This window comes from Bubalus kerabau, chromosome 6, assembly GCF_029407905.1.
Source record: "Bubalus kerabau isolate K-KA32 ecotype Philippines breed swamp buffalo chromosome 6, PCC_UOA_SB_1v2, whole genome shotgun sequence".
NCBI lineage: Eukaryota > Metazoa > Chordata > Mammalia > Artiodactyla > Bovidae > Bubalus > Bubalus kerabau.
In genome coordinates this window covers 853,896-925,984 of record NC_073629.1, presented here as the reverse complement: position 1 = coordinate 925,984, position 72,089 = coordinate 853,896, and the positions used below count along the sequence as shown (strand labels likewise).

General features: G+C 41.8%; 1 protein-coding gene across 4 annotated transcripts; it reads left to right on the top strand.

The window, feature by feature from the left end:
• Nucleotides 1-13,550: 13,550 nt before the first annotated feature.
• On the top strand, nucleotides 13,551-39,960 carry TBX19 (T-box transcription factor 19). 4 transcript variants are annotated; one of them, XM_055586700.1, is made up of 10 exons: nucleotides 13,551-13,936; nucleotides 21,332-21,596; nucleotides 23,198-23,332; nucleotides 26,319-26,380; nucleotides 27,770-27,831; nucleotides 33,134-33,325; nucleotides 35,544-35,679; nucleotides 38,618-38,762; nucleotides 39,123-39,243; nucleotides 39,657-39,960. In XM_055586700.1, the coding sequence occupies exons 1-9, from the start codon at nucleotides 13,734-13,736 to the stop codon at nucleotides 39,195-39,197; spliced, it is 1,275 nt and encodes a 424-aa protein (XP_055442675.1). In that variant the 5' UTR covers nucleotides 13,551-13,733; the 3' UTR covers nucleotides 39,198-39,243; nucleotides 39,657-39,960. The 4 variants fall into 4 exon arrangements, with proteins under 4 accessions (XP_055442675.1, XP_055442674.1, XP_055442673.1 ...); XM_055586699.1 differs by having other exon boundaries at nucleotides 39,123-39,960; XM_055586698.1 differs by having other exon boundaries at nucleotides 38,618-39,960.
• The last annotated feature ends 32,129 nt before the right edge of the window (nucleotides 39,961-72,089 follow it).

The following is a 72,089-nucleotide window of genomic DNA, read 5'->3' as shown; positions in this document are numbered from 1 at the left end:
CGTATGCTAACGCATATATATGGAACCTAGAAAGATGGTACTAATCAAATTGTTTGCAGGGCAGCAGCGGAGAAGGCAATGGCAACCCACTCCAGTACTCTTGCCAGGAAAATCCCATGGATGGAGGAGCCTGGTGGGCTGCAGTCCATGGGGTCGCGAAGAGTCGAACACGACTTCACTTTCACTTTCACTTTTCACTTTCATGCATTGGAGAAGGAAATGGCAACCCACTCCAGTGTTCTTGCCTGGAGAATCCCAGGGACGGTGGAGCCGGATGGGCTGCCATCTATGGGGTCGCACAGAGTTGGACATGACTGAAGTGACTTAGCAGCAGCAGCAGCAGCAGTGGAGACATAGACATAGAGAACAGACTTCAGACATATGGACATGGGATGGCGGGAGGAAGGAGAGGGTGAAATGCATGGAGAGAGTAACATGGAAACTTACATTAGCATATGTAAAATTGCTAACCGATGGGAATTTGCTGTATGACTCAGGGAACGCAAAGTGGCTCTGTAACAACTTAGAGGGGTGGGATGGGGGAGGTGATGGGAGGGAGGTTCAAGTAGGAGGAGATATAGGTAAACGTGTGACTGATTCATGTCGATGTTTTTTAGGAACCAACACAATACTGTAAAGTAATTATCTTTCAATTTGCTGCTGCTGCTGCTGCTAAGTCGCTTCAGTCGTGTCCGACTCTGTGCAACCCCATAGACAGCAGCCCACCAGGCTCTCCCGTCTCTGGGATTCTCCAGGCAAGAACACTGGAGTGGGTTGCCATTTCCTTCTCCAATACGTGAAAAGTGAAAGTGAAGTCGCTCAGTCGTGTCTGACTCTTCGCGACCCCATGGACTGCAGCCCACCAGGCTCCTCCGTCCATGGGGTTTTCCAGGCAACAGTACTGGAGTGGGGTGCCATTGCCTTCTCCGATTTAAAAATAGATAAATTAAAAAAAACAAACAGGTGGTTTCTATTGGGGCGGGGAGGGGGAGAGGCATGTTATGGCGATGGGATTAAGAAATGTAGACTGTGCTGCGTATGCTGTGCTAAGTTGCTTCAGTCGTGTTGGACTTTTTGTGACCCTTTGGACTGTACCCCTCCAGGTTCTTCTGCCCATGGAATTCTCTAGGCAAGGATACTGGAGTGGGTTGCCATGTCCTCCTCCAGAAGATGTCCCTGATGCAGGGATCAAACCTGTATCTCTTATGTCTCTTGCATTAACAGGCAGGTTCTTTACCACTAGCACCACAAAGATACATTGCATAAAATTGGGAAGTGTAGCTATTATCTTGCAATAACTCTTAATGGAGTACAATCTATAAAAATGCTGAAGCACTATGCTGTTCACTTGAAATTAATAAAGTATTTAAAATCAACTATACTTTAATAAAATATCTATTTCTGCTTTATTGACTATGCCAAAGCCTTTGACTTGTGGATCACAATAAACTGGAAAATTCTGAAAGAGATGGGAATACCAGACCACCTGACCTGCCTCTTGAGAAACCTGTATGCAGGTCAGGAAGCACCAGTTAGAACTTGACATGGAACACACTGGTTCCAAATAGGAAAAGGAGTACGTCACCTTGCTTATATTGTCACCCTGCTTATTTAACTTCTGTGCAGAGTACATCATGCAAAATGCTGGGCTAGATGAAACAGAAGCTGGAATCAAGATTGCTGGGAGAAGTAGCAATAACCTCAGATATGCAGAAAACACCACCCTTATGGAAGAAAGGGAAGACGAACTAAAGAGCCTGTTGATGAAAGTGAAAGAGGAGAGTGAAAAAGCTCAACATTCAGAAAACAAAGATCATGGCATCCAGTCCCATCACTTCATGGCAAATAGATGAGGAAACAGTGTAAACAATGTCAGACTTTATTTTCTTGGGCTCCAGAATCACTGCGGATGGTGACTGCAGCCATGGAATTAAAAGACGCTTGCTCCTTGGAAGGAAAGTTATGACCAACTTAGACAGCATATTAAGAAGCAGAGACATTCCTTTTCCAACAAAGGTCCATCTAGTCAAAGCTATAGTTTTCCCAGTAGTCATGTATGGATGTGAGAGTTGGACTATAAAGAAAGCTGAGTGCCAAAGAATTGATGCTTTTGAACTGTGGTGTTGGAGAAGACTCTTGAGAGTCCCTTGGACTGCAAGGAGATCCAACCAGTCCATCCTAGAGGAAATCAGTCCTGAGTGTTCATTGGAAGGACTGATGTTGAAGCTGAAACTCCAAAACTTTGGCTACCTCATGCGAAGAGCTGACTCATTTGAAAAGATCCTGATGCTGGGAAAGATTGAAGGCAGGAAGAGAAGAGGATGATAGAGGATGAGATGGCTGGATGGCATCACCGACTCAATGGACATGGGTTTTGGTGAACTCCAGGAGTTGGTGATGGACAGGGAGGCCTGGTGTGCTGCAGTCCATGGGGTCACAAAGAGTCGGACACGACTGAGTGACTGAACTGAACTGATACTTTAATAAAAATATATTGTGATTCCCCTTAAAGTTTGTTATTAAATAAACACAATGGTTTTTCTTAATAAATATGAATTTTTACCTTATTGCATCCTGACCTTAAACAATAAATCAAAGAGTAAGTATAGAGGATCTACTATGGGCTGGCTACTAACTTTATGGATAAAGCTGGTAAGGACATGATATTGGAGACAAAACAACTTAGTAATTTAATCCTAAAATGTAGATATGAAGCTCTATTTTGAACTATTGAAAATTTGATACTGAATTACATATTATAAGATTTAACTCTGAACTTCAGGAAGGCATTGTGCTGTTAAGACAACTGAAGGGAGAATAAAATGAATGACTTGTTTTTTAAGAAGCTTAATTAGCATCTGTACTTATAAAATGTGCCAAGGACCGCAATGTGAGGCCCTTAGAACATCAGAAAGTGGTAACACACCGCCATGGAAAGTCAGAATAGCATATTATATCTGAGGAAGACAAGATTTCCATGAGGGATTTTGACCTTTTTTTTTTTTAAATACATGAAACAATTGGTCCCTTGCTAGTAGGTAAGATAGCAACAATTATAGTAGTACCACCAATATATATCAAAGGAATGCTAGATTGCTAGAGCTGGGAAACACCTTTGGCATCATTTAGACCAGGGATTTTGAAATGTATTTTTAAAGTTTACATATCTATGTTTAGAATATGAGACCATTTTTCTCACCTTTCTTTAAAACAAGAAGTTCCATGGCAACCCAATGTAGAAAAATAATTTTTGTGATTGAAGAATGTTCAGTGGAGCAAGGGGAGGGTGAGGTGGGGAATACTACCTGCCAGTTCCCTGGTAACCCTTCAGCCCAGCAAGGGATATAGGACCACGCATGAGGTCTTTCTTTCTGAATCCCTAAAAATGCACTTATTTTTGCACTGTATTTTGGGGGTGGGGGGTTATTTCTTTTCTAACTCTTTCCGTGGTTCATTTCTTATTGGATAAATAATTTTTCCTCCCTTACCGAGTTTTTTCACCTATAATATGGAGATAATTATCATCTCCTGATTTGATCATTAAATTGCTGAATGAATGAATTCCTGGAGATAGATGGGCTAAAATGAAGTCTATCTATTTGGGCTATAAATTGTACTCAAAATGAGAATGACCTAGACTGAAATGACTTTTCCATTTACTTATTATGTGACATCGGGAGGATTCATAATCTCTTGGAATTGGAGGGTCTGCCTCATTTAAAAAAAAGAAAGTAGCAATGATTCTTTACAAAGTTATGACTATTATATGAGTCATGTATATAAAAACATAATACAGTGCCTGGTCCATAATAAATGGTCAGTAAAACATACTGGTTAAGATTATAACCTGTCCTTGGGCTCAAATACTAGCTATACCTCTCATTGGCTATTGTAATATTGCACAACTTAAAGAATTCTGGGGTTCCTGGCCCCAAGAAATGGTTCTTGATACATGCGTAGCACTTTTTCAAATTTAGATGTATCAGTTCAGTTCAGTAGCTCAGTCAGGTTCTACTCTTTGTGACCCGATGGATGCCTGGCTTCCCTGTCCATCACCAACTCCTGGAGCTTGCTCAAACTCATGTCCATGGAGTCGGTGATGCCATCCAACCATCTCATCCTCTGTTGTCCTCTTCTCCTCCTGACTTCAATCTTTCCCAGCATCAGGGTCTTATCAAATGAGTCAGTTTTTCGCATCAGGTGGCCAAAGTATCGGAGTTTCAGCTTCAGCATCAGTCTTTCCAATGAATATTCAGGACTGATTTCCTCTAGGATGGACTGGTTGGATCTCCTTGCAGTCCAAGTGACTCTCAAGAGTCTTCTCCAATGCCATAGCACAAAAACATCAATTCTTTGGCCCTCAGCTTTCTTTATAGTTTAACTCTCACATCCATACGTGACTACTGGAAGAAAATATAGATGTATATGTGGGAGCATTTAGTCTTGGGAGCAGGTGTGTCGGCATACTTACTCAAATTCATCAGTCAACAATATGTCTACTGTCTACTACTTTTTAGGACACAGAAATTTGCATTCTGTGTACTCTGGGGAATGTTGCTGACCTCTCTGCTCTGTGTGCTCACTGCCTTCCATAACTGTTAGGCGAACAAACTGATTTACCCAAATGTTCTCAGTTTCTGATCTCTTCACAAAGCCTAGCCTACCACTGACCCTTGTCTGTACAGTGTCATTTGTCTATACACTTATCTTTCCAGGGGCTTTCCTTTGTTTTTATCTTGTGTTGGGTCTCCTGTTTCCCAGGTTTCGTATTTTGCTCTCTTTTCTTAGTTTACTCTTTTGTTTCACTTAAGGACGTTCTCTAGCAACTTCTGAGAAAAAGTGCATGGTAGGTAAATTTTTAAATACCTTGTAGGTCTGAAATGTCTTTGGTCTCAAACCACGTATTTTGAATGGGTATAGAATTCTGAATGAATAGTAATTTTCCATCACAGTTCTGAGAGCATTGTTTAATTTTCTTGTAGCTTTTAGGTTGTTATTGAGAAGGTTGATAGCATTATAATTTGTGATTTATTGTAACAAATTGCTTTTTCTCTAGAAGATTTCATGATGATGTATATGTCTTGGAGCAGATAAATATTTTTTATTCATTATTCTGTACCCTTCATGGACTTTTCAATATGGAAACTTTTGTTCTTCAATTCTAAGGACATCTCCTGTATTATTTCTTGAAGAATTTCTGCACTTTTATCTTCACCATTCTTTCTTTTTGGAATTCATTGTCACTCTTTTACTTTCTTAGAAATTTCACAAACTCTGACTTCCAAGCTCTTATTGAATTTTAAATGTACATTTTGATGTCTTTAATTCCCAAGACCTCTATGTTGTCCTCCAGTTCTTCCTTCTCTTCCTTTCTGCATCCCCTTTCTCTTTATTCCTTTGTTTCCTCCTCCCCTCCTCTCTTATTGTGATTCTTACCTCCTTCTTTTCTTCCTTCCTTCCATTTCCTTGTCTTATTTTATGAATGCAATATTTTCTCTTATGTTTAGGTGGAAAATAGTTTTCTTTTGTTATATTTTGCTCCCTGCATGGTCTCTGTTTACTCATAATTCCTTTTTAAATTTATTTTTTGCTTTGGTCTCTGACTTCCCTGTCTGATGTCTGATAATCTCTTATTTTGAGGCACATACAGGCACTTAACTTTATTGTGCTTCACAGATATAGTGTTTTCTACAAATTGAAGGTTTGTGGCAAATCAGCATTGAGGAAAACTATCAATGCCATTTTTCCAACAGCATTTGCTCACTTCATGTCTCTGCATTATATTTTGGTCATTCTCACAATATTTCAAGCTTTTACATTATTATTATATTTTTTATGGTGATCTCTGATCAGTGATCTTTGATGTTGTAACTATCGTAAAAGGATTATAACTTTCTGAAGGTTCAGATGATGATTAGCATTTTCAGCAATAAAATATCGTTCGGTTCAGTACAGTTCAGTCGCTCAGTCTTGTCCAACTCTTTGCGACCCCATGAACTGCAGCATGCCAGGCCTCCCTGTCCATCACCAACTCCCGGAGTCCACCCAAACCCATGTCCATTGAGTCAGTGATGCCATCCAACCATCTCATCCTCTGTCGTCCCCTTCTCCTCCTGCCCTTAATGTTTCCCAGCATCAGGGTCTTTTCCAATGAGTCAGCTCTTCACATCAGGTGGCCAAAGTATTGGAGCTTCAGCTTCAACATCAGTCTTTCCAGTGAACATCCAGGACTGATCTCCTTTAGGATGGACTGGTTGGATCTCCTTGCAGTCCAAGGGACTCTCAAGAGTTTTCTCCAACACCACAGTTCAAAGGCATCAATCCTTCGGTGCTCAGTTTTCTTCACAGTCCAACTCTTACATCCATACATGACCACTGGAAAAACCATAGCCTTGACTAGACAGACCTTTGTTGGCAAATGTCTCTGCTTTTGAATATGCTATCTAGGTTGGTCATAACCTTCCTTCCAAGGAGTAAGTGTCTTTTAATTTCATGGCTGCAATCACCATCTGCAGTGATTTTGGAGCCCAGAAAAATAAAGTCAGCCACTGTTTCCCCATCAACTTGCCATGAAGTGATGGGACCAGATGCCATGATCTTGTTTTCTGAATGTTGAGCTTTAAGCCAACTTTTTCACTCTCCTCTTTCACTTTCATCAAGAAGCTCTTTAGTTCTTCTTCCCTTTCTGCCATAAGAGTGGTGTCATCTGCATATCTCAGGTTATTGATATTTCTCCTGGCAATCTTGATTCCAGTTTGTGCTTCCTCCAGCCCAGCATTTCTCATGATGTACTCTGCATATAAGTTAACTAAGGTATGTACATTATGTTTCTAGACACAATGCTGTTGCATACTTAATAGGCTATACTATAGCATAATGATAATTTTCATATGCACTGAGAAACAAAAAACATTTACGTGACTTATTTTATCACAATATTCATTTTGTTTGGGGGGTTTAGAACTGAACCACTTAAGTATGCCTGTCAATGCTGATGCAATTCCTATGTTCATGGGCAGTTTTACAAAGTTTGGTTTTCCCATTTGATTGAAGTTGGTGATAATTGAGGATGGGTCATTTCACTGAGGAATCACTAAATCTATTACCTAAGGAGTGTGTCATAACACTCTGTTTTCAGAATGTTCCTCACCCCTGCCTCCACCAGCAATTGTTGTCTCTGAGTACAAATCCTTCCAAATCCCCTCTCTTCTGAAAGTCATTCTCTTGTTTTCTCCTGCAATGGGGAGGTACAGTTGTCTGGCTGAGAAGTGAAGATCTCAAAAGTTAATGGTTTTTTACCACAGATTTCATGTCAACTTACTTCTCAAAGGCCCTTTGCCGCCTTTCGTGTTAGTCATTTCTTCATCAAATTTGGGATTGTTGAGCAAATTGTGTACTCCAAGAACAGCTGAAAAACCATAATAATCTGTAAATAAAACTTCAGTTTGAGAAAGCTAAAAAAAAAATTAATGGTTTTTGTAAACAAAATTTCAAGATATTTTCCTATTTGATCCTAGCCAGAAACAGAGTTGGGCCATAAACAAGACTGAGCGCCTTGATGCTTTTGAACTGTGGTGCTGGAGAAGAGTCTTGAGAGTCCCTTGGACTGCAAGGAGATCAAATAAGTCAATCCTAGAGGAAATCAACCCTGAATATTCATTGGAAGGACTGATGCTAAAGCTGAAGCTCTAATACTTTGGCCACCTGATGTGAAGAGCTGACGCACTGGAAAAGATGCTGGGAAAGATTGACAGAGGATGAGTTGGTTGGATGGCATCACTGACTCAATGGACATGAGCTTGAGCAAACTCTGGGAGATAGTGAAGGACAGGGAAGGATAGTGAAGGATAGTGAAGGACATGGCTTGCTGTGGTCCATGGGATCACAAAAGGCTGGACATGACCAAGCAACTGAACAACTTCTTTTCAGAGGTGTATAGTGTATCAAATACCTGAGGCATTTCAGGGTTCTGTGGTACAATTGGCTTGCTTCTTGTCTTTTCCCCTGAAGCTTTTTATATTTCAACTTTCTCTGATCTGCCTCATCAGTAACTCAGCCATTTGTTTTGGCAGTTCCTAAAATCTTGGTGGCATCTCTTTTCTGCTGTTGTTTGCTCTGCTGTACTCCTCAACTTTGTGGGTTTACATTTCATTTTACCTTAGTGCCATTTTAGAGTGGTTTGAGGAGCATATATAAAAGAATGTGTTTAATCTGCCATGCTTAATCAAGAGCCTTTAAAAATTCCATTTTAAAAGAAGTATGCATGTATTACAAATAAAAGTGTCTTCATCAAACTTGTTAGCAGAGGTCATCTCTTGGTGCTGCAATTATAGATAGTTTTTCTTTACTTAATTTTTCAAAATTATCTGTAGCAAGATACTTAGTAACTAGACAAAGATCATTCAAGTAAAATGATATTACTGGGTTGGCCAAAAAGTTCATTTGGATTTTTCCATAAGATGGCATGGGAAAACCCAAACAAACTTTTTGGACAGCCCAATATATAGCTGTTTCAGTGAAAGCATTTTATATTATTTTCAAATCCAATAATTAGTTGAACTATATGAAATTGCTTTTTTTTTTTTTTTCAAATAAAACAAAGGTTGAATAGCAGCAGTTTCATGTGGTTCAATCTAAACTATCTAATATAACACAGACCTTAGAGGTGATAGTCTGGAAAATGGAGTCATTGTCTAGATAGGCTAGACTCAAAGTCAAGAGAGTGTAAACCGTTTTTGATTGCTAGTTTCATCCCATAACCACTGCATGTACTGTTTTCCAAGGATCATTCTTTACTGGGCATACTGGTTGAAGATATTTGTGTGTTAACCTAGTTTTTTAGGAGCACACTGATTTGGATGTAATGGATAAGAAAAATAACACTCTTTATTTCTTTTCTTCCTTGTGGGTACACTTCATATATCGCTGTATTGTAATTCTCAGGGCATATTACTGCAGTCATGAAATTAAAAGATGTCTGCTCCTTGGAAGAAAGGCTATGACGAACCTAGACAGCGTATTAAAAAGCAGAGACATTCCTTTGCCAACAAAAGTCTGTAATAGTCAAAGCTACGGATTTTCCAGTAGTCATGTATGGATGTGAGAGTTGGATCATAAAGAAGGCTGAGCATCAAAGAATTGATGCTTTCGAACTGTGGTGTTGGAGAAGACTCTTGAGAGTCCCTTGGACTGCAAGGAGATCCACCCAGTCCATCCTAGAGGAAATCAGTCCTGAGTGTTCATTGGAAGGACTGATGTTGAAGCTGAAACTCCAATACTTTGGCCACCTGATGTGAAGAGCTGACTCATTTGAAAAGATCCTGATGCTGGGAAAGATTGAAGGCAGGAGGAGAAGGGGACAACAGAGGATGAGATGGCTGGATGGCATCACTGACTCAATGCACATGAGTTTGGGCAAGCTCCGGGAGATGGTGAAGGACAGGGAAAACTGTATGCTGCAGTCCATGGGGTCAGAAAGAGTTGGACACGAGGGGGCGACAGAACAACAACATGCCTTTTTCTCTCTTTTAGATTGTTACATACTTTGACGGTAGGGATCCTCATCCTACTGGTATTTATGGACCATTTGAGGAAACATTATTCAGCATAAACACAGGGTTTTCCTCTAAAAACTCATAGGAGAAGTTTCCCTTGGGCAAATGGCTTGTTTTTTATTTTAGGAACACAGTGTAATGTATGTCAGATTGTATTTCCCCCTGCTTGTACTGGCTTCTAGGAAGATCAGAGCCATACTTGTGCCATAGTTTTAAATAATTTCTTCTTGAAATCTTTGCTTAGAAGTCTCGTCGTCTTTGAACTAGTTTCTTATTGCTGCTATAACAGTTACCATATACTTAATGACTTAAAGCAACACAAATTTATTATCTTACAGTTTTGGAGGTCAGGAGTCTTAAATCAGCTTCACTAGACTAAAATCCAGGTATTGGTGAGAGTTCTCTCTGGAGGCTCTTGGGGAAAATCCATTTCCTTTTCTTTTTACAACTTGCTTGGCTTGTGACCCCTGCCTCCATTTTCAAAGCCAGCAGCTCAGTAAGATACCCTTCTCTCTGACCTCTGCTTCTGTGCCTACATCTTTTTTCTCTGACTCTGATCCTTTCGTCTCCTTCTTATGAAGACCCCTGTGATTACCTTGAACCTACCTAGATAATCCAGGATAATCTCCCCATCTCAAATTTTTAACTGAGTCATATCTGCAAAGCCTCCTGCCCCCACCAATTAGTTTTTAGAACAGTTTTAGGCTTATAGGAATACTGAGCAGAAAGTACTGAGATTTCCCATATACTTTCTAACTTTATACATGCATAGCCTCCCCAACTGTCAATATTCTGGGCCAGAGTCACACTGATGAACCTATGCTGACAAATCGTTATCACCCAAAGTCCATCATTTACATTCTGGTATTGTACCCTTTTGGGTGATGTATGTCCTATGGGTTTGGATAAGTATATAATAACAGGTGTTCATTACTATGAAATCATACAGAATGTTTTCACTGCTTTAAAATTCGTCTAAGAGATGGTAACAATAATCCTGTATGCGAGACAGCAAAAGAGACACAGATGTATAGAACAGTCTTTTGGACTCTGTGGGAGAGGACGAGGGTGGGATGATTTGGAAGAATGGCATTGAAACATGTATATTATCATATGTGAAATGAATCACCAGTTCAGATTCGATGCAGGATACAGGATGCTCAGGGCTGGTGCACTGGGATGACCCAGAGGGATGGGATGGGGACGGAGGTGGGAGGTGGGGTTCAGAATGGGGAACACATGTATACCCATGGAGGATTCATGTCCATGTATGGCAAAACCAATACAGTATTGTAAAGTTTTTAAAAAAAGAACTAAAAAAAAACAATTCCTCTATGTTCTGTCTATTCATCCCTCTTTCTCCCAGTCCCTGGCAACAACTGTTTTTTTTTTTTATTGTCTCCATGCTGCTGCCGCTGCTGCTAAGTCACTTCAGTCATGTCTGACTCCGTGCGACCCCATAGACGGCAGCCCATCCGGCTCCACCGTCCCTGGGATTCTCCAGGCAAGAACACTGGAGTGGGTTGCCATTTCCTTCTCCAATGCATGAAAATGAAAAGTGAAAGTGAAGTCGCTCAGTCGTGTCCAACTCTAGCGACCTCATGGACTGCAGCCTACCAGGCTCCTCCATCCATGGGATTTTCCAGGCAAGAGTACTGGAGTGGGGTGCCACTGCCTTCTCCAATTGTCTCCATAGTTTTGTGTTTTTCAGAATGTCATATAGCTGGAATTACATAATATGTAGCCTTTTGGGATTGGCCTTTTTCACTTAACAATATACATTTAAATTTCCTCCATGTATTTTCATGGCTTGATAGCTCATTTCTTTTTAGCGCTGAATAATCATTGTTGGGTGTACCATTTATTAACCCTTTCAATTATAGAACAACTTCCTGGTTGCTTCCAAGTTTTGTCAATTATAAACAAAGTTGCTGTTAACATCTGCATGCAGGTTTTTTTGTGGACATAAGTTTTCAACTTACTTGAGTAGTTTATGGATTGTTAGATCGTGTGGTAAGAGTATGTCCAGTTTTGTAAGCAACCATCAAACTCTCTTCTGAAGTGGCTGTATCATTTTGCATACCCACCAGCAATGAATGAGAACTCCTATTGCTCAGCCACCTCATTAGCCTTTGAAGTTGTCAGTGTTTTGTTCGTGCTAATGGGCACATAATGGTAACTTGTTATTGGTTTAACCTGCTTTTCCGTGATGACATACCATGCTGAGCAGCAAAGTTCTTTTTTATCATATGTGAGGTACCATATTCACAGGTTCTGGGGGTTAGGGCATGGGCATATTATTCAGACTTATTCACAATTTTCTCAATATTAATTACATGAAAATGAAAATTTTGATTCCTCAAACTAAAGCTGTACCTCTGCAGACTCCTCTCCCTGCATCCTTCCCCATCTCAGTAAATGGCCCTCTTACCTACTAGCCATTCACCACAGACACTTGATTCCTCACTCCCTCTCTCACCCCACATCCAGTCCCTCTGAGGTTCTGCCGTATCTATTTCTAAAATGGATCTAGAGTCCAACCACCTGTCTTTGTGGCCACTGCCACCAGCCTAGGATAAGCCACCACCATCTCTTGCCTGAACCACTATAACAACCCTCTACTTTTCCTCTTCAATTCTTGACTTTTACTTCTCTATTCTCTATAATTTGTCCAGATTTAAAAAAATCACAAAGCAAAACATACTATCTTCCTGCTTTAATACACACGAATAGTTTTGTATCTCATGTGGAATAAAATCCAAATTTCTTTTTAAGATTTATAAGGCCCCTCTTAAAGCACATCTAACTCTGATCTCTGTACCACCATGTTCTAGCCATGCTGGCCTCCTCATGGTTCTTTAACTGGCCCAAGCTCCACTTCTCATATATGCCTCCTCTGCCTGAAACTCTTCCTCCAACTCTTCTCTAACAAAATCCTTGTCATCTTTTTTGTTCTCACCTGAAATGTCTCCTCCTCAGAGGAGACTCTCCATACAACCCCACCTAAGAGGAAAACCCACAAGTCCCAGGATCTACTCACAGCTGGGGAGGTGGAGCTGTCTCCGCCCTCCCCATGTATACTGTGTATACTGTGTGTCATGGGTAAAAGAAATGTTTTCTACTAGTCGTATCTCCTCAGGGAAAGTGGGGATTCACCTCAGAATGCCAGATAGGCCACAAACCATTGAAGGGGAAAGCCAGAATACCTTTCTGGATTTAAGATTTAAAAAGCTTATTTTTCAATCACTGGGGACAGAGTGTTTCCTTAGATTAATATGGTACTAGGAGGATTTTTTCTCCTTCTGGCTAGGATTGGAAATCAGAAATATTTGGGCTGTGGATACTAGGGAGGAGGAGCAAGGTTCAGAGCTCTTCTGCTTGTGGGAGGCAATGAGGGACCTTGAGATGAGCAGGAGACTACACCTTGAGAGGTCTGTAGGATCCTTCAGGAGAGAGATGGCCAGTAGGGGATATCCTGGGAGAATGAAGTCCTTAGCTCTTTTCTTCTGATTTCTGACCCTGGAGTGGATGGCACACAGAGCATCTTCCTTCCTTTTGTGGTACATTTGTCATATTCCTTGGCACAATGCCCTTGGCCTTCCATATATTCTATTCTATTCAGAGCTAGTGGTTAGGTTCTCAACTGTGTCAGGAAATCCTGTATTGGCATCAAGGTTTTCGATCCTTCTTTTTCCCTATAGATACCACAAGCCATGATTTATACACAAATGTGATTTGCCTGATTGTTACAGTCTGGGCCCACAACAATTTTAATTAACTGAGAAATGGTCCTCAATACACCGATTAGACCTCTTCAGGTACAGCAAGATAAAAGCCTGATAATTTGGATGGAGTACCCTTCTTAAATATCTACTCTATACACAGCAGCCAATGGGAAAGCCAGGCTTTCTCCCACCTGATCCAGTGAGTAATTAAGAGAGGGCTTTTTCTTCCCCACCTCTCCCCTCCCACCCACCCCGAACTAAAGCTTAACAGGTTGGTGGTATAATTTGTAGACTTTCAGGGTGTCATGCTAGGAGCTTAGGCAAGAGACTAGGCATCTCTTCCCCAGCTTCCCAGGCACTGTCCAGCTGGATTTGAAAAGCAGGCAAGTGACAGGAGGAAAGGTGGAAGCCGGCAAAGTAACTACCGTTTCTCAGCAAAGTTTGAGAGGGGCCTATGGCCATGAGTGAGTTGGATGCTCAGAAGACCTGTGATGGAACTGTTTCTCGTCTGCTCAATGTGGTGGAAAGTGAGCTTCAGGCAGGGAGGGAAAAAGGCGACCCTACAGAGAAGCAACTTCAGATCATTCTGGAGGATGCCTCTCTCTGGCAGAGGTTCAAGGAAGTCACTAACGAAATGATCGTGACCAAGAACGGCAGGTGAGATTATCTGTGGCTCTACTTGGGCTGGCGGGGCTTGGCAAGGGAGGCAAGGCCCCTCGAACATAGAAAAGGCTGCAGCTCTTCACTCAGAGGTAGCGGGGTCTGATTAAACACTCCCGAGGATAGTCTCCTACGGCTTTCCCCCAGCCAACTTAATTAATTTCTCTGAGATCATTAGAGAAGTGGAGGATGAAGCCACCTGTTTTGCCTGCATTTTAAATCAAGAAATACTTTGAAATTACTGTAAAGGGGGGCATGTCCCGTGGGTTTGGGAAATGCACTCAAATGTCAGAAAATAATGTTAATTTTTGACTGACTGTACATCCTGGAGCAGATAACTATTCTTTGAACCCCAATTCCATTCAGATAAGATAAAATAAAAGGCAACTTTATCTGGAAGCTGGGTGATTTTGTCTGAAGTATAGCAAACTTGCGAGACATTTCTGACAAGCTGAAGATTCAGAGGCTAAAAGGCAAATTTAATCTCACTTCCTATTACTACACTTGCTTCTTCCTGTGTGTTTGTGTTGAAACTGTGTGTGTCTGTGACAGTATGAAAGCCATTGCAGTAATAGTTAATGAAACCATAATATACTGACTGAGAAAAGAGAAGATGCCTTCTGTGTTTTCATTGCAACAAATTAGGGATTAACTGAAATGGAGTCTCTGTTGGCATTTCTTGGATTATATTAAATCTTTTTCTGCCAAGTGACTGTCTAAGGTAATATTAGGGGTTTCTGTTTAGTAAAGGAGATAAAAATATTTAGAAAGAAAGTATTGCTCCCAAGTTTGGCCAAACAGCTCCCAATATTAATGTGATACTGATCTTTCTGTTCACATGGTCAAAAAAGTACATTGAAAGGCATTTTCAATATGGTTAGTTTCAGCACAACCTCAAAGATTGTGGCCTTTGAGAGAAATTCTGCTTTCCAATGAGAGAAAAGTCCAAGCTAGCTGAAATTCTGGCAGGCTTTTGTCCTTGTGAAAAACACTTTCATTCCTGACTTCTCACTTTTCCATTTCTGAATAAAATGCATGGCATAGAGAATGAACCATTCTATCTGGGAAAATTATGAACTTGAGTGTTGTTGTGTGACATTACAGTGCTTCGTAAATAAAAATTGTTCTAGAGATAATGGCCTTTCAATAAATTGTGATTACTAATAGTAGCAGGAATATGAATCTTGCTTGATGCTTATATTTTCTCTCTCTAAATGGGTCCCATATTTATTTCATATATAGAATTTGTTATTTTTAATAATTTTAATGGTAATTTCACCTATTCTTACTCTTGATCTGTATTGACACGTTATATTCTGTAAAAAGAAATAGAAAACATGTTTGTAATTTTAAAGAATTATCCCCAATTCCTAAAACTGGATATACTTTCTTTCCTTTTAAAGATGAGTGATGATACAATTTTAAAAGTTTTATGATGTCTGATGACAGGTAGACCTTTCTGTTTATTATTCTTTTAGTTACACTAATACTTAGCCTCATACTATTTATTTGGCTGTCAAAGTGGTCATATATGATATTAAAATAAGTATAATCATCAAGTAAAAATATAGTCCATATGTTTGAATGAGGAATAAATAAAAATTTTGAAAACCATTATAAAATTCAATTTAATAATATGTCATATTGGTATGTTCTTTTACAATTTTGAAAGAGCTTTCTCTTGCCTTTTTGCACCTATATAATTTTCTCCATATTTAAAGTTGAGAAGTCTTCACGTATTTAAACTCATTAACTATGTGAAAATTATTCTCTGTAGAAAAAGTCTAATTACGGTCAATGTGATTATTCTTATTTTCTGTGGAGGTCCTGCTGACATTTTACCTCCTCAGTGAATTAAATCTTTTCTTAGGATCTCTGAACCCCTCCTGGTCAAGATTCTGCCAGCAGATAGTTCCCTCCATATTTCAGATAAAGAAGGGAAGACAAATCTCTAAGAAATGAATGCAGTTGGTAACGAATGAGTGTGATCTAGAATTACTCGCAGTCTGTTTAGTTTCTTAGAATAAACTGTTAACAACACTTTCCTGCTCTTGATATAGGCACATCTTTCTTGTTTTGCTGTCTTCTTTATTCTCCTCTTCATCTCTCTTTTCCCTCTTTTTTCTCCCAACCTTGTATCACTGCTTTTGACCCATTTTCCTCTGTCAGTAGACCCACAATGTCTCCTCCAGATGCCCCATCCTTACCTTTCATACCAACTCCTGAGCCTAAGGCAGATGGAACTGTGGCCCTTCCCTGGAAAGAAGAACATTCCTGGTAGTTAATACCTAGTCTTGGCCCTTTTCATTCATGTTACCCTCCTGCCCCTGTAGTCAGTTAACTTTCTGACTTTTCTAAATCTTTGATGGGGTTAATCAGGTATCTCCTGTACTCTTGAGCATAACTGTCCTGTGTAATAGCAAGTTTTAAAATAGCATAGATGGGATGATGAATTAAAGGACTCCTTTTCAAATGGACATCTATTTATATGCATAAATAGGAGGCTTGCTTCTGACATTGATCAGAAGTAGTAGAGATTTTCCCTGAAAAACAGTGACTTAGCCTCAGAAACTGGGATTATGATGGTTCTTCATTCTTCTTCTCCTGTCCCTTCCTCGTGCTGTTTTACCATTTCTTTTCTCTCTGCTCTCTTTTCTTCCCCTCCTCTTTATTGAAAATGCTTAGTTATTGATATTCAATAGCCTTTCAGACATAACAATAACAATTATAATACCTCCTCAGAATCATTTGAATCATCTCTAGTGCATCGGCTTGTAAATACTTCCTTTCATCTCCATCCTTTAAGCTAGGAACTTGTATTTTAGGTTGTACAAAAAGATTTATTTCAGATTTCAGTGGCAAATAAGTGAAATCTCTTGTAACTTTTGTTTTCTCTACAGTAACATATTTGCCTTAGGGGGAAAAGCTATATTTCATGTGTATTTCCATGAAGTTGAATAATTTGATTTCATTCAGATTAAATTTGCCTTGAGAAGATTTTAATAAATTGGAAGAATTTCTGATGTAATTGGTGTATCCATTTGTTATCATAAAATGTTAGGATCACTAAGTTGAACTTCGCAGTGATTTAGAGATGTTGGTTCGATGAGCTAATGCTCATAGTGGGAGGTAACAAGGGCCCTGAAGGTATAGTGGTACAAGAACAGAGAAAACCAATGTTGCACATCAGGAAAAAATTTTCCATAGTCTATGGAGATTTTTCTCTGAAGCTTACAATTGCAGTTTATGAGGATCATATGTTTTTGTGTGATCTGCCTCTAACCATGGAGAAGGCAATGGCAACCCACTCCAGTACTCTTGCCTGGAAAATCCCATGGACGGAGGAGCCTGGTGGGCTGCAGTCCATGGGGTTGCCAAGAGTCGGACACGACTGAGCGACTTCACTCTCACTTTTCACTTTCCTGCATTGGAGAAGGAAATGGCAACCCACTCCAGTGTTCTTGCCTGGAGAATCCCAGGGACAGGGGAGCCTCGTGGGCTGCCGTCTCTGGGGTCGCACAGAGTTGGACACGACTGAAGTGACTTAGCAGCCTCTAACCAGGCTACTTTGATTTCTTGCTCCTTCTCTCATCTTCATATAAGTCTAAACATCCATGCCCCATGTGCCTGCATACACATGCGCTCCAAAATGCTGATGAGTGCTTTATGATTATTAAAATTCTGTGGTGGGAAAGAGAAGGGGTTTACTTCCTGATTTTTGCCTTTAACCATCTTGGCTATTTCCACCTAGGAAATCTGCCTTGTCTGCCCTCTTTCTTCTGATAGATCTCAGTCCTCACAGCCTCTTTCAGCAGTGCTGGCTCTCAAGATCCCCTGTAAGAGAAATAAAAGCTGAGAAACTAGCCTCATAGCTAAACAATACAGAGTTCATGGCCAAGCTTAAGCATGTGTGGTTCCTCAAGCATGGTTTTGGGCAGTGCTTATATTCCCTACTACATTTGCTTCTCTCTCTCTGATATACGGATTGGTTTACATATTTCTCAGCTTCTCAAAGATTCTTGGCCATCTCTGTGGTTAGCCACAGAGATGGAACAAAAGGGAGAAAAGATTTCCCTTGGAAGAAAAGGGAGAAAAGATCAAAGAAGTGCAGCTCATCCCTGAAAACAGCCTCGTCATGAGTGTTGCCCCCAAGTAAAGAGACAGCACATCCCAGTCCTTGTGAGGCTAGAGAAAGAGGCAGAGGAGAGCAGGAGGTGCTGAACTTGGCTTGGAGGCAGGGTGCTAGTTATAAGACTTTGAGCAAGTTGACATTTATTTACATTGGTGACATTTATGACATCATTGGTATAAAGAAGATAAAAATATATAGCATCTCAGTTCATTTCTGTAGTGATAAAAAAGAAAAATAATGATAAAATTCTCAGCAAATGAAGTATTAGAGATTAAAGCAACAAATGATCCTACCATGTTTTACATGTGTTCTTCTAAGAACCAGGATGCTTCTTTACTTCTTTACTTTTTCTTTATTTACTTTTTTTGCTAACAGCTTTATTTTGATAATTTACATACTGTACAATCCAAAAAACTTGTTTAAAGTATACCATAATGTCTTCATGTTTCATCTGTGTTGTAGCATTTTTATTGACAAATAGCATTTCACTGTATAAATATACTTCATTTTATTTATTCACTCATCAATGGACATGTGGGTTGTTTCTGATTTTCAACTGTAATGAATAATGCCACTATGAATGTCTGTATATAAGTTTTTATGTGGGTGTATGTTTTCATTACTCATGCACATAACACCTAGGCATGGAATTGCAGGGTCATATGGTAACTCTGTATTTTAACTTGTTAGAGGAATTGCAAGACTCACTTTTTTTCCAGAGTGGCTGGTCCATTGTATATTCCACCAGCAATGTATGAGCGTTCCAATTTCTCCACATCCTCACCTATGCTTGCTGTTATTCACCTTTTATTATTATTATTATAGCCATCTAGTGAGTATGAGGAATGATTTCAAATGTAGGTTATAGTTCAGTTTGTTAGGTGTTAACTCGCACTCTTCCTGAATACATGGACTTAAGTTGGTTTACTTAAACTTACCAAGCTTCATTTTCATTATCTCACTCACCCAGCCTCTGGTACTCAAAAGTACTATCTATTTACTATCTATTAAATGCTTGCTAGGAGCCATTCCAGGGTATAAACCTTGGTTGGTGTAAACTCCCCCAGGTTCTTTGTCTTCTGCCATGAGTTTTGAAGTGGTCTCTAGGCAGGGCATTTAGAGAAGAGGGGCTGCTGAAAACAGATCCCCGTTATTCATACACAGCTGGAGGACTAAGTTGGAAGAGGACCCAGCAAAGGAGTTGGAAGGAAGTATTGATGAGGTGGATGAGCCAAGGGGAAAAATATCCTGTCTGTCCAGAGTATTCAGGGAGCCCATGTAATTTAAGCTCAGAAGACTGAGGAGCCTGGATGGCTTGAGTCCATCTCTAGATCCAGCCCTTGTTATCTGTTGCTCAATTTCTTCACTTTCCATATGTGACAGTTCTTATTGTACCTCATTTCAAAACTAGGCACTACTGGGTACAGGAGGATTCTCTTGGTGACCCTCCAGTCCCTCATCCATACCCATTATGCTTTTAATATGTCCATACCTGGCATCCTTGGACTCCTTCTTTTAGCAGTGGACATACTCAGTTTTCCCCTTTTTATTCTCTTTCCAACCTTAATAGAAGCACAAATCCTCCAAGTGACTCCCCTTACTCCCTTGGATGTCTCCTTAGTTGCTATCTTAAAAGCTAAAGATACCCTAGACCAGTACATTTTAAGCTTTAAAGTTCTTGTGATTTAACTGGAGATTTTGAAAAGCACAGATTTTGATTGTGTATGTCTGGAGTTAGGTGTGAGCTGCTGCATTTCTGATTACTTCTGCTGCTGAATCATGAACCACTCTGAGTAGCAAGTGTTTGGACCCTAGTTTGTTAGCTTCTCAACTTGGGGACTCAGATTTTCAAAGATGTATTGACAAATACGATAGCTTCTGGGGCAATCAGGAGGTGGTAGGGGTGTCTGTATGGAAACTAGGTCTTTTGAGGAGATTGGAGCAACTTAGAAAGTTTGGTGAAGGAAAAATAAGCTAAAGAGAATCAGAAGCCAGGTGAGATGGCTTCTCCGAATATTTGTAAGAATAAGCTTGCTGGTATTTTCTTAGAGTGTAGAAACTGCTGCTGCAGCTGTTTAGTCTCTACATCGTGTCCGACTCTTTTAGGGCCCTATGGACTGTAGCCAACTAGGCTCCTCTGGCCATGGGATTTCCCAGGCAAAAATATTGGAGTAGGTTGCCATTTTCTTCTCCAGGGGATCTTCCCAACCCAGGGATCAAAGCCACGTCTCCTGCATTGGCAGGCAGATTCTTTACCACCGAACCACCTGGGAATCCCCCAGAGGGTGGGAGAAGGACCAACAAATCCAGATCATTATGTCTCAACGTATACATCTTCTTTTAAAAAAAAAAAGTTATTCATTTGTTTTTGGCTGCACTGGGTCTTTGTTGCTGCGTGCACATTTTCTCTAGTTGTGGTGAGTTGGGGCTACTCTCTGGTTGTGGTTTGAGGGCTCTATAGCATGCAGGCTTCAGTAATTGTGGCTCATGGGCCTAGCTGCCCTATGGCATGTGGAATCTTCCCAGACCAGGGACTGAACCCATGTCCCCTGCATTGGCAGGCAGATTCTTAACCACTGGACCACCAGGGAAGTCCTCAAAGTGTATTTCTTGAACACAAATTCCCACAAGATGCTCAGTGAGAAGATGGCTACACTGATACACAAGTGCAGAATGCGGAATCCCTCACCCTTCTCAAAGTGCACACGGGTGAATTAAAGCCTCTGACAACTCCTGCAGGGAAGGAACCAGTCTAAATATGTAGAGTCGAGGGTCCGCTTCACTGCCTTTACCACAAACCATGTTTTCTGTATTAACACTGTTACTATTATTTAGAACTGTTTTGTGATACAGAGAAGGCCTGCTCTGTGGCAATAGTGTGAGAATCTGATGTATGCTGAGAGAAAACCTTTGAAGGAAGCTCTGTGAAGACCTGGCACCTGCCTGTCTATAATACCTCAAGTTTCAGGAGGAGTTTCATTCTAGTCAAATGACTAGATCAGTGATTTTCAGACTTGAAAACTGAGCATAACATTTAAAAGTAAAACCTCAATATAAAATACATTGGTAAAAAGAGGTTTGACTGACTTTGAGGCTTCTGGCCTGGCCCCTCTTTATTTGGCTTCCCCTGTGCATTTTCTGCACCACTAGAGCCCTCCAAGGACAGTCTCCTCTGAGCAGAGAGAGGACTGGACAACTAGAGAGATGTTCCTAACATTCTAATATCCTTCTTGTGGCTTAATTTCTGCCTTTTCTTTTAGACGGATGTTCCCGGTCCTAAAGATTAGCATCACAGGGCTGGACCCCAATGCCATGTACTCACTCCTTCTGGACTTTGTCCCAACGGACAGTCATCGCTGGAAGTATGTCAATGGAGAATGGGTGCCTGCAGGCAAGCCAGAGGTCTCCAGCCACAGCTGTGTCTACATCCACCCAGACTCCCCCAACTTTGGTGCCCACTGGATGAAGGCACCCATATCCTTCAGCAAAGTGAAGCTGACCAATAAGCTCAATGGAGGTGGGCAGGTATGCTCGGTAGCCTGGCCACCCGGCTGCCCCACAACACTCATCAAGAAATATCAAGGGTGCATTTAGGCAATTAGGGGGTCCTCACCGACCTCTTCTCTCACAGAAGCCAATTATTCCCCGGAGTCCAAATGTGAACAGGAATAAACAGCTCTTAATTGGTGCTTTCAGTTTTTAATGGACTTCCTGATGTTAAGAGAGAGTGAGAGAGTGCAGTAGTTTACTTAATCATCAGGGGCCTTTCAGAGTTTTGCCTTGTGTGCGGTGCTTTTTACCAAGCCTGGGAGGAGGGAGATGTTTGTGGGTACCAGGGTTTTGTTATTCCCTCTCCCTTTTTTTTTTTTCTGGTGTAAGTGGCATCTTGATAAAAAGCTGCTCCTAAATGAAATAATTGCTCCCTCCACTTGGGCATTATGATAATTATCAATAGAATATTGAATCAGCTTTGGGTTTTCAGAAAAAGAATCCAAACAAACCTTAAATAAGGAGGGTTTTATTTAAGGTCTCCAATTAGAGTAAACAAGATTTTGAGGCTTTTTAGTTTTTTGTTTTCTCTGGAAGGATTGTGCATATTAGTGTGCTGTGCAAGGTTGTTCTTTGCTTTATAAAATGTAGACTGTTTGGGGGGATTAGACCCAGTTGGGGGAAGAGGTCTTATTTCCCCAGATTTCACTTTGGTCAGTCTCATAAGCCCTTAGACATTTCACCCCTTCTCTGATCTCTGTGCTTATCCAGCTGGGATATAGGGGTTCTTGTTTTAAGAATGGTAAGTCATCTTCCTAAGTCTCTGCAATATTCAGAAGTTTCCAGTTCTTTATTGAATCAGGACATTGAAAAGTAAACTATTATTCTCTCCCAGTTTTCACAACAGGAGACTTTCAATAAACCTTTGATTTGAATCACAAAGAGTGGATGTTATATAACCAGCAGATGTCAGCTATCATTACTTTTTAGGTAATTCAGCCCTTTGTCAGGATTTTGAGACAATTAGGATTTCTTACTAGGGGGCTTCCCTGGTGGCTCAGATGGTAAAGAATCTGCCTGAGATTCAGAAGACCCAGGTTTGGTCCCTGGATCAGGAAGATCCCCTGGAGAAGGGAATGACAACCCTTTCCAGTATTATTGCCTGGAGAATTCCATGGACAGAGGAGGTTGGTGGGCTAGATTGGTTGCAAAGATTCAGACATGACTGAGCTACTAACACTAACACACTTTCTCATAGGAAGAAAAACAGTATGTTTTAACAGAGCAAAATTCATATCATTGTGCTGAAAATAGGAGGGAAAAAAAAGGAAGCCAGGATTTTGGCAGAAAACTGAACACTTTAGACCAGCTCTTCTCTGGCAACCCACTCTTCACCCTCTTATGTGTGTATGTGCTCAGTCACCCTCATATAAGCAGCTCCAAACTTATTCTCCTTAAGAGTTTCTAAAAAATCTCCCTTCAGTAATTTCTCAGAGAGACAGTGGCAGCTCAGATGACTGGGGATCAATGTGTGTGGCCCTAAATGTGAACCTTAGGACTAATCAGAGGTGCTGGGTCATCTGTAACCTGTGATGCCCCAGGCTTTGTGTGTCCTCTCTCTTCTTCCACCTAAACAGATAATGTTGAATTCTCTGCATAAATATGAACCCCAGGTTCACATAGTGCGTGTTGGAGATGCCCATCGAATGGTGATGAACTGCTCCTTCCCTGAAACCCAGTTCATAGCTGTGACTGCCTATCAGAACGAGGAGGTGAGTGTGTGTGTGTATGTATGTGTAAATGTCGCTGGGGGAGTGTAGTGGGACTAGGGGGTGATGCTTTTATTGCTATGACCAAACTTGGATGAAAGGTAGGTTTTCTAACATTCAGATATACTCAGACAGACTCGGTAGAGACAAAGTTGAACAGTGTGGTAATCACTTTCCACCTCCTTCTCCCTGCTTGCCAAAGCTCCACCAGTGTTTTTTTTCCTGGTGCCAGTAAGGCACAGTGGTGCGTTGTAATACAACCAGCAGAAATGCAGGAGTCTGTTTCCAGGCCCTTGACCTGACAGAGCTAGGCATCTCTCCTGCTCTAAAGCAAGTCTGTGGGAATTGATCCAATCGTGCACCCTCTTTGGGTTTGTGTTATACTATCTGTCCCACTTGTTAGCTCTTTTGGGGCCATATGTAGATCTTTTCCTGCCTAACTTGGGCCACTCTGATGGTTACAGCTGAGGAGCCAGCATCTGGCCTCCGTAAACTCTGTGGGAGCAAAATTTTTTTGGTTCATCTACATACTATAGGAGTTTCCAGGACTGCTGGTCACCAGGATACCTGATCGGTTGGATTCTTTTTGCTTAAACTTTAAAAGATTAAAAATTGAAGTATAGTTGATTTACAATGTTTTTATTTTCTGCTGTACAGCAAAGTGATTCAGTTATACATAGATATATACGTATTCTTTTTTTATGTTCTTTTTTTATGATTTATCTCAGAATATTGAATATAGTTCCCCATTCTATACAGAAGGATCTTGGTGTTTTTCCATTCTATGTATTTAATAGTTTGCATTTAAGCCTAAACTCCTGGTTCATCCCTCCTCCACCCTTAAAATTTTTTTTAATGGTAATAATACATGTTTATTTAAAAAAACTTCACATGATAAACAAATAGTATGGAAATATATACAATGAAATGAAAAGTTAGAGGTAAAAATTTACTCTTTCCCTATTTTGTGAATCCTACACCCCAGGGACACTACAAGTAATAGCTTCGAGTGTGCTTTTTTCCCACGCATATTCTGTTCATTTATAAATATGCACAGTGTATAGATTTCCTCACACAAATTGGCTCATGTTCATATTAGTATGAAATTTCTCCCCACCCCCTGTATTTAACAGTACATTATGAATATCTTTCTATGTAAATTGGATTAGGATTTATCTCCTTTTCTGAAATTATTGCAGAGGATACACTGTATTTCAGGCAATCTGTTTCCCACCTAAATGATGTTTAGGTCATTTCCAGTTGTTTTATTTTCTATGATAAATAACACTGCAAAGAATATTAAGCACTCAGAAATGGAATTTTTCTGTCAAGGAGAGTGTATGTTTAGAACTGTGATAGACAAAGCCCCATTGCCTCCTTCCAAAGAGCATATCCATTTATAATTCCCACACCAATCTCAACATTGGTGATTACCTACATTTTCAGCTTTGATAATTCAACAGGGTAAAAAAATGGTATCTTACTGTTGCTTTAATTTGCATTTCTTTATTTGGAAGCTTTATAAGATTTTTAGGCTCCCATCCAGCTAACTGAGTCAGAATCTCCAGGGAGAATACCCAGAATCTGATTTTAAGAGTCTTCTTAAAGGATTCTGATGATCATCCAGGTTTGGAAACTACTGCCTTAGTGCCTACAGATGATGTGCAGGGAAATGTAATTTATTTTCTATAGCTAATCTGGCCTCTCAGCTGAGCCCTTTAGCAGGTCAGTGGAAAGAAAAATTAACCAAATATCTGAAAATTTAAACAGGCCCTCAAATACTGTTCAGTTTTTATAGGCTGATGCATTTCGTTTCTCAGATTGCCTTTCATCCCCTTTTACTCTCTGTAGGATGGCCTCTGGGTTTATGAAGGTTGAGTGGGCTTTTGCAACTTCAGAAAGTGGGGAGGAGTTGGGGGCCACATCCTGGCCTCCTCTGTTCTCTGGACAATGTCCCTTATCCACTGACATCCTGCCTGCTCTCTTAGTCCATGGCAGGTGGAACCTGTCATCTGGTTGCCCTCTGGCTAAGTGCTCAGATTTTCCTGGACACATGCTGGAGGTTGCCCTCTGAACTAGCAGCAAGGCTAAGGCTATGTTTTCAACAGGCTACTAGCCTGATGCTGTAATTCTGGTCTTGGACATGCGCCAAGGGAATCAAACCCGGGAAACTCGAACCTCGGAGCCTCTGTCTCCTGACAACGTATCTCTGCCAATGTAAATTCACCCTGAGAATGGGTACAGGGGTGAATGAGGGAGCCAAAAATCTTCTTTTATTCAGCAAATATTTGTTGGGTATTACTACAGGCTGGATGTTTTCCATGGATGTATTACCAGCATGTACTCTTACATGCTGCTAATACTGCACTGCACTCAAGGCACTCACATCCCGGTGAGAAGAGATGAAAATGATAGATATGTATTTGGTCAGATGGCTCTGAAGGAAAATGAAGTAGGCTAAGGCCAGGGGAGATAAAGGGTGACAATAGGTGGAATTGATAGTTTGTGTGTGTGTGTGCATGTGTGTAAACATGCCCCAAAGGGTAAGTGATTATTTAAGAGGTCAGGGAGTTGATCCTAGTCTGTACTCGAGAGTCTAGACACAGGTGTTCATCAGTATACTCTCCTTTGTGTCCCAGTGACAAGAAAAGTAACTGACAGATGGTGGGTGTTCAATTACTGTTGAAAAAAATGAATAATAGAATAAATGCTAGATTTAGCACATCAGGTTTGTGCAATTTTGTTGCTGTGTCGTTTCTTTGCTCACTTTATACTGCATTTGCCATTTTCACCATATGTGACAATAAAATGTTTCTTGTTGGACAGTGCAATAGTGATTTTGTGCAGAAGGAAGCAAAGAAACATGGAGAGGGAGAAAAAAAGAGGAGAATTATTCTGATTTTACAGAAATTCACGGGTGAAGATAAAGTGTTCTGTTCCCCATGCATATTCTACTTTCACTAACACTTCTTGTCTTTGTAAATGCAAGATAACAGCTCTCAAAATCAAGTACAACCCTTTTGCCAAAGCCTTCTTGGATGCCAAGGAAAGGTGAGTAGAGAAGTTTCAGGGAAATCTTCTGATCTTTGCAATTATGAAGTTTATAATAATCTTGGAAGGAACTAACTAGTGGCATTTGCATTACCTTTGATAGAAACATGTTTTTAATATTTAATTCAGTGTCCAACAAAATCAGCAAGATAAAACAAATTTATAATTACTTGTCCTTTATAATAGGGGTCCAGGAGAACCTGGGGCTTCCCAGGTGGCTCAGTGTTAAATAATTCGCCTGCCAATGCAGGAAATGTGATTTGATCCCTGAGTCAGGAAGATCCCTTGGAGAGGAAATGACAACCAACTCCAGTATTCTTGCCTGGGAAATCCCAAGCACAGAGGAGCCTCGTGGGCTACAGCCCATGGGGTCACAAGGAGCTGGACACGACTTAGCAGCTAAACAACTGGAGGACCTGGAACTGGCCATGTTTTATCTGCCCTATCTTATGGTAGATTCTTAAAACTAATATAATCATATTAAAAAAAAAACTAAGTGATTTAAATTTTAAATAATTCAGTCTTCCTTTACCACAGTTATCTGAGTAGTACGATTTCAATAAATTTTTTAAAGCTAGATTTCACTTAGGAAAGGTGAGTAATTCATAAAGGTGAGAGGCTCATGTCTTTAAGTCAGAGACTTCTGGGGGTTGTGAATGATTTCCTTTGAAGTGTTGGGATTTTGTTGTTTCTGTTTCAAATCTTTACACTAATTCCTATAACTTTCTAATCTTTCTTTTTCATCATAAAGGCTCTAGACTAATGGACAGGTATTTATAATAGTGTGTCACAGGGGTCTGTCCTGTCAATATTTGACTTAATTTTGATGATGTAGAAGAAATACCTTTTTTCAGATAAGAAAAGTCATATAATAAAAATATTTAGGACTTTGAGAGAGAGAGATCCTGGCTTTGAGTCCTGGCTTTACCATTTCCTGACTTGCATAAGTCAATTTGCTTTTCTGGGACCCACTTTCTAAATCTGTGAAAGCATGTAGTAATATTCTATCACAGGATAATTGGTGGACCTAGCATATCACAGATGCGACTGTGCCCTGAAGTCCTATGCAAATCTTAGCTGCTGTAATCACTGCTTGAATTTTGGCAAGCAGAAACACTGACCACAAATCAGTAAGATCAAGGTACATAGTGATAGGTGTAAATAAGGTAAATTGGATTGACTATAAAGTTGCAATTCAAAGAGCAATTGCATAAGAACATAAAGTAGGAGAAGGAGAATGGGGCAAAGATAGTAGTTTGAGGGGAAAAAAGTGTTTGATTTTCTTATTTCGAGAAATTTATTGCTCTCCAAAGACAATCTTGGGTGTACTTGATGCTGGATGTGAATGGTAAGCTGGACAGCTATGGTGCACTTTCATTGCTCTTTCAGGAACCACCTCAAGGATATTCCAGAAGCTATGTCTGAGAGCCAGCATGTGACCTATTCTCACTGTGAGTTGGGTGAACCCTGGATAGGAGGGGCCTGGGGTACACTAGGAGCATCTCCACCACACTCAGACTTTTTACCTGTCATGACTGCTTCAGGCTTGTTCCCAATAGTCTATCAAGAGCCAACGGTTATTTCTCCCACTCAAGACAAGTATATGTCCTTTCAAGAACTCCCAGAGAGAACCACTGCTCCTGGGGGCGTGTACACAAATCCAAGGCAGGAGACAAAAATGGAAATAGTGAATTTCTTTGACTCCCATTTTTGTGTCAGGGAGGTTAAAGAGCTCATAAAAGTGCATTCTGGCTATAGGTTCTACCCTGACACTCCACTCCTGCTTTGGGGTTTCCTTGTTCTTAGTACTTTCTGGTTTTTGAGTTTATCACCATTGCCACGCCTCAGGAAGGCCACAGCTTTGCACATGAGGAAACTTCTGTATTTGTTGACTGGAAAACTACAGTATTAGTGGAGTCATATACCTGGAATTCTGCAGGTAGACTGGATGTACCTGATAGGGTGCCACCCTCTCCATGTCTCAGAACAGAGAGGAGGCTCCACAGTGGAGCAAGCCCTCTAAAGCTGCAGCAGTAATCCAAGGTCAGTAGCATCAGTGTCTGAGATACCCTTTAATTCAGAGTATAATGGTTTGCTAAGATCCCTTCTACAGTTTTCCAGCTATGAAATTCTTTACTCCCTCCTTCCCCTAAAGTTCGATGAATTTTTCATTGCAGAAGTGGCAGTATAGCCACATAAAGAGAAACAACTCTCAGAAAATAACTTAAAAAAACCCTTTTCTTAGTAGTCTTTTTTTTCCTTTGTCTAGTTACCATCTGTCACCATACAAAGTTATTACAATATTATTGACTATATTCCCCATACTGCACATTTCATCCTCATGACTCATTTGTGACTGGAATTTTGTACCTCTTAATCTCCTTCACCTATTTATTTCCTCTCCACCGTCTGGTAACTACTTGTTTGTTCTCTATGAGTCTGTTCTGTTTTGTTATGTTTGTTCATGTGGCTTGTTTTTTAGATTCCACATATAAGTGAAATCATATGGTATTTATCTTTTTTACCTGACTTATTTCACTTAGTATAATACCCTCTAAGTCCATCCATGATTTTGAAAATGGCATGGTTATTTTTTATGGCTGAATAATATTCCACTGTATGTGTGTGTGTGTGTGTGTGTATATATATATATACCTTATTTATTCATTTATCTCTTGGTGGTCACTTGATTTGCTTCATTTCCTTGGCTATTGTAAATAGTGGTGCAATGTTATCTTTTGTTTTGTTTTGTGACTTTATTTTTGTGGTGCTGTTGTCTGGTTTTGGTATCACGGTGATGCTGGCCTCATAGAATGCATTCAGAAGCATTCCTTCCTCTTCAGTTTTTGGGATAGTTTGAAAAGGATAGATGTTTACTTCTTAAAACATTTGGTAGAATTCAACTTTTGTTTGTTGGGAGTTTTTTGATTACTGATTAAATTTCATTATTGGTAAACCATTTGTTCATATTTTCTATTTCTTTCTGATTCAGTTGTGGGAGATGGTACATTTCTAACAATTTATCCAAGAAAAGCACTTTTTAACTGACCTGGAATGAAAAGCTACTTTGTATAGGATGGGATCACATGTGGAACCACACTGTTTCAAGTTCATGTGTTGCAACCTTCTCAGTAAACATCCTTATATGTGGCAAACTTCATGAACAGAAGTCTGGTTCTGCCTGGCTTTGCTTACTGAGCACCTGAATCTTGATTCTGTCATTCAGATAGTGATCCCTTGTGCCACATGTCTATACAACAAAGAGAAAATGAAGATAACAAAATGATTTATTGAGAATGACTGACCTACATTTTGTAATATGAATTCTGTATAATTTGTTTACTTATACTTAAGAAGTATTAAGCAAATGGTTTTAATAAAAGTTCAAGTTCCATATCACAAAAGCCCTGGTGATAATCCCTAGTCAATATTCTTAAGGAACATTTCTGGTCCTGTCTGAATCTTTATCTGTGGGCCCCTCAGTTGAGAGCTGGTTGGCGAAAGGATGTGTTTCTTGTTCTATGGCCTCTCTGTCCTTTCCCGTGAATTCACTTGAAGTAAAGCCTTTTCCACATAATACTAACTACATTTTTTATTGTGGCTTAAAACCACAGTATAAAATGTACCTTCACTAGAATTGTATGTATAGTACAATATTGTCAAATTACATGCACATTTTGGTGCAAAAGATTCCCAGAACCACCTTCTTGCCCCCTCCACCCCAGTTCCTGCATGTTAAAACTACATATACTCACCAAACTTCATCTCGTCACACCTCCCTCCCATCAAAGCCCTTGGCCACCACCGTTCTACTCTATACCTCTATATCCATAGCCTTTAGATACCTAGTATGAGGAATAATGCTATATATATATATATATATATATATTTTATGACTGGCTGCTTCTGTTTATCCTAATGTTCCTCAAGGCTCACCCATATAGTACCATATGACAGGATTTCCTTCTTTTTAAGGCTGAAATAATATTCACTTGCATGTATATACCAAATTTGCCTATCCCATAATCTGCTGATGGTCATTTAGCTTACTTACACCTCTTGGCAACTGTGAATAATGCTGCAATGAACATGAATCTGCAAATGTCTTTAATTCTCCTGGGTATATAGCCAGAAATGGAATTGGTGGGTCATGCAATACTTCTATTTTTAATTTTTTAAGGAAACTCCATAGTGTTTTCCATGCCAGTTGCACCATTTTACATCCCCATGAACAGTTCACAAGGGTTCTAATTTCTCCACATTCTCACCAACACTTATTATTTCCTAATCTTTTTTGGATAATGGCCATCCTAATAGTATGAGGTGATATCTTGTTTCAATTTGTGTTTTGCATTTTGCTAATGAATAGTGATGTTGAACATCTTTTCATATACATATTGGCTTTTTGTAAATCTTTGAAGAAGTGTCTGTTCAAGTTCTTTGCTTGTTTTAATTAGGATTTTTGTTGTTTTATTGTTGAGTTATAAGAGATCTTTACATATTCTAGATGCTAATCTCTTTTATAATTTTATAGTTTGCCAATATTCTCTTCCATCCTATAGATTTCCCTTTCACTCTGTTGATTGTTTCTTTTGCTGTGCAGAAGTTTTAAAGTTTGAAGTAGTTTGTCTATTTTTGCTTTTGTTGTCCGTGCTTTTGGTGTCACATCTAAGAAATCATCGCCAAATCCAATTTCATGAAGTTTTCCCCTGCATTTCTTCTAGGAGTTTTATAGGTCTTACATTTATTCATTTTAAGTTAAAATTTTTATATGGTGTAATATGAGTTTAATTTATTTCTTTTGCATGTGGATATCCAGTTTTCCTAATACTGTTCGTTGAAGAGACTATCCTTTCCCCATTGTGCAGTCTTGGCACCCTTGTTGAAGATTATTTGACTATATAAGTGGAGTTTATCTATAGGCTCTCTTTTCTTCCATTGGTCTATATGTCTTTATGCCAGCACCATACTAATTAGGGGGCTTCCCAGGTAGTTCAGTGGTAAACTATCTGCCTGCCAGTGCAGGAGACACAGGAGACTGGGTTCGATCCCTGGTCAGGAAGATCCCCTGAAGTAGGAAATGGCAACCCACTCCAGTATTCTTGCCTGGAAAATTCCATGGACAGAGGAGCCTGGCAGGCTACAGTCCATGGGGTTGCAAAGAATCAGACACAAATGGGCAACTGAGCACATACTATTTACAGTATTGTAGGTTTGTAATGTGTTTTGAAATCAGGAACTGTGAGGCCTCCAGCTTTATTTTTATTTCTCAAGATTGTTCTATTTGGAGTTCTTTGAGAATCTATATGAATTTTAGTATTGCTTTACGTTTCTGACAGAAGTGTCTTATGGATTTTGATAGAGATTTCTTTTGGTAGTATGAACATTTTAATAATATTAAGCCTTTCAATCCATGAACATAGGATGTCTTTCCATTTATTTATATCTTCTTTAATTTCTTTCATCTATATTTTATAGTTTTCAGTGTATGAGTCTTTTCCCTGTAGGTATATTTTGTTCCAAAGTGCTTTATTAATTGTGGTGCTATTCTAAATTGGATTGTTTTCTTAGTTACTTTTTGGATTGTTCATTGTTAGTGTATAGAAATGCAACTGATTTTTGCGTGTTGATTTTGTATCCTGCAACTGCTGAATTTGTTGATTATAAAAGTTTTTTGTGGAATATTTAGAATTTTCTACATATAAGATTGTGTCATCTGTGAACAGAGATAATTTTCTTTGTTTCCAATTTGGATGCCTTTTCTTTCTTTCTTTTTCTTTATTCCTAATTGCTCTGACTAGGACTTCTAGTACGATGCTGAATGGAAGTGGTAAGAGTGGATATTCTTGTTCTGCTCATGATCTTGGAGGAAAAACTTTCAGTTTTTTACCATTGAGTATGGTGGTGAAATGGCAACCCACTCCAGTGTTCTTGCCTGGAGAATCCCAGGGATAGGGGAGCCTGGTGGGCTGCCATCTATGGGGTCGCACAGAGCAGCAGCAGCATGGTGTTACCTGTGGGCTTGTCCTATATGGCCTTTATTATGCTGAGGCAATTTTCCTGTATTCTTTATTGAATGCTTTTATTATGATAGGGTGTTAAATTTTGTCATATGGTTTTTCTGCATCAATTGAGATGGTCTTTCACAAACACATTTCTGTGAAATATTTTGCAGTTTTCCAAAATGTTTTGCAAGATTCTTATCAAGTTGTGCTAGCCATCTCCCTCTATCTTTGCCTTCAGAATCCTCTTTGTTGGGCGGTGATGGGAGGCATCATGTCTCCTCTTGCTTGGAGTGAGAACTAAAGATAATTTCTCATTTGGCAGAAACAGGGAGGGCTCCATTCTTTCTGGGTAACCAAATTAAACATTCCCTAGCAGCTATTAATCAATGAGTAACATATCATCTGACACCTCCTCTTGGACTGACTTTTAATCCAATTAAGTCAGAAGCAACTTAACTTTTGTATTTTCTATTAACTTATACATTCAAATAATATTTTATATAGCTGTGATTCCAGCATTTCTTAAGAGATTTTCCAAACTTGATAGGACCTGTCATCCATCTCCAAAGAAGCCAATTTTGCTGCTAACATGGAAGGGAAGTAGCAGTGGAGGTGGTAGGATCTAACTCCACACAGGTAGACATTGCCATTCACACAGAAATATAACTATGCGAAGTGGCTGGTAACCTGATTTTTGGTGTGGAAGTTCACAGAGTCTTCCTCTGTGTCTTCCTCTTATCTCTTCCAGTGGGAGGCTGGATCTTTTCCAATCCGGATGGAGTGTGTACAGCAGGAAACACCAATTACCAGTATACTACTCCTTTGCCTCTGTCTGCTCCCCACACCCACCATGGCTGTGAGCACTATCCTGGCATCCGAGGACACCACCGGCAGGCTCCTTACCCTTCTGCGTACATGCATAGAAATCATTCTCCCTCAGGTGTGTGATTCTGCTAACAATACCCTTGGGGGTGTGGATGGTGGTAAGAAGTAGATAAACAACTAGTAGAAGTAAATATCTAAAGATAGAATCCATTTTATCTAATGTATGTAATATGGTTATATATTAAAATTTTGATGTTTTATATACTAATAGTTGACTATATCATTATAGCATTATTAGTGTTTTATAATTATTTCAAATAATTATGAAAGCTGGGAGACAACCAGTCTCCCGATTTCTAATGGGTGTGAAAGTCCTCCTCCCAGGGCACTGGTGTACTAAGCAGTTTCAGGCTGCATCTCTAAAAGCCAAGTTAAGTCATGGAGTTCTGAGACCCTCAGCTCATTGCCCTCACATGACTCTTTTCTACAGTTGTAGTACATGGCTCAGTCCAGAAAATATTGGGCCCAGTATTGAAGAGCCATTAGGAAGTTTTGGGAAGCTAGCTCACTCTACAACCAGGCTTTGGTCTAATTTGGCAAATATTTATCAAGGGTTGATTTGTGCCAGGTTTTATCCATGAACAAAATAGATTACAGAACCAATCATCTCACAGAGATTCTATTCTCATATGGGGACACTAACACTAAAGGAAGCAAGTAAAGTTCATGGTATGGGAGATAGAGAAGTGTGTTAGGATACCAGCCTCAGGGACATCCTGAGCTCTGTTCCTGCAGATGACTTTGCTGGTCATCAGCTACCTGTCCCTGTGCCCCATAGCTGGCTACTCCCAGGAACTTTGAAGCAAGCTGCTTCCAGGAAGGGAGAAAATGGAGCTTAATGATATCAGAAACTGAGCAGGGTTCTCATTTACTTCTTGATTCTTTCCTGGGGTCAGCACACAAAACACATCTGAGCATTTGCTATGCACCAGGCACTCTTCTAGGCAAGTGGGTAAGGAAGATGATTAAGGTTTAATTTATTCCCTGGAGGACCTTAGGGTTCTGCAAATATATATAATTAATCCTAATACAGTATAGTGAGAGCTCTAATGTGGTCCTCAGACCTGTAGCATTCCCCAGGAACTTTTTAGAAATGTAGACTCTCAGGTTCTCTTTCTGAAAGAGTTTGCAGTTTAACAAAATCCCCAGGTGATTCTTATGCACATTAAAGTTAGATAAACATTCTATAAGGCACACAAGACATGGTGCTATGGGAATGAAAGAAAAGGGCAGCTAGATCTACCAGAGGGCTTAATGCTTAAGTTGAGATTTGAAGAATGAATAGAAAAGGATAAAGGTTGGAATGGGCCGGGGTGAAAGATGGATGACATGGGACACAGGCAGAAATGAAGGACATTCCATGTGAGAGAGTGGTATGAGCAAAGGTACAGAAGGAGGAGAGAACCTAGGTTATCTGGGAATGGTTTGGGAAAAGAGTGGAGAAGGAGGGAGGCAATATGGTGGATGCAGGAGTTGAGGCTGAAGGCCACACCATGAAAAGGAGTGACTTGGCCAGGGATGTACATGAAATCCTCTTCCTATCTTTCCCCTCCTTCCTTCCCATCTTCTTTCCCTTCTTCCTCTCTATTATATATGCATTATTTGTGCAAATGAAGATTCAAATACATAGAAGACACTATTCCTGAAATGTTTAAATCTCCCTGGGGTTGCTGAGAAAAATAGGTTCTGATCCTCAGAAATTTCATCTGAAGCACTGGTGGCCTTAGGCTTGTTTGGAGGGGATGATGACATGGCCCATTTTAAAGGGGATGTAAGCATGGTGACCTGAGTTAGATCTGTGTCAAAAAGGGAAAAATCATCGCCCCTGTCTGAGCATCATCTATAAAATGGAGGTGAGAAGTTGTTATAAAGATTAAAAGATGAACAGTACATGACCCAGCTGATAAAGAATCTACCTGCAATGCAGGAGACCTGGGTTTGACTCCTGGGTTGGGAAGATCCCCTGGAGAAGGGAAATGCTACCCACTCCAGTATTTTGGCCTGGAGAATTCCATGGACTGTATAGTTCATCGTGTCGCAAAGAGTTGGACATGACTGAGAAACTTTCACTTCCAGTACATGACATATGGTTGACATTCAATAAACTTCAATAAGCCTAAGTTCCTCCCTTGTGTTTCCTTCAGAAAGTATCAACACACTGTTGGCACATGTGGCACAAGCCATGGTTGTATTTTGACCTAGGATAATGTCATTGGTCACCATCTTTATATTTTCCATGCTTCATAAATTGAACTGTTGTTATCTCCCCAAAGTGAATTTGATAGAAAGCTCCAGCAATAATCTGCAAGTTTTCTCTGGAGCTGACAATTGGACTTCCTTATCCTCCACACCCCACGCCAGCATCCTGTCTGTACCCCACACCAGCGGACCAGTCAATCCAGGGCCTAGGTAAGATCAACACAAGCAACTTGCTCATTGTTCTTGGAGGTTTACTTTTTAGCATGGGGCCTCGAATTCATATTTTTTTCCTGGGGTGCCTTGGTCTAAGCTTTTGTCCTGACTTCTAAGCCACTAAGAAGTGGAAATAACAAGGTCAACTCTTCGCCCCTGGAAAAAGTTTGATGAGAAAGCACCTACTCAGTCATGTACTCTTTTCATTTGTAACTTTGGTATTTTTTTAAGAGGGAAAAGATACTGTGGCCTGGGATTGTTTGTCTCAAGTCAGGAAGAAATACTGTGAACAATGGTGGTAGCAAATAAATGCTGAACATCAGGGAATTTAAAGAGAAAAGTGTAAATATGCACTGAAACCTCAAGACCCTTGATTGTCTATATCCTCACAAGCTACTCATTCTAACAGGTGGACAGATTTTGGGGCCCTGGGCCTCAACCCAGGCAATAGGGCTGAGAGGATCTTGTAGGACCCATGGCATAACTCTTATACCAGAGACCAGCATTCAGTTCTGACTGTTGGAAATCAGTGTGATGAGTAGAAAGGAAAGGGGCCTGGAATCTGACAAATGTGGCCTTCGGTCCCGGTTTCACTTCTTATTGACTCTGTGACTTTAGGAAATTTTCCTAGCCTCACTAAGCTTAAACTTTCTTATCTGTAACATGGCAATAATATGAGCTACTCTGTAGAGTTATGGTGAACACCAAAATTAAAAAGAGCATAATATGTACTGTAAGCAATAACATTGTATCAATATATACATGTCTTGTTAAGTTCAACATAATTAGGCAGAGTTTTGAGAAGGTCCAAAAAGCAATTCAAAATTAAAAGATGTCCTATCTTTTTTGGGGGTAGATGTTAGATGACTTATAAGTTGCAGATCTAAAGAAGTTTGAGGGTCATAGAACTTTGATTCACAGCAATGCTCCTCACTCTTTAATGTGCATTAGAATCACCTGGGATGTTGCTCAACTGCACAATCTGATTCATAGATCTGGGTTAGGGCCCAAGATTCTGCATTTTTAACAAGCTTCTAGGTGTTGCTGATGTTGCTGTAAACTGTGATCTTGATTTTGATGTTGATGTTGCTATGGCCCTTGAGAATCTAGTGCTGTGCTTTTAAGGCAACAGCCCCCAACTGCTTTGGCTCCTGGACTCTTGCAATGCAACTGGTCCAAACTGAGATCGGCTGTAACACACAGAATGTTAAAGACAGTAGATAATAAAGAATAAATTCTTAATAATTTTTTATACTGATGCATATAAAAATGATATTTTAAATATTTTCAGTTACATAAAATAGTATTAATAATAAGTTCATTTGTTTCTTTTTATTCTTTTCTCAAGTGTGGCTTCTTGAAAATTTAACCTCATATTTGTGGCTCACATTTTATTTCTGTTGGACAGTGCTTGACTAGAGGACCTCAGGGAAATGCATTTATTGGTGTTATATTGGAAATGAGGGAAAGAGTGTCCTTGAAGCTATTAGACAAATAACTATGTGCCAAGTTCTGTACTAGATCCTTTATGTAAGTCATTTATAGGATTCAAAGACATCCATGAGGCTGCTTTTAAAATTCCTATTTTCCTGATGGAGAAACTAAATCTCAGAGGCATTAAAAACTGCCTGAAGCTAAGGCAGTAAATAAAGTAACTCAGAGCCCATGGTCTTTGAATCAGCCCAGGAAGCATCAGAAAGGGGCTCTGACTGTTATTGTAGAAGAATTTCTTTTGAAAACTGGGGAATTGGGGTCAGAATCCCAGCAAGCTGAGCTGGCTAAAAAAAACAACAACCCCCATGGCCTATCTAGGTTTCTGCAGGCTTCATATGGTCCAATGAGGTCTGTGGAATCTGAAATATGGCAGAGTGCAGGGTGGCATTTCTACCTCTGGTTTCATTAGTGGCATGTTTAACCCATTGCTGACTCTAAACATTTTGCTAGAGAAAAGCAAAATGTGTTCAGTACTGTCATTGGGTAATGAGCCTATTATCAAGCAAAGTAGGGACTCTGAAAAGTGATGATGAAAATACTGGAAGTTATTTTGCCTGTTGACTGCAGTCATTTTAATCCAGGTTCTATGTTAAGGTGCAAAATTGGCTGCACATCACAGTCAATAGGAAAGCTTTAAAAAATTCTGATACTACATGCCAGACTAATTAGATCAGATCTCTTGGGGTAGAACCCAAGTGTTAGTAATGTTTTTAGTTTGCTAAGTGATTTCAATGTACAGTCAAGTTCGTGACCCAGTGATGTAGGATAGAAAAGTCTAAGAAAGTGGTCCAGTTCCCCGCCTTTCTACCAGGGACCAGAATTGACAGGTAGAAACCTGGAATGGAAGAATTAATTATAACAACCACCATTTACTGAGTGCTATGTTTTGGATTTCACGTACTCATTTTCTTATTCAATCCTCATAAAAATATTTAGTAAGATATGTTTAATAATCACTCCAAATCTTGAAGATAAGGAAACTGAGGCTTATCTATTAAGTAATTTGTTCACTGTCACAGAGCTAATAAGCTGTAATGCTAGGATTTAAACCTAGATTTCTGTCCTGGTTATTAGGCCACATCACCTCTCTTGGCCAGTGAGAGATCTTACTCACAGATTATACTGCCCAAATATCCTCCTTTCAACTCCCCTGCCCATTTACACAGACAGCAAGGTAAGCCTAGAGAAATAAAATGCTGTGTTAAAACTGAACAACTTGCTAGAGGCAGGGCCAGCATCAAAATGCACGTCTCAGGACACCTAATTTATGCTTATTCTACTACATCTTGCTGCTTCTCTGCAGAAATGGGACCAGTGTGTGTCAGAGCTGGAAATAAAGTCATGATTAGATACTCTGTTTCTAACTCCTGTCTCTCTCAGACTGCAATCCTGTCTGGGAGTATTATCACCATTTTCTCTCTCTCTCTCTGTGTTTCTGCAGCCCATACCCATGCCTGTGGACCATCAACAACAGTGGCGGGGGCCCTGCCGGGTCAGGCTCAGAGGTGCATGCCAACTCCCCGGGAGCATTTCTCCTGGGTAACCCAGCTGTGACTTCACCTGTCTCCACCCAGACACCCACTTCGGTTAGTGTGGAGGTTCTGGGGGAGCCCTCGCTGACCAGCATCGCCATGTCCACCTGGACAGCAGTGGCTTCACATTCCTTTACAGGCTGGGGTAGCCCAGGTAGGGGTGGGCACCATTCTCCCTCCTCACTGCATGGTTAAGCAGGATCCTAGTGAAGGTGTCAGTAGAGAATCTGCTAGATGTAGAGCTCTTAGAAGAACCACCTACTGATCCCAGTGAGTCAGACTGCAGAGTCTCCCCACCCAATGAAGTGGGTTGTAGCAGAAGCCTCATAGGGAACGGTTTGGTTTAGATGACGCTAATTTTGTCACCTGCATCTCTCTACCATTTTCTCTTTGTGCTCCCATTTTTTTCTGCAGCTTATCCATGCCATGCTTAGGCAACAAAAGTTCGTTGAGTACCTTCCTTGTGCCCTGACCCTTACTCTCAAATGATTCTAGAAGGCTGCCCCTCCTGTTCTGTGGACATAGTGTAAAGCTGGTAAGTGAGCTAAAAATTTACCTAGCCTAAGGCTACTGCATCATAACTTTGTACAGTCCTAAAGGTGTGTGTAGCCACAGAGCTTCTGCTTTGAGACCAAGAGAGGGTGTAAGGCCATGGAGTGAAGTTAACAGAAGTAGTTAATTACATGTTATAGCACTGAGAATTGAGGAAATGAAATCATGTTGCTCCTTGGCTCAGAAACCTTGGGTGACTCACCATCACCTAGAGATCAAAGTTGATCTCCTCTGCCATCTGCCCTCAAAACATTTCTCCAGCTTTAGCTCCCTGTTACCCCATTAGCACCCTCTATTTCAGTCAAGGCATACATTCTTCCTCTATCTTTTAAACATTCAGTGTTCTTTCCCACCTCTGTACCTTCTCTCCTGCCTGAAATTTCCTTCTCTGCTCAGTTCCACCTGTGCGAATCCTGCTTATCTCTCACGGACTGACCAGAGCATCACCTGCTGCACCAAGCATTTGATCTGCCTGGGTTCCCTGCCTTCCCACTGGTTTTGCCTCTGTTACAGAGTTCATCTCATGCTCCCTTGTATTTTCAGTACCTGTGTCTCTCTTCCACTAGACTGTGAGCCCCTTGAGGGTGAGGCCCAGCCTTCTCTTCTCTGTTCCCCACAGCAGCACCTGGTTCTGTGCCTATCCTATAGGAAGTGCCCAATAAACACTGGCTGAACTGAATGGATGTGAAGTGCATATGTGAAAAGGACAGCTATGGAGCTCACTGGGGGGCAGAGCTCAGAGATATATGTCCCATAATGGGCAGCAGGTCAAAGCGGGAGATCGGGGACACTCTGGGTGTTACATTTGCAGTGCAGCCCTTTCTCAGTGATTGGTTGTATAAGGAGATGGTGTGGGCTAAGGTGATTGTTCCCAGACACTGGTCCTTGGAGCCCCTCCTCTGAACCACATGGAACACTGAGAAATAAATTCTTTGGCACACTCCACAACTCTTGAATCAGAATCTTTGGAGGTGGAGTCCAGGAATCTGCATTTCATACAAGTGTTCTAGACAACGGTCTCAGAGCCAAATTTGAAAATGACTTGCCTGGAACAGAGAAACAGAATGATAAATACTCCTGGGATCTCATCAGATAAGGGTTTCAACCTCTGCACCTTTCTAGACCGTTGCCATAGCCAATGAGCAGAATCATGTTTCATTGGTTTTCCTTTTCTACCCCCTAATGGATGTGCTGATTACTACAGGAGTGAGGTTTCCAGACCTGGATGAAAGGTGGCTCTCCCAGCATCAATAGCATGCTTCATGGACTGGGCAGCTTTCTTGGGTCATTCCTGAGGGACTCTGAGAGTCCATTCGGAACCTGGCCATGGCTCAGCTGTTCCCACTGAGGCAGGAGACAGGCATTTATAACTGGTCTCCTGTTTACATTTCTTGAGGCAAGAAAAAGATGGGCTTCAGGCCAGACACTTACAGCTAGCCACCTGTTTGCATTTCTTGAAATAGACGATACGTGGGCTCCAGGTTAGATATCTACAACCAGCCTCCTGTTTGCTCTTCTAAATGAAACTAACAACTGAAACAGGATAAAAAGCCAAGTTTTGTCTCCTGTGGATACCCTAAGGTAACAGTCATGGCAGGAACATAGAGGAGCTAAACCTTGTTTGAGTAAAAAATCAAGAGGTTATATATTTGCCATCCTTGGGGTAAGAGAGACATTTCACATGTGCAGAAAGGCTCCTTGGGGTCAAAAAGAATGGTGTGCTGCTGCTGCTAAGTCGCTTTAGTCATGTCCGACTCTGTGCGACCCCATAGATGGCAGCCCACCAGGCTCCCCCGTCCCTGGGATTCTCCAGGCAAGAACACTGGAGTGGGGTGCCATTTCCTTCTCCAATGCATGAAAGTGAAAAGTGAAAGTGAAGTCGCTCAGTCGTGTCCGACTCTTAGCGACCCCATGGACTGCAGCCTACCAGGCTCCTCCATCCATGGGATTTTCCAGGCAAGACTACTGGAGTGGGGTGCCATTTCCTTCTCCAAAAGAATGGTGTACTGCCCCATAATATGTGATGTTAATATGTGATTCCATAGGCCTCTCAACTGGAAATCCATCTTGGAAAACAGTTGTGTGTGCATGTTGGGAAGGGTTCTAGGGTAGGTCAGGTGTGGAAAAAGAAGCCAGATAATTGGCAGAAGATAAACAAAGATCTGAAGAACTGTCATATATAAATGATTTAACCACTTCTTTATTGTGCTCCTCCTCTCTAGGGGGTACACCTATACCCTTTCTCTTTGGGTATGCATTTCTCCCTTGCTTCCACCTTAAGAAACCATTCCTCTGTGTGCTGCCCCACTTGTGCTGTGCCTCTAATAATAAACTTTGAACTTGCATTTACAGTTTTTGCCTCCATAATAAATGCATTTTTCACTGGAGGAAAGAGCCCAGAAAAATAGCTTCTAGCCTTTAGCCCTTGCTGATCTGGTGGCTCAGTCTTCTAGTTTTCATCCAGGCTATCCAGGTTCAATTCCTGGGCAGGAAATTAAGTTCTCACTTCATCTCACCACTCACTGCTGGGTACCAAGATCACTACCACAGTTCCATCAGTAGAGCCCATGAAAACCCACCCTTGCCAACTCTTAGCCTGGGGCATCCAAACACAGCACTGTGAGTCCTTGGCTCTTTCTACAGAGAAGGATCTTTTAACATGTTGTAGTTAGCTTGTTTTCTGGTGCCATTCCATTTCTGGACCTGGACCTCTGGCAATGATGCCACTCCAAACACGTGGTGACCTTCAGTCAGTTCAGTTCAGTCGCTCAGTCATGTCCAGACTTTGCGACCCCATGAACTGCAGCACGCCAGGCCTCCCTGTCCATCACCAACTCCATTGAGTCGGTGATGCCATCCAACCATCTCATCCTCTGTCATCCCCTTCTCCTCCTGCCCTCAATGTTTCCCAGCATCAGGGTCTTTTCCAATGAGGCAGCTCTTCACATCAGGTGGCCAAAGTATTGGAGTTTCAGCTTCAACATCAGTCCTTTCAATGAACACTCAGGACTGATGTCCTTTAGGATGGACTGGTTGGATCTCCTTGCAGTCCAAGGGACTCTCAAGAGTCTTCTCCAACACCACAGTTCAAAAGCATCAATTCTTCGGTGCTCAGCTTTCTTTATATACATGACCACTGGAAAAACTGTAGCCTTGACTAGACGGACCTTTGTTGGCAAAGTAATGTCTCTGCTTTTTAATATGCTATCTAGGTTGGTCATAACTTTCCTTCCAAGGCATAAGCGTCTTTTAATTTCATGGATGCAATCACCATCTTCAGTGATTTTGGAGCCCCCCAAAATAAAGTCTCTCACTGTTTCCACTGTTCCCATCTATTCGCCATCAAGTGATAGGACTGGATGCCATGATCTTTGTTTTCTGAATGTTGAGCTTTAAGCCAACTTTTACACTCTCCTCTTTCACTTTCATCAAGAGGCTCATTAGTTCTTCCCTTTCTGCCATAAGGGTGGTGTTGTCTGCATACCTGAGGTTATTGATATTTCTCCCGGCAATCTTGATTCTAGCTTGTGCTACATCCAGCCTGGCATTTTGCATGATGTACTCTGCATGTAAGTTAAATAAGCAGGGTGACAATATACAGCTTTGATGTAGTCCTTTCCCAATTGGGAACCAGTCTGTTGTTCCATGTCCATTTCTAACTGTTGCTTCCTGACCTGCATACAGGTTTCTCAAGAGGCAGGTCAGATGGTCTGGTATTCCCATCTCTTTCAGAATTTTCCACAGTTTATTGTGATCCACACAGTCAAAGGCTTTGGCATAGTCAGTAAAGCAGAAATAGATGTGTTTCTGGAAATCTCTTGCTTTTTCCATGATCCAGCGGATATTGGCAATTTGATCTCTGATTCCTCTGCCTTTTCTAAATCCAGCTTGAACATCTGGAAGTTCATGGTTCATGTTATTGCTGAAGCCTGGCTTGCAGAATTTTGAGCATTACTTTACTAGCGTGTGAGATGAGTGCAATTGTGCGGTAGTTTGAGCATTCTTTGGCATTGCCTTTCTTAGGGATTGGAATGAAAACTGACCTTTTCCAGTCCTGTGGCCACTGCTGAGTTTTCCAAATTTGCTGGCATATTGAGTGTAGCACTTTCACAGCATCATCTTTTAGGATTTGAAATAGCTCAACTGGAATTCCATCACCTCCACTAGCTTTGTTCGTAGTGATGCTTTCTAAGGCCCACTTGACTTCACATTCCAGGATGTCTGGTTCTAGGTGAGTGATCACACCTTCGTTATCTGGGTCATGAAGATTTTTTTTTGTACAGTTCTTCTGTGTATTCTTGCCACCTCTTCTTCTTCTTCTTTTTTTTTTTTTAATAAAATTGTTTATTTATTTACTTTCTTTTGGTAGCAATTTTATTTATTTTTTATGTTTATTTATTTATTTATTTTACAATATTGTGTTGGTTTTGCCATACATTGACTTGAATCTGCCATGGGTGTACATGTGTTCCCCATCCTGAGCCCCTCTCCCATCTCCCTTCCCATTCCATCCCTCTGGGTCATCCCAGTGCACCAGCCCCGAGCACCGTGTATCATGCATAGATCCTGGACTGGTGATTCATTTCACATATGATAATTTACATGTTTCAATGCCCTTCTCCCATATCATCCTGCCCTGGCCCTCTCCCACAGAGTCCAAAAGACTGTTCAATACATCTGTATCTCTTTTGCTGTCTCACATACAAGACAAGAAAACGATCTTATCGTACCATCTTTCTAAATTCCATATATATGCATTAGTATACTGTATTGGTGTGTTTCTTTCTGGCTTACTTCACCACTTCTTCATATCTTCTACTTCTGTTAGGTCCCTACCATTTCTGTCCTTTATAGAGCCCATCTTTGCATGAAATGTTCCCTTAATATCTATAAGAGATCTCTAGTCTTTCCCATTCTGTTGTTTTCCTCTATTTCTTTGCATTGATCACTGAGGAAGGCTTTCTTATCTCTCCTTGCTATTCTTTGGAACTCTGCATCAAATGGGTATATCTTTCCTTTTCTCCTTTGCTTTTCTCTTCCCTTCTTTTCACAGCTATTTGTAAGGCCTCCTCAGACAGCCATTTTGCTTTTTTGCATTTCTCACTCTACCTACACTTATATCTTCTCCCCACCCTGCAACAAAGATTCCCTCACCATTTCAAGCCACCCCAGGACACCTCTTTGTGCCTTTCTCAATCTCGACCCACTACACACCTACACATGCCACCCTAATCAGCCCCTCCCCAGTCTTTGCACCTCACCCCAACTGCCCTTCCACACATCAACCAAATCCATACCTGTCTTGTCCCAATCCACACCTCCACATACCTACTCGCTCCACTTCACACCTACCCGCCTCACCCCAACCTGCCCTGCCACATGACTACCCTCCATACTCCAATCTGTCTCACCACATACTTATGAGCCTCAACCCAATGTGCCCCTCCACATGCTTACCTGACATACTTTTACCCGCCATGTCACATGCTTACCCACCTCAACCTGCCCTGCCATGCAACTAACCAATTCACCACAACCCACCCACAATACGCCTATTTATCTTGCCTCAAGCCAAAGCTACAAATGCTTACTAACATTGTTCCAACTCATCTTGCCACACACCTACAGCCTCGCCCCACTACAACCCTCCACATGTTTACATATCTTGCACAAACCCGACTCACCACAAATCTAAATGCCTTGACACACCTGCCTTGCCACACACCTACCTGCCTGACTCAATCCATCTCACCACATGTCTAATTGCCTCGCATCAAACTTGCTTTGCCAAATGCATACCTGCTTCTCCCAAATCTGCCCTGGCACATTGCTATTCCTGCCACTTTAAGCCTCCCCACCACATACCTTCATGCCTTGTCCAAACCCAACAAAATACATGACTACCCTCCTCACCCTAACCTGCCAAGCCACACACCTTCCTGACTTGTTCAATCCAGTTCACCAGAGGGCTACCTGCCTCTTGTAAACCTGCTCTGACTCACATTCACCTGCCTTGTCCCAACCTGCTCTGCCACATGTCCACCAATTTTGCACCCAATTGCTCCACTGCTTACCTTGCTGCTTCACACCAACCTGGACAACCTCACGTCTGCCTGCTTTGCCCCAACCCATCCTACCACGTGCCTATCCACCTCACCCCATTCATGCAACATACACCTACCTGCCTTGCCTCAATGAACCACGTGTCTACATGCTGTGCCAAACACCAGTTCATCTCACTCCAACCTGTACTGCCACATACTCACAGTTTGTCCCTACCAGCCTTGCCACATGCTTACACCCCTTAATGCAAGAAATACCACAACACATCTACCTTTCTCACCTCACCCTGCTTCATCTCATGCCTAAACACCATGCCACACCCTGCCCCACCATGTGCCTACCTGCCACAGGCGGAGCTCCTGCTCCTGGCACAGGGGAAGCAATTAAAGATGTAATACAACATCTCTTTACTTGTTTTTCATATTTGGTCCTTGTTCACTGAAACTTGGTCTCCCCATGTCGTTCTTTCTCTCACCTTCTGGCTGAATTATTCAGCCTCTTTTCTCCACTAAATTTTCTCATTGAGCTATCCTTGTTTAACCACTCTTTATATCCTTAATTAACGTTTAATTAAGCAACTGTTTCCTGATCCTCGCCAACGCCGTCCCTGCTTCGAATTCCCTGGATCCACCGGGACTGGACCCCGGCACCTACCCACCCTGCCCCAGTGCATCCCATCATGCAGCTTCACTCTAACCTGCCTTGCCACACCCCTACCTATCTCACCCCTACGAGGACTTTGAAATGGTTATCCATGTTGCCCAAACCCTACCTACGACCTGCCTACTCATCTAACGTAACCTGCCCTGCCTATGCTTACCTGCTTCACTGAAATCACCCCACCACACACCTACCCAACTCACCCCAACCCACCTGCAAGATGAGTACCCACCTCACTTCAAATTGTCCCACCCATGCCAACTACCTCACACCAACTCACACCACCACACCCCTACCCACCTCATTTCAACCAGCCCTGCGACGTGCCACTTGCCTTGTCCCAATCCTCCTTGCTGAACACCAACCTGCCTTGTCCCAACCCACTGCATCATACTTCCTACATATGTTGCACCAACCAGCCCTGCAACATGAACAGCTAGCCACCTTGCCCCAGATTACACAACTTCACTGCTACACCTCACTGCTTCACTTCACTACACCTCACAACTCGCCCTGCCAAACTAATAGCCACCTGTCCTTAACCCATTCCACCACATGTCTACCAGCCTCACCCTAAACCACACTGTTTCACACCTAGAGCCACGCCAAACATGCACCTCCATATGCCTACCCACATTGTCTCAACCTGCCCAACCACACGCTGTTGAACCACTCAATAATCTTCGCTGCCACACACCTACCCTCCTCTCTTTAACCCACCCATCACATGCCTACAGACACCACACTAACCTGCCCTGTAACATGACTACCCAGATCCACAAGCCTACCTGCCTTGCCCCAGCCCACTCAATTACACATCTGACTGCCTCACTCAAGCTGCCTTGCTATGCACCATTTTCAGCCCAACCTGCCTTGTCACACAACTATCCATCTTGCCCAATTCCTTTGTCAGACAGTCACACAGCTTGCCTGAACAGGCCCCACACATGTGTACCCATCTCATATGGACTCATCCCTCCACACACCTACCCAACTCAGCCAACACACCCTGCCACAGGCCTACCCACTGTACCCCAACCCGCCTGGCACATGCCTAACTACCTCACCATAAGCCACCCTGCCATATGCTTAACTGCTTTGCACCAACCTGCCTAACCACATGTTCACCCTCACCACATGAAACTGCCCCTCCACATGCATATTCAGCCCGCCCAACAAGTACCACTGCAAGCAAACTGCCTCACTCCAAGCCGACCTGCTACAGGTCTACTTTACTTACCTTACTGCCTGAGCACACGCCTGTCTGCCTTGTCCCATCTTGGCCCTCCACATGCCTAGCCCCTTATCACAACCCACCCCTTAAACTGTGTACCTGCCTTGCCTCAGTGTACCCCTTGACACACATACCTGCCTTTCTGGTAACCGCCCTGCCATACACCTACCCGCCTCTTGCCAAATCACTCCAACTCATGCCAGCTGCCTCTTCCAACCCTGCTACATATCTAACAGCCTCACCCCAACCCATCCCACCACATTCCGACATGCCTCATCCCAACCTGCTCCACTACACATTTACCCGCCATGCCCCAACCTGCCCTATGACATGACTTCATGCCTCATTCCAACCATCCCCCCACACATGTGCCCATCTCTCTTCACCTGAGCTTCCACACACCTACTTGCCCGTCCCTAGCCCACACCACCACATGCCTATACCTGCCACCCTAATTTGCCCCACAATAAGCTTATCCACCTTGTCCTTGAACTGAACTGACTGAATGAAACTGACAACTACAACAACAGAGGGGAAAAAAGGAAAAAAATCCAGAAGCAACTGAGTTCAGTTCAGTTTAGTCACTCAGAGTGTTTCTTTCACAAAATTCACTGATTACACTAAGGAACTTGTTGCACTGAATAGAAAAAACAAACAAGCAAACAAACCAACAACCAAAGAGTTATTTCAGTAACTTTCAGTCTGGAACTTTCACAGGCAGAAAATACATCTTTTGTCCATAGACTCAGATTTCCAGGTTCACATACAGCATGTTCCTGAGGGTTTTAGAGACACACATAAGACACACTGGATCCTTCTGTGAGAACACTTTTTTTTTGAGCAGAGACAGTTCTGTGATTTGTTGGTACTATCAGATCAGATCAGATCAGATCAGTCACTCAGTCGTGTCTGACTCTTTGCGATCCCATGAATCGCAGCACGCCAGGCCTCCCTGTCCATCACCAACTCCCGGAGTTCACTCAGACTCACGTCCATCGAGTCAGTGATGCCATCCAGCCATCTCATCCTCTGTTGTCCCCTTCTCCTCTTGCCTCCAATCCCTCCCAGCATCAGAGTCTTTTCCAATGAGTCAACTCTTCACATGAGGTGGCCAAAATACTGGAGTTTCAGCTTTAGCCTCATTCCTTCCAAAGAAATCCCAGGGCTGATCTCCTTCAGAATGGACTGGTTGCATCTCCTTGCAGTCCAAGGGACTCTCAAGAGTCTTCTCCAACACCACAGTTCAAAACCATCAATTCTTCGGCACTCAGCCTTCTTCACAGTCCAACTCTCACATCCATACATGACCACAGGAAAAACCATAGCCTTGACTAGATGAAACTTTGTTGGCAAAGTAATGTCTCTGCTTTTGAATATGCTATCTAGGTTGATCATAACTTTCCTTCCAAGGAGTAAGCGTCTTTTAATTTCATGGCTGCAGTCACCATCTGTAGTGATTTTGGAGCCCAGAAAAATAGTCTGACACTGTTTCCACTGTTTCCCCATCTATTTCCCATGAAGTGATGGGACCGGATGCCATGATCTTCGTTTTCGGAATGTTGAGCTTTAAGCCCACTTTTTCACTCTCCACTTTCACTTTCATCAAGAGGCTTTTGAGTTCCTCTTCACTTTCTGCCATAAGGGTGGTGTCATCTGCATATCTGAGGTTATTGATATTTCTCCTGGCAATCTTGATTCCAGCTTGTGTTTCTTCCAGTCCAACGTTTCTCATGATGTACTCTGCATATAAGTTAAATAAGCAGGGTGACAATATACAGCTTTGACGTACTTCTTTTCCTATTTGGAACCAGTCTGTTGTTCCATGTCCAGTTCTAACTGTTGCTTCCTGACCTGCATACAAATTTCTCAAGAGGCAGATCAGGTGGTCTGGTATTCCCAGTTGGTACTATAACTATAACTAACCTGGCTAGGTAAAAAAGTACTCTGAGATGACCTAGCAGGAGTTGCAAGCAGCCTGTTTTTTTTAAAAAAAACTCAAGGGTTAGATAAAGAAGCTGTTGAACTGAATAGAAGGAAAGCAAATGAAAAGGCAATGGCAACCCATTCCAGTACTCTTGCCTGGGAAATCCCATGGATGGAGGAGCTTGGTAGGCTACAGTCCATGGGGTCGCTAAAAGTCAGACATGACTGAGTGACTTCACTTTCACTTTTCACGTCATGCATTGGAGAAGGAAATGGAAACCCACTCCAGTATTCTTGCTTGGAGAATCCCAGGGACAGAGAAGCCTGGTGGGCTGCCGTTTATGGGGTCGCACAGAGTCGGACTGTCGCACGACTGAAGCGACATAGCAGCAGCAGCAGCAGCAAGTGAAGAGTTTTTCAAGTAACTTTCAGTCTGATACTACCTAGCTTTCAGAAGTAGAAAATACAGCTTTTGCCACAGGCTCTGATTTCTAGGTTTACACACGACATGTTCCTGAGGACATAGGACACACTAGATCCTCTGTGTTAGTACCGGTTTGAGCAGAGAGTTCTGTGATTAGTTAGTACTGTACCTATAACTAACCTGATTAATTGAAAATGTACTTTGACCTCCTAACAAGGAGTAGCAATCAGCCTGTTTCTTTCACAAAATTCAAGGGTTAGACTAAGGAAGTTGTTGAACTGAATAAATAAAAGCAATGAAAGTGTTTTTCAAGTAACTTTCAGTTTAAATCTACCAAGCTGTCAGAGGCAGAAAATACAGCTTTTGTCAGGAGGTTCTGATTTGTAAGTTCACACATAACATGTTTCAGAAGAGTGTAGAGACACAAACAGGACACACTAGATCCTTCTGTAAGAACACTTGTTTGAGCACAGAGTTCTGTGGTTAATGAGTACTATACCTGTAACCATCCTAATTAGGTGAAAACGTACTTTGGGATGTCCTCCTAACAGGGAGTTGCTAGCCCTGTTTCTTTCAGAAAACTCACTGGTTACACTAAGGAAATTGTTGCACTGAATAGAAGAAAAGCAACCAAAGTGTATTTCAAGTAACTTTCAGTGAAGCTACCTAGCTTTCAGAGTTATAAAATACAACTTTTGCCAACAGGCTCAGATTTCCAGGTTCACACACAGCATATTTCTGAGGAGTGTAGAGAGGCAAACTGGACACACTGGATCCTTCTGTGTAAACACCTGTCTGATCAGAGAGTTCTGTGATTAGTTAGTACTATACCTAAAACAAACCTGATTAGGTGAAAATGTACTCTCAGATGAATTCCTTAAAAGGAGTTGCAAACAGCCTATTTCTTTCAAAAATTCAAGGGTTAGACTAAGGAAATTGTTGCACTGAATAGAAGAAAAACAACCAAAGAGTATTTCAAGTAACTTTCAGTCTGAAACTACCTAGTTTTCAGAGGTAGAAAATACAGCATTTGCTTACAGGTTCAGATTTCTAGGTTCACCCACAGCATGTTCCTGAAGAGTTTAGAGACACAGACAGGACACATTGAATCCTTCTGTGTAAACACTTGTCTGAGAAGAGAATTTTGTGATTAATGAGTAGTATACTAGAACTAACCTGGTTGGGTGACAATGTACTCTGAGATAACCTCCTAACAAGGACTTATATCAGCTTGTTTCTTTCAGAAAACTCAAGGGTTAGATGAAGGAAGTTGTTGAAATGAATAAAAGAAAAGCAACCAAAGTGTATTTCAAGTAATTTTCAGTCTAAAACTTCCAGCATTTCAGAGGCTGAAAGTATGACTTTTCCCAGGAAAATCATTATGCAATGAGTGGATGGAGATAGGTATCAAAATGTAAACAAAGAAAGTATAAAAACCAGAAGCGTGCCATCTCACCAAAGTTAAGGGAGTCTGAGCATTCCAGGAAAGAGGGGGAAGGCAACAGTGTCAAGGATCAGAGAATGCATACTAGTTAAGACTCTAGAAAACAGCATCAGCCAGAGAGAGAGAGTAGCTAAGGCGGAGCAGGAAGAGCTTAAGCTCATCTCCTCCCATGGGTACACTGAAATTACAACTATATACAGAGAAACTTTGGGCTTCTCTGGTGTATCAGATGATAAAGAATCTTCCTGCAATGCAGAAGACCTGGTTTGATCCCTAGGTAAGAAGATCACTGGAGAAGGGAATGACTACCCACTCCAGTATTCTTGCCTGTAGAATTCCATGAACAGAGAAGCCTGGTGGGCTACAGTCCGTGGGGTTGCAAAGTGTTGGACACGACTGAGTTAGGAACACACAGAGAAACTATAAATGAGAATGACCTAAAGACTAGGAAAAAAGATTCCCCTAAACTAAAGATATAAAGAAGGAACCACAATGAAAAGAGTAGGAGAGGCAGAGAGATAGTATAAAAACAAAACAAAAAAATAAACACACCCTGAGATGGATAGTCACAAATAAGGGGATGATCATAAATCCAGAGGTTCTCCCCAAGATGTGAGGGGCCTGAGCCCTACAAAATTCTCCCCAGCCCTGAAAAGACAAGCATCTAGATTCTCTGGTTTTGAAGGCCAGCAGGGCTTGCATACAGGAGAACAGGAGGGCCATAGGAACAGAGATTCTGCTTCTAAAGGGCGCACACAAAAACTCACATGCTCTGAGACCCAACACAGAGGCAATAATTTAATGGAGCATACATCAGATACTTGCTGATTATGGAGAGCTTCCAAGAGAGGCAGGAAGCAAGCGGGATTCCCTCTGGGGATACGGCAACTGGAAGTAGCTACTTTGGGGAGCTCATTCTACCATGCAGACACTGATGCTGGCAAACATTATTTTGGAGTCCTCCCTCTAGCCTTAAAAGGTGAGGACCTGGCCCCACCCACCACCCAGTTGCCACCAGTCCTTGGAGCCTCCTGGCTGAGCAGGCAGTCAGTCACATAGGTATTCAGCCTGCTCACCAATGGGCCCCAGCCCATGAACACTAGCCCTAGAGCCTCTAGGCCCCATTTCCAGCTACCCTGGAACCTTCTTGGCCTGCATCCGACCCTGGAACTCTGAAGGCCATGGCTTCACTCACTGGCAGACTGGTACCAGCCCTAGCCCCTTTCACCTAAAACCAGTTGCCCTGAGACCTAGCTTCCCCCTCCAGTGGCCAGAAGCATGTGGACAAGGCTGGGCCTAACAACTAACTGGGCTAGGAAACAGCCCAGCCTAAGAGCACACCCACAGTAGTCAGGCCCACCACAATAGAAAGGCCCTTTCAGCTCATATAGGGGATACCCTTAGATCATGCAGCTCAAGTGACCTTAAGGGAGTATGCTGCTGGGCCCAATAGGATATTTCTTACATAAGGCCACTTCTCCAAGATTAGGTAATGTAACCAATGTATACAAATAAACACAGAGAATTAGGGAAAATGAAAAGTGACAAAGGAATAGGTTCCAAATGAAGGAATAAGACAAAACACCAGGAAATGAACCAATCAAAGTGGAGATAAACCATCTACCCAATATAGAATTCAAAGTAATGATGGCAAAGATGCTCAAAGAACTTGGGAGAAGAATGGATGAACACTGTGAGAACTTCAAAAAGAGGCTAGAAAATATAAGGAAGAGCCACACTTTAGAACTGAAGAATACAATAACAGAAATTAAAAATATACTATGGGACTTCCCTGGTAGCCCAATGGTTAAGACTTCATGCTTGCAATGCAAGAGACAAAGATTCAGTTCCCGGTCAGAGAACTAAGATTCCACATGCCATGCAGCACAGCTAAAAAAAAAACAACAAAAAAAAAAACAAAAAACAAAAAACAAAAAAACACAACAAGAATAATAATGAAATATTTTTTTAAAAAAGCAGCAACAACAAAAAAGGTAATTCCCTGGTAGTCCAGTAATTTTAGGACTCTGTGCTTTCAGTGCTGAGGGCTTGGGTTTGATTCCTGGTCAGGGAACTAAGATATTGCAAGCTATGTAGCATGAAAAGAAAAGGAAATATACTAGAAGGAATCAAAATTAGATTAGATGAGACAGAGAAACAGATCTGTGAGTAGTGGACATTACTCAAGCTGAAGAGAAAAAAGAATTTTTAAAAGCTGAGAACACTATAGGAGATCTACAGGGGTCCCACAAGGAGAAGAAAGAGAAAATGGGGCAGAGAAATTATTTGAAACAATAGTAACTGAAAACTTCTCTAAAATAAGGCAGGAAACAAAAATCGTCCCCTTCTCCTCCTGCCTTCAATCTTTCCCAGTATCAGGGTCCTTTCCAATGAGTCAGTTCTTCGTATCAGATTGCCAAAGTATCGGAGTTTCAGCTTCAGCATCAGTCCTTCCAATGAATATTCAGGACTGATTTCCTTTAGGCTGGACTGGTTTGATCTCCTTGCAATCCAAGGGACTCTCAAGTCTTCTCCAACACCACAGTTCAAAAGCATCAATTCTTCGGCACTCAGTTTTCTTAATAGCCCAACTCTCACATCCATACATGACTACTGGAAAAACCATGGCTTTGACTATACAGACCTTTGTTGGCAATGTAATGTTTCTGCTTTTTAATATGCTGTCTAGGTTGATCATAACTTTTCTTCCAAGGAGCAAGTGCCTTTTAATTTCAATGGCTGCAGTCACCATCTGCACTGATATTGGAGCCCCCCAAAATAGTCTCTCACTGTTTCCATTTTTTCCTATCTATTTGCCATGAAGTGATGGGACCGGATGCCATGATCTTAGTTGTCTGAATGTTGAGTTTTAAGCCAACATTTTCACTCTCCTCTTTCACTTTCATAAGGAGACTCTTTAGTTCTTCACTTTCTGCCATAAGGGTGGTGTCATCTGCATATCTGAAGTTATTGATACTTCTCCCAGAAATATTGATTCCAGCTTGTGCTTCATCCAGCCCAGCGTTTCTCATGATGTACTCTGCATGTAAGTTAAATAAGCAGGGTGACAATATACAGCCTTGACGTACTTCTTTTCCTATTTGGAACCAATCTGTTGTTCCATGTCCAGTTCTAACTGTTGCTTCTTGACCTGCATACAGATTTCTCAGGAGGCACACTGAGACCTTTAAAATTAGACATATTTCCATACTTTGCATCTTATGCCATTCACTGTTCTTGAAGAAAGGGACAATGCTTGGTGAACATTTTTGTATCTCAGAGGCAATGCTAGCCACTTTTGTGTACACTGCTCCAATCTGTTTACAAAATAACACATTAGGCTGCAAACTTTGAGTCAGATCTGGAGAAAGAGTTCTATATCTGGTCAAGCTTCTGGAGCAAACTACCCTTATGATCCAGGATACGTAATGGTATTGTTAGTTTGTCTAGAAGACAGAGATGCTGTCAGAGATATCCCTGTTTTGCCCAAAGTATTCACTTTTGTCTCAAATTCAAAAGATTTGTTAACAAAATAAGCCATTTGTTATACACAAATAAATAATACCAATATTCATTAGAGTATTATCTAGCTTACTTTCAATATACTAACATTAAAAGAAAAGAGAAATAGAAACATCAAAGGATAGATCTCAAAATTGGGTTTTGACCAACATCCAGACTCACTGCTGGGAAATCCTGTGACACAGAACATCTGGAGTCCCCACTGGGAAAAGGTCCCAGGCAGCACATTTCCTCTTTGGGTGAGACTTCAAAAATTGCAGTTCAAGGTTCCCACTTAGAATCCTAGTATGCAAACTGATATCATCATCAGCTGCATATTGCAGCTCTGTTTCATGTTAATTCTGCTTGTTTTATCATGTAAAACTTAGAATGTTGTTAAGCCTGGGGCTTGCTTGGCCAGACCCCTTGCAGGGGCTCAAAAATCTCAAAACCCATCCCCTATTTTGTCTACAGTGCCTCAAGACTTGCACTCATAGGAAGCAGTCAGGGCACTCACAGGGCAGTCACTCACAAGTGCTCACAGTTTGGGCAGTGTCCAGGCAGGTTAGAAGCAAGGTCAGAGACCTGCTCTGCTCTGCTTTGTCTCTGAAGCCTAAACAAAGCTATTTAATTTCTTAACAGTCAGAGGTCCTGATTCATTTCACTGGAATCATCTTGGGCAGATCTTTGGGTTGGGAAAATTCCCTGGAGAAGGGAATGGCTACTCACTTCAGTATTCATTCTGGCCTGGAGAATTCCATGGACTGTATAGTCCATGAGGTTGCAAAGAGTTGGAGACAACTGAGTGACTTTCACTTTCACTTTCACTGGGCATGCCACTTACCTACAATCAGCATTGCTGGTCAAATCCATTTCCAAAACATACAGCAAACTCAATAATTTTTTTTGTTTCCATTATAGCTATCATTATTGCTTATCTGAACATCTGTAATGCTCATCTTTTCTTCCTTCTGCTCTTCTCTCACCCTCAAATTCTCTCTACACTGAAGCCTGAGAAATATTTAGAAAGTATAAACTAGGTCATATAATTCCTTTGCCTAAAGTCCTTCAGTGTTTTCCAATTGCATTAAATTTAAGCCTAAATTCCTTACCATAGTTCAGTTCAGTTGCTTAGTAGTGTCCAACTCTTTCTGACCCCATGGACTGCAGCGTGCCAGGCCTCCCTGTCCATCACCAACTCATGGAGTTTACCCATACTCATGTCCATTGAGTCGATGATGCCATCCAACTATCTCATCCTCTGTCATCCACTTCTCCTCCTGCTTTCAATCTTTCCCAGTATCAAAGTATTGGAGTTTCAGCTTCAGCATCAGTCTTTCCAATGAACACCCAGGACTGATTTCCTTTAGGATGGATTGGTTTGATCTCCTTGCAGTCCGAGGGACTCTCAAGAGTCTTCTCCAACACCACAGTTCAAAAGCATCAATTCTTCAGCATTCAGCTTTCTTTGTAGTCCAACTCTCACATCCATACATGACTACTGAAAAAATCATAGCCTTGACTAGACAGACCTTTGTTGGCAAAGTAATGTCTCTGCTTTTTAATATGCTGTCTAGGTTGGTCATAACTTTTCTTCCAAAGTGTAAGTGTCTTTTAATTTCATGGCTGCAGTCACTATCTGCAGTGATTTTGAAGCCCCCCAAAATAAACTCTGCCACTGTTTCCACTGTTTCCCCATCTATTTCCCATGAAGTGATGGGACCAGATGCCATGATCTTAGTTTTCTGAATGTTGAGTTTTAAGCCAACTTTTTCACTCTCCTCTTTCACTTTCATCAAGAGGCTCTTTAGTTCTTCTTCAGTGTCTGCCATAAAGAAGGGTATCTTCTGCATATCTGAAGTTATTGATATTTCTGCTGATAATCTTAACTCCAGCTTGTGCTTCATCCAGCCCAGCATTTCTCATGATGTACTCTACCGTAGTTATAAGACCCTAAATCAGTGATTCCCCCTTCTATACTGTTGGTGAAAATGCAAGCTGGTATGGCCATTATGGAAAACAGTATGGAGGTTCCTCTGAAAGTTAAATATAGAATTACCATACGGTCCAGCAATCCCCACACCTGAAAATGAACCTGGACAAAACTTTAATTCAAAAAGGTACATGCACATCTATGGTCACAGAAGAACTGTTCACAACAGCCAAAACATGGAAGCAACATAAATGTCCATTGACAGATGAATGGATAAAGAATATGTGGTACATATACAATGGAATGTTACTCAGCCATAAAAAAGGAATGCAATAGTGCATTTGCTGCAATATGCATGCAGCTAGAGATTATCATACTGTTAGGTAGTTAGAATAGGAAAAAGGAGTCCAGAGTGGTGGTGGCTAAAAGACAAGGAAGGGAAAAGCCTGCAAAAATAGAACAAAGGAAAGTCCAAGGACTGGAGTGAGGACCTCAGGTAGAACAGACAGCACTCCTGGCTGACCCAATTTACATAGGGCAGGCCCAGGGGAAGGAAAAAACATATAAAAAGAGGAGCCAAAGGACCGGGGCTCTCTCTTGTACACGTGCGCGTGTGCACTCTCTCTTCCCTTCACGTCTTTTTGGTCAGCATGCCCTCACTTTTCGAGGATGTATTTCCTTTATTTTCTAAATAAAACTGAGCTGTAACACAGAGCTGTAATACTGTCCAAGAGCTGTGATGCACCGAGGGCTTTAATGTCCATCGTTTCAAATTTTTGTTGTGATGAGATAGAACCGAGGAAATTACACTCCCCTAACATCTATGGTTCTATGGTGCGGTGACTCTGATTTAACCTGGCTGAAACAACCTTGGCGTGGCCCCAGCAAGGAGGAGGCCAAGCACAGCAGGAGCCCAACTTGGGGAAAGCTCCTGCGGTGGAAGTGGAACATGAATAAAACCCAGCACAGGGGAAATAACAAGAAGCCCAGCATGCTGGAAACCAGTACAGCAAAAAACGAACTCAGCAGAAAGCTCACGTGGCTTAGTCTCAGATTTGAGAAGACCACCACCTTCCCTGGTGGCTCAGAGGTTAAAACATCTGCCTGCAATGTGGGAGACCTGGGTTCGATCCCTGGGTCAGGAAGATCCCCTGGAGAAGGAAATGGCAACCCACTCCAGTATTCTTGCCTGGAGAATCCCATGGATGGAGGAGCCTGGTAGGCTGCAGTCCGTGGGGTTGCAAAGAGTCAGAGACGACTGAATGATTTCCTCAATCCCCTGCCTGGGGATTTGATCTCCAGGAGACTGTCACACCTCAGCTTGCCTGGGGATCTGCACCCTGACCCAGGGATGCCTGGCTCTTAGGTTGCAACAGTACTGGGTAGGATAAGTCTCAAAAAGACCCACCCCTAAGGAAGTCCACCCATGGAAATAGAAGGAAGCCTATTACTTGTGGACCGTGCCCAGTCTCAGCAATAACTCAGGAGCCCAATGAGAAGCCCATTGCCTTTTTGGAAAGGCTGAAAGAGGCCCTCTAGAAAGTTACCAATCTGGACTTCCTGTCCCAATGTGCATCAGACATTAGGATAAAGTTACAACTATAGCAGCAGGACCCTGCTGCCTCTTTAGATGAGATGGCCCAGATAGCCACCAATATCTCTTAAAACATAGAACAGGAGAAGGCCAAGGACCAGGAAAGGGAGAAAAGGAAAGAGACAAGGCATGTCCAGGTGCTGGCTGCCCTCCAGGGAAGCCCTATGGCAAACTCCGAGCCCTTGAAGGACAAGGCATGAGGCAAATGCCTAATCTGTAGACAGGTGGGGCATTGGGCCAAAGAGTGTCCAAACCATGACAAGTCTTCTAAATCAGCTTGCTACAAATGCCATTGATTGGGACATTGGGCAGCACTCTACCTTTGGGACCCAAGAGCCTCAAGGTCTAGCACCAAGCCTTCCCTCACGATGGTTCAATAGAACTGAAGCAGTGGTCCACTCCAGCCAACCCGCCTGTCACAGATAACCACCACAGGGCTGGAGCCTAGGGTGCAACTGGATGTGGCAGGCAGGTCTGAGAATTTCTTTGTTGACACAGGGGCCACCTACTCTGTCTTGACCTCCTACTCTGGAGCCTTCTCCTCCCAAACCTGTACTATTTGGGGTGCTACAGGAAAAACAATTACAAAAAGATTCACCTGAGCACTTTGTTGCTGGGATGGACAAATATTTTGCCACCAGTTTCTAGTGGTCCCTGACTGTCCTCCTCCCTTATTTGGAAGAAATCTCTCCCTGCCTTTGAAACTTTGCAGCTATTGCAATCCTGATAGAAGATGTTTTAAAACTCTCTTTCGACGGCAGACTAATTATTTTACCAGCCACCAAGTGAAACAACTCCTAAATGGGAGAGGCCATTTATGGATGTCTGATCAAAGAATCCTCAGATATCAAATAGTGCTGATTGAAAATCCAGGCCTCATCACATCCCCTTGTGAGGTTCTTAACCCAGCCACCCTCCTGCCTACCCCCAGCAGGGCTTTTTCCCCTTTCACTCTTGCCTAGAAACCTTGGACCACTGGACAAAACCCCAAAAGGGATTGTTGGAAGATCCTCTGACCAATCCTGAGGAAATCTGGTACACTGATGGAAGCAGTTTTGTCTTGGATGGAAAAAGAAGAGCCAGATATGCAGTAATATCCAATTTTGAGGCCACTGAGGCTAAGCCTTTGCCACCAGGTACTTCAGCACAATTAGCTGAGCTTATAGCCCCGACTCGAGCTTTAGAGCTAGGCAAAGGAAAAAGAGTAGTCATTTACATTGGCTCCAGGTATGCCTTTCTGGTGCTACCTGCACACACTGCTATTTGGAAAGAAAAAGGCCACTTGACCACCCGAGGGTCCCCAGTCAAATTTGGTGATCAAATCCTTAGACTCTTGGAGGCAGTCCATCTGCCTGCTGAGGTTTCAGTCTCCCACTGTAAATAACACCAAAAAGGGAGCACGGAAGTGGCACGAGGGAACCAAGCAGCCAATCAGGCAGCAAAGAAAGCAGCATTACAGAACAATGATTTAATAGGGGTTGCCACCTTAGTTCCACAGACTAATTTGCCAGAAACTCCTTCATATACTGAAGGTGAGACTCCTAAAGCTAAGAGTGAGGGCTTTCAAGAAGATCATATGGGATGGTTCCAAAAGAAGGGACTCCTTTTTCTGCCTGGGAACCTCCAATGGAAGTTGGTTAACTCCTTACATGCCACTACTCATTTAGAAGAAAAGGCCTTCCAGAGATTCCTTCAGAGAAAGGTCCTTCAGAGGAACAGGCCTCCAAACGACTACAAGGCAAGTGGTCTCCTCTTGTCCCACTTGGCAATTAAATAATCCCCAAGGAGCTCGAAGACCCCAGAAGGCCCAGCCTGTCCAAAGATGTGGGACCTACCCAGGAGAGGACTGGCAGATGGACTTCACCCAGATGCCAGTTTCTCAAGTGTATAAATACCTATTAGTCATGATAGATACATTCATAGGATGGATTGAAGGCTTTCCAACCTGGACTGAGAAGGCTGAGGAGGTGGTAAAAAAACTGCTTCATGAAATCATTCCGAGATTTGGTCTGCTCAGGTCATTACAAAGTGACAATGGGACATCATTTACTTCAAAGGTCACCCAAGGGGCCTCTAAAGCATTGGGCATTACTTATTATCTCCATTGTGCCTGGGGGCTTTAGTCTTCAGGAAAAGTAGAAAGAGCCAACCAATTCTTAAAATGGGTAATAAAAAAGATAACCCAGGGGACCTCCCTGGGATGGAAGGAGGCTTTACCAATAGCTTTCCTCGGCACTCATATTGCCCCTAAGGAACAGACCTTTTGTTTATGTCAATGACCTCTTCCTAGATCCAGAGGCTCAGACCATCCAGTCTTATACCATGGCCATTGGTCAATTCCAACAGGGTATATGCTAGTGGGGTGTCAACCAGGACACAAACGATTCTAAGGAATCACCACTATATGCTCCAGGGACTCAAGTCCTAATTAAAGTCTGGAAAGATGGGTCCCCAAAGGCTCAAATCCAGCCCACATGGAAGGGCCCCTACCCTGTAATACTTGCTACCCCCACAGCAGTCAAGGTATCAGGTCATGACTCCTGGATTCACTATTCTTGAGTCAAGCCACGGAAGAAAACAAGAGGACACTCAATACACCTGTGAGTCCCTGGGAGATCTCAGATACCTATTAAGAACTACAAATGAGTGCCATCCTAATGAACACCCCCAAAATCAAGTTTCTGGGGATAATATTTTTCAGGACAGCTCTAAAGAGCCAACATAGCTTGGCAGGGGTTGTACTCCAAAACAGACAGGAGATAGATCTTCTGATCCCTGAACAAGGAGGGATTTGAGTCATCCTGGTGATGGAAATTTGGAGTTGGCTAATGCCCCTACTAGTCCTTGTTATACCGTATTGATGTTGTTTATAATTGCTCCATGTATTATCAATTGTCTAACCCATTTTGTCTCTGCTCAGGTTAACAAGCTACAACATGCAGTGCCAGTTCAACAAAGATATATAAAACTACAGCTGACCACGGAAAATATCACTCACCCTTAGATGGACACTGCTATAAGGACTCCGAGGCCTGAGACTAGCAAGAGGGGGAGCCCCAATACCCCTCGCTATTCCACTTCAGCAGGAAGTAGCCAGAAAGACCTCAATGCCCCTATTCCCAAAGAACTGGGCCTCCCATCTCTTGAAGGGGGAATGTTAAGTAGTTAGAATAGGAAAAAGGAGTCCAGAATGGCAGTGGCTAATGACAAAGAAGGGAAAACCCCATGAAAATAGAACAAAGAAAGGTCCGAGGACTAGAGTGAGGACCTCAGGTAGAACAAACAGCACTCCTGGCTGACCCAATTTACATAGGACAGGTCCAGGGGGAGGAAAAAACATATAAAAAGAGGAACCAAAGGGCCAGGAGTGTGTAATTTCCTTGGTTCTGTCTCATCACAACAAAAATTTGAAGCGACGGACGTTAAAGCCCTCAATGTGTCACAGCTCTCAGACAGACCATGTCTCAGCTCTTGGATAGATCAGTGCTACAGCTCAGACAGATCAGTGTTACAGCTCTGTGTTACAGCTCAGTTTTATTTAGAAAATAAAGGAAAACACATCCTCGAGGTGTGAGGGCATGCCGACCCAAAAGACGCCAAGAGAAGAAAAAGAGAGTGCATGCCTATGAGAGAGCCCCGGCCCGTTGGCTCTTCTTTTTATATGTTTTTTTACTCTCCCTCGGCCTTCCCCATGTAAATTGGGTCAGCCAGGAGTGCTGTTTGTTCTACCTGAGGTCCTCACTCTGGTGCTTGGACCTTCCTTTGTTCTATTTTCGTGGGCTTTTCCCTTCCTTGTTTTTTAGCCACCACCATTTTATACTCCTTTTTCCTATTCTAACTACCTAACAATACTAAGTTAAGTAAGTTAGAAAAAGAAAGACAAATATCATTTTGAGAGGATAACAGGCAGGAAGGCCAGGGCTCTCCAAATGGAGGAGATAGGCTGCAAATGTGCAGACATTTTTTATCTCTCTCTTAAGTAGCAGGAGGAAACAAACTACAAGTGTTAAGATTTTTCCCCCTTCTCTATACAAATTTAAAAAGAGGTTTCTTTTAAAATTCTGTGTTGCCGTGAGGACATCTGGTTTCACCTGAACTTAACTTTTCTCAAACCTTGAGCTAACCAATGCATTTTTCTTATGGAAATGTCTGTCTTAAGCTATGTTAATGAGCTACATACCCTAGTCTCTGTCTTCAAGTTGGCTCACCTAGGCTCAGAACCGACTTGACAAATCAGTATGTTTTACTTATGCAAATGTTCTCTTAAGCAATGTTAATGAGACTGTATTTGCTTGGAAACCTCCCTTTCTTCAAGATTCATGTCAATCATTTTATGGCCTGGGACAACTCACCTTGTGCCAATGTCGTCTCAAAATACGTGTTGTGGGTGAGGAGCCTGGTGCCAGTCTCTGAGTTTTGAGACATTCCCTTTCTCTAATTAGCAGACTGTCAGTACTCTTGCCTGGAAAATCCCATGGATGGAGGAGCTTGGTGGGTTGCCATCCATGGGGTTGCTAAGAGTTGGACACTACTGAGCGACTTCACTTTGACTTTTCACTTTCATTCATTGGAGAAGGAAATGGCAACCCACTCCAGTGTTCTTGCCTGAAGAATCCCAGGAACGGGGGAGCCTGGTGGGTTGCCGTCTATGGGGTCGCACAGAGTCGGACACGACTGAAGTGACTTAGCAGCAGCAGCAGCAGCAGCAGCAGCTATATAACATCCAGTTAAAGACTAGCAGGGGGCACTATTTTTGACCCCTTCTGATGTCTATGTCAGAAGATTTCTCTATCTCTTTTATACTTTAATATAACTTGAAAAGCTTACACAAAAGCTTACACTTACACAAAAGCTCTGAGCGATCAAGCCTTGTCACTGGCTCCAGATTGAATTCTTCTCCTCCAGAGGTCTAGAATCCTGGCCTTTCGTGGTTCAGCAACAACCTTTCAATTTGATATCTCTTATATATGGAATCTAAAATATGGCATAAATAAACCTATCTATACAACACAAACAGACTCATAGGCATTGAGAAGAGACTTGTGGTTGCCAAGGGGAAGAGGGGATGGGAGAGGGATGAAATGGGAGTCTGGGGTTGGTAGTATTACATTTGGAATGGATAAGAAATAAGATCCTAACATATAGCACAAGGAACTATATTCAATATTCTGTGATAAACCATAATGAAAAATAATATAAAAAATGAATGCATAAAAAATAAAATCAATGGTTCCTACCTTGGCTATATTTTAGATCACTTTGAGATGTTTATAAATATTGATATAATATTAGCTAATAATACTTAACTGCTTACTGTGATCCCAGGCACTCCATTATATACACATATATGTACTATTAATACATATATGTGACATATATGTATAAATATATATGTATTCATAATATGCTATACAGTATATATAGTTTATACCATTATATGTATATAGTAGTTATATATACACTATTATATATATATATATATACACACACACAAACGCGCGTATCTCTATATGACTTCAAGTCCAATGAAGTAGGTATTACTCTCACCCTTGTTTTATAAATGTAACATTCTTTGACCTCAATGAGATCTCATACATGTCCATTTGATTATAGAAGCCTAAATCAAAATTATACTGGAACATAGCTGCTAAGCAATCTGAGAAATGTAGATTTTAGCTTGCCAGCCTCAGAAGAACAGTGAAGCACATTAGTAAGAGGTTGAACTGGATGCTGAGCAAACAAATCCCCAGTAATCACCAAAGAATGTTCATGTTAGACATCAGAACTTCCTTCCTTCCTTTAAGTAACATACTTGAGGAATAAAGTGAAATTTCTGCATGCATCTCCAGCCCCATTGAGAGCAATGATGGTCAGAGGGTGCTCCCTGAAAGAGGTAGTCAACTTTGACGTTTAAGATCCATTAGACTGTATTTAGTAGGACTTCCCTGGTGGCTCAGATGGTAAAGCATCTGCCTACAATGTGGGAGACCTGGGTTCAACCCATGGGTAAGGAAGATCCTCTGGGGAAGGAAATGGCAACCCACTCCAGTACTCTTGCCTGGAAAATCCCATGGGCAGAGGAGCCTGGTGGGCTACAGTCCATGGGGTCGCAAAGAGTTGGACACAACTGAGTGACTAAACTTGCACTTTAAATTCACCTGAACTTAGAGAGGAAAACCCTGTGGAAGCCCCAAATTCCATCTCCTCTACGACAGGCACAGAAAAAAAACCTCGAAGTGCAGAAAGGCAGCTAATCTTTTCAGCTCAGCTCTGCCTCGGGTGAAAGTGACCCTGCTTCATCCACCACAGTTGCTTAAGGGAAGCACTAGTTTAATGCTCCCAAACAAGGAAACTGCATATATTTTTCATGGTTCACCAATACAAGGTGTGGTGTGGGATGGGAAATGGATATAGAGACCCTGAGAATGGACAACCAGATTACAAATTCTTGTTCATCATCCATGTCTTGATTTCCATCTATAATCCATAGAGTGCAGGATTCATTCTTGTGTTCCATCACCACCCAACTTTATACCAAGCACTCTCAAAGGATATTTTAAATTAGAGAATTGTTTTCCTTCCATTTAACGTTAACCTTCTCCCTATCATTCAAGCTTCCCTGGTGGCTCAGACATTAAAGAATGTGCCTGCAATGCAGGAGACCCAGGTTCAATCCCTGGGTTAGGAAGATCCCTTGGTGAAGGAAATAGCAACACACTCCAGTACTCTTGCCTGGAGAATCCCATGGATGGAGGAATCTAGGTCACAAAGAATCGGACACAATGGAATGACTGGCACACAACTATCATTAAAGCAGTACAAGAACTTTCTATATATATTGCTTTAGGAGGCATACATACAGCTTGGAATAAGTAGAGAAAATGAAAATACATATGTATTGAAACAAAAAAGATGTGTTTTCTATTGCATTCAAATCAAGAAATTAAGACTAGGACAAATAAAAACACTTAAAAGCCCAAGAGATTACAAAGAGAAAACAATACATTTAAAAAATGAAACTGATAAATTAGTGCATCCAAGAGCTGATTCTCTGATACAAAAATAACAAAATGGATGAAAGAAGACTGTTCAGAAAACATTAACTGAGAAATAAAAGAACATATATTACAACTGAGGAGAGAGTTCATTTAAGGAAATGGTGGAAATGAAATATACAAACGTTCCTTTATACTTCAATGAAATAACAGGTTTTCCAGGACATAGCTTAAAAGTTACTTACCACCCCCGCCCCCCCCCACACACACCAAAATGGATTCATAACAAAGTAAGAAACTGTAAAAAGCTATTAAATTCTTATCTTTCAAAATGAATTCTACCTTAGCTCTATGAATGATTTCTTTAAAACTTTTGAGGAAAAAATAATTCCTAAGTACCAGACATACCAACTTGTTTCCATCCCATAAATAGACCAGATTTATTCCTTCTTCTGGACTACTGAATTTTCAGTTATCTGTGATTAGAAATCTTTTCCCCTAGATCTTCATATCTTTCTCATCATTCAAGTTGCAACTTGAATATCACATTTCTAAAACCTAGCATTCTTCTTGACTCTCTGTTACACCACTTATTTTCTTTTAAAGACTTCATTTTTAATGCAGTTTTAGGTTCTCCCATTATCAACATCCCCACTGTCATGGTCTGGGCACAAGTTGGAAAGGAATTACCAGATATGAGACAGAATGAGGGGGAAATAAAGTTTATTAGAGTGGGAGATGCTGTTAAAACAGTGAGCCAGCTCAAGGGAGAACCAACACTGAACAAGGGTTCTTAGTTCACTTTTATCCCCAGGGTACAAGGAGTGGGATAGGGGTCTTGTGGGTCTTTTGCTGATTGGGTGAGGCACATATACTGGGTGGGGGTTGGGGGAGAGTAAGGCAAATATCTTCTCCTTATGGGGTAGGAAGGGAGACAGGTTATACTGCTCAGGAGAACCCGAAATCTGTTAATAGTTACAACAGGGGGAGGGAAGGACGATAAGGCTCTGGTTTTTCCATTCCTGCATTCTAGGACCCTTCTTGGTTTTATCTGCTTTTTCTACCTTGGGTCACCACACCCAAAAAGTGATTCATTCCTTACAACTGATGGGCCATCATTGACACATCATCACCTCCAAAATCCAGTTTACATCAGTTCAGTTCAGTCGCTCAGTCGTGTCCGACTCTTTGCAACCCCATGAATCGCAGCATGCCAGGCCTCCCTGTCCATCACCAACTCCCAGAGTTTACACAAACTCACGTCCATTGAGTCGGTGATGCCATCCAGCCATTTCATCCTCTGTTATCCCCTTTTCCTCCTGCCCTCAATCCCTTCCAGCATCAGAGTCTTTTCCAATGAGTCAACCCTTCGCATAAGGTGGCCAAAGTACTGGAGTTTCAGCTTTAGTATCATTCCTTCCAAAGAACACTGATCTCCTTTAGAATGGACTGGTTGGATCTCCTTGCAGTCCATGGGACTCTCAAGAGTCTTCTCCAACACCACAGTTCAAAAACATCAATTCTTTGGCGCTCAGCTTTCTTCACAGTCCAACTCTCACATCCATACATGACTATTGGAAAAACCATAGCCTTGACTAGATGGACCTTTGTTGGCAAAGTAATGTCTCTGCTTTTGAATATGTTATCTGCTGCTGCTGCTAAGTCTCTTCAGTCGTGTCCGACTCTGTGCGACCCCTTAGATAGCAGCTCACCAGGCTCCCCCATCCCTGGGATTCTCCAGGCAAGAATACTGAAGTGGGTTGCCGTTTTCTTCTCCAAAGCATGAAAGTGAAAAGTCAAAGTGAAGTCGCTTAATTGTGTCCAACTCTCAGCAACCCCATGGACTGCAGCCTACCAGGCTCCTCCAACCATGGAATTTTCCAGGCAAGAGTACTGGAGTGGGGTGCCATTGCCTTCTCCGAATATGCTATCTAGGTTGGTCATAACTTTCCTTCCAAGGAGTAAGCGTCTTTTAATTTCATGGCTGCAATCACCATCTGCAGTGATTTTGGAGCCCCCCAAAATAGTCTGACACTGTTTCCACTGTTTCCCCATCTATTTCCCGTAAAGTGATGGGACTGGATGCCATGATCTTCGTTTTCTGAATGTTGAGCTGTAAGCCAACTTTTTCACTCTCCTCGTTCACTTTCATGAAGAGGCTCTTTAGTTCCTCTTCACTTTCTGCCATAAGGGTGGTGTCATCTGCATATCTGAGGTTATTGATATTTCTCCCGGCAATTTTGATTCCAGCTTGTGCTTCTTCCAGCCCAGCGTTTCTCATGATGTACTCTGCATATAAGTTAAATAAGCAAGGTGACAGTATACAGCCTTGACATACTCCTTTTCCTATTTGGAACCAGTCTGTTGTTCCATGTCCAGTTTTACCTGTTGCTTCCTGACCTGCATATAGGTTTCTCAAGAAGCAGGTCAGGTGGTCTGGTATTCCCATCTCTTTCAGAATTTTCCACAGCTTATTGTGATGCAGTTTACATAATGATTCACTAAAAACAAATTTTCAACTCCTTTAGGCAAATATCAAGGAACACAACTGCTGGATTTTATGGTAAGAATATATTTACTTTTGTAAGAAAATGCCAAACTGTCTTTCAAAGTGTCTACCATTTTACAAGACCCAGTTTCCCACTCAGTCAGTCTCTCCCATCAGGAAGCTTCCATAAGCCTCTTATCCTGCTCTAGCAGAGAGCAGACAGACTGAAAACCACAATCACAGAAAACTAGCTAATATGATCACATGGACCACAGCCTTGTCTAACTCAATGAAACTATGAGCCATGCCATGTAGGGCCACCCAAGATGGCCAGGTCATGGTGGAGAGTTCTGACAAAACGTGGTCCACTGGAGAAGGGAATGGCAAACACTTCAGTATTCTTGCCTTGAGACCCCCATGAACAGTATGAAAAGGCAAAAAGATAGGACTCTGAAAGATGAACTCTCCAGGTCAGTAAGTGCCCAATATGCTACTGGAGATCAGTGGAGAAATAACTCCAGAAAGATTGAAAAGATGGAGCCAATGCAAAGACAACACCTAGTTGTGGATGTGACTGGTAATGGAAGTAAAGTCCAGTGCTGTAAAGAGCAATATTGCATAGGGAACTGGAATGTTAGGTCCACGAATCAAGGCAAATTGTAAGTGGTCAAACAGGAGATGGCAAGAGTGAACATCAACATTTTAAGAATTGGCAAACTAAAACGGACTGGAATGGGTGAATTTAACTCAGATGACCACTATATCTACTACCGTGGGGAAGAATCCCTCAGAAGAAATGAAATAGCCATCATCATCAACAAAAGAGTCCAAAATGCAGTACTTGGGTGCATTCTCAAAAATGGCAGAATGATCTCTGTTCTTTTCCAAGGTAAACCATTTAATATCACAGTAATCCAAGTCTATGCCCCAAACAGTAATGCTGAAGAAGCTGAAGTTGAACAGTTCTATGAAGACCCACAAGATCTTTTAGAACTAACATCCAAAAATGATGCCCTTTTCATTATAGCAGACTGGAGTGCAAAAGTAGGAAGTCAAGAAACACCTGGAGTAACAGACAAATTTGGCTTTGGAGTACAGAATGAAGCAGGGCAAAGGCTAACAGAGTTTTGCCATGAGAAGGCACTGGTCATAGCAAGCACCCTCTTCCAACAACACAAGCGAAGACTCTACATGTGGACATCACTAGATGGTCAATACTGAAATCAGATTGATTATATTCTTTGCAGCCAAAGATGGAGAAGCTCTATACAGTCAGCAAAAACAAGACCAGGACCTGACTGTGGTTCAGATCATGAACTCCTTATTGTCAGGTTCAGACTTAAATTAAAGAAAGTAGGGAAAATTCACTAGACCATTTAGGTATGACCTAAACTGAATTCCTTACAATTATACGGTGAAGTGACAAATAGATTCAAGGGATTAGATCTGATTGACAGAGTGCCTGAAGAACTGTGGATGGAGGTTTATGACATTGTACAGGAGGCAGAGATCAAGACCATCCCCATGGAAAAGACATGCAAAAAGGCAAAATGGTTTTCTGAGGAGGTCTTACAAATAGCCGTGAAAAGAAAAGAAGCTAAAGGCAAAGGAGAAAAGGAAAGATATACCCATTTGAATTCAGAGTTCCAAAGAATAGCAAGGAGAGATAAGAAAGCTTTCCTCAGTGATGAATGCAAAGAAATAGAGGAAAACAATAGAATGCGAAAGACTAGATATCTCTCCAAGAAAGTTAGAGATACCAAGGGAAAATTTCATGTAAAGATGGGCACAATAAAGGACAGAAATGGTACGGACCTAATAGAAGCAGAAGATATTAAGAAGAGGTGGCAAGAATACACAGAAGAACTCTACAAAAAAGATCTTCACAACCCAGCTAATCACGATGGTGTGATCACTCACCTAGAGCTCAATATTCTGGAATGTGAAGTCAAGTGAGCCTTAGGAAGCTTTACTTGGGAGCCTTAGTGGAGGTGATGGAATTCCAGTTGAGCTATTTCAAACTCTAAAAGATGATGCTGTGAAAGTGTTGCAATCAATATGCTAGCAAATTTGGAAAACTCAGCAGTGGCCACAGGACTGGAAAAGATCAGTTTTCATTCCAATTCCAAAGAAAGACAATGCCATAGAATGCTCAAACTACCACACAATTGCACTCATCTGACATCCTAGCAAAGTAATTCTCAAAATTCTCTAAGCCAGTCTTCAACAGTACCTGAACCAAGAACTTTCAGATGTTCAAGCTGGATTTAGAAAAGCCAGGGGAACCAGAGGTCAAATTGCCAACATCCATTGAATCATCAAAAAAGCAAGACAGTTCCAGAAAAACATCTACTTTTGCTTTATTGACTACTCCAAAGCATAGGTAATAAAGACTGGTTTCAAATCAGTCTCTTTTCCTGGGGAAGGATTACGTCAAGGCTGTATATTGTCACCTTGCTTATTTAACTTACATGCAGAGTACATGATGAGAAATACTGGACTGGATGAAGCACAAACTGGAATAACCTCAGATATGCAGATGACACCACCCTTATGACAGAAATTGAAGAAGAACTAAAGAGCCTCTTGATGAAAGTGAAAGAGGAGAGTGAAAATGTTGGCTTAAAGCTCAACATTCAGAAAGCTAAGATCATGGCATCTGAGCCCATCTGTTCATGGCAAATAGATGGGGAAACAGTGTAAACAATGAGAGACTGTTTGGGCTCCAAAATCACTGCAGATGGAGACTGCAGCCATGAAATTAAAAGACGCTTGCTCCTTGGAAGGAAAGTTATGATCAACCTAGGCAGCATATTAAAAAGCAGAGACATTACTTTGCCAACAAAGGCCCATCTAGTCAAGGCTGTGGTTTTTCCAGTAGTCATATATGGATGTGAGAGTTGGACTATAAAGAAAGCTGAGTGCCAAAGAATTGCTGCTTTTGAACTGCGGTTTTGGAGAAGACTCTTGAGAGCCCCTTGGACTGCAAAGAAATCCATCCAGTCCATCCTAAAAGAAATCAGTCCTGAGTATTCATTGGAAGGACTGATGTTGAAGCTGAAACTCCAATACTTTGCTCATCTGATGCAAAGAACTGACTCATTGGAAAAGACCCTGAGGCTGGTAAAGACTGGTGGTAGGGGGAGAAGGAGATAACAGAGGGTGAGATGACTGGATGGCATCACTGACTCAATGGACATGAGTTTGAGTAAACTTTGGGAGTTGGTGATGGACAGAGAGGCCTGGCGTGCTGCAGTCCATGGGGTTGCAAAGAGCTGGACATGACTGAGTGACTGAACTGAAGTGAACTGAACCATTTACATTCCAACATTACTCTTAGTTGTTGTTATTTGTCTCTTTGTCTTGATTCACCAGTATTTCCCTATCATACAGAACAATATTAAGCATGAGGATCAGATCAGATCAGATCAGTCGCTCAGTCGTGTCCAACTCCTTGTGACCCCATGAATCGCAGCACGCCAGGCCTCCCTGTCCATCACCAACTCCCAGAGTTCACTCAGACTCACGTCCATCGAGTCAGTGATGCCATTCAGCCATCTCACCCTCTGTCGTCCCCTTCTCCTCCTGCCCCCAATCCCTCCAAGCATCAGAGTCTTTTCCAATGAGTCAACTCTTCGCATGAGGTGGCCAAAGTACTGGAGTTTCAGCTTTAGCATCATTCCTTCCAAAGAAATCCCAGGGCTGATCTCCTTCAGAATGGACTGGTTGGATCTCCTTGCAGTCCAAGGGACTCTCAAGAGTCTTCTCCAACACCACAGTTCAAAAGCATCAATTCTTCGGCACTCAGCCTTCTTCACAGTCCAACTCTCACATCCATACATGACCACAGGAAAAACCATAGCCTTGACTAGATGAACCTTTGTTGGCAAGGTAATGTCTCTGCTTTTGAATATGCTCTAGGTTGTTATAACTTTCCTTCCAAGGAGTAAGTGTCTTTTAATTTCATGGCTGCAGTCACCATTTGCATTTTGGAGCCCAGAAAAATAAAGTCTGACACTGTTTCCACTGTTTCCCCATCTATTTCCCATGAAGTGATGGGACCGGATGCCATGATCTTCGTATTCTGAATGTTGAGCTTTAAGCCAACTTTTTCACTCTCCTCTTTCACTTTCATCAAGAGGCTTTTGAGTTCCTCTTCACTTTCTGCCATAAGGGTGGTGTCATCTGCATATCTGAGGTTATTGATATTTCTCCCGGCAATCTTGATTCCAGCTTGTGTTTCTTCCAGTCCAGCATTTCTCATGATGTACTCTGCATATAAGTTAAATAAGCAGGGTGACAATATACAGCCTTGATGTACTCCTTTTCTTATTTGGAACCAGTCTGTTTTTCTTACCTTCTTTCAAATCCCAAGAGATCAGTGAATGACTACTGGGAAAATATTTCCTCCTAATGTCGTTTGTCCCCAAGTGAAAGGACAGAAAAACACAGACAAAAGGAGTTATTTTATTATATGGGTAATAACTGCCTGTGGCTTTCAAGTGTCTGTGGTGTACCATCACTTGGTCCATCCACCTTCTACTACCTGAGCATATTGGGAGTGCCTGGC

What these genes read in the sequence shown, in the direction of transcription:
- TBX19 (XM_055586698.1), top strand. Translation starts at nt 13,734, where the DNA reads ATGGCCATGAGTGAGTTGGATGCTCAGAAGACCTGTGATGGAACTGTT. An exon ending in TAGAAATCATTCTCCCTCAG is followed by an intron (nt 33,326 to 35,543) that starts GTGTGTGATTCT and finishes ATCTCCCCAAAG; the next exon opens with TGAATTTGATAGAAAGCTCC. An exon ending in CCAGTCAATCCAGGGCCTAG is followed by an intron (nt 35,680 to 38,617) that starts GTAAGATCAACA and finishes GTGTTTCTGCAG; the next exon opens with CCCATACCCATGCCTGTGGA.